This window comes from Metopolophium dirhodum, chromosome 1 (genome assembly GCF_019925205.1).
Source record: "Metopolophium dirhodum isolate CAU chromosome 1, ASM1992520v1, whole genome shotgun sequence".
Taxonomy (NCBI): Eukaryota; Metazoa; Arthropoda; class Insecta; order Hemiptera; family Aphididae; genus Metopolophium; species Metopolophium dirhodum.
The window spans coordinates 40,549,028-40,621,116 of NC_083560.1; the positions used below are offsets into that span (position 1 = coordinate 40,549,028).

The 72,089-nt window shown below is 30.9% G+C and overlaps 2 protein-coding genes and 4 pseudogenes across 2 annotated transcripts; 4 read left to right on the forward strand and 2 right to left on the reverse strand.

The window, feature by feature from the left end:
• Positions 1 to 6,565: 6,565 nt before the first annotated feature.
• Positions 6,566 to 7,199, forward strand: LOC132938360 (uncharacterized; annotated as a pseudogene).
• A 9,783-nt stretch (positions 7,200 to 16,982) lies between these two features.
• Positions 16,983 to 17,617, reverse strand: LOC132938367 (uncharacterized; annotated as a pseudogene).
• A 3,830-nt stretch (positions 17,618 to 21,447) lies between these two features.
• On the forward strand, positions 21,448 to 22,614 carry LOC132938375 (zinc finger BED domain-containing protein 5-like). The gene has a single exon (XM_061005171.1). The coding sequence runs from the start codon at positions 21,448 to 21,450 to the stop codon at positions 22,612 to 22,614; it is 1,167 nt and encodes a 388-aa protein (XP_060861154.1).
• A 33-nt stretch (positions 22,615 to 22,647) lies between these two features.
• LOC132938385 (protein FAM200A-like) lies at positions 22,648 to 23,199 on the forward strand. Its single transcript, XM_061005182.1, has one exon. It carries the CDS (start codon positions 22,648 to 22,650, stop codon positions 23,197 to 23,199), a length of 552 nt encoding a protein of 183 aa, XP_060861165.1.
• Positions 23,200 to 38,423: 15,224 nt separating this feature from the next.
• Positions 38,424 to 39,057, forward strand: LOC132938392 (uncharacterized; annotated as a pseudogene).
• A 9,783-nt stretch (positions 39,058 to 48,840) lies between these two features.
• Positions 48,841 to 49,474, reverse strand: LOC132938398 (uncharacterized; annotated as a pseudogene).
• Between the last annotated feature and the right edge of the window lie 22,615 nt (positions 49,475 to 72,089).

Below are 72,089 nucleotides of genomic sequence, written 5' to 3' on the forward strand. Positions count from 1 at the left end.
AAAACACACTGCTATTAACATATAATAATTTATTTCAAACAATAATGTATGTGATATCGTTACTGTAAAGTTTAAGTTTTTAAATAATATTTCAGAATATTTTTAATTACCTCCTGCAAGCTATAAATGATTGAAGAGTAATTATTTACTACCAAAGAGAGACTTAAATTATGTATGTACAAATACTTCTACTAACTCTTACAAACTAGTCTTGTTACAGTAACTTGTAATATGAGTTATGTTGAACCCCAACACATTCACATAGATAATATTTAAATCAGCAGACAAAGCTTTAAAACACAATTTGTTACCACAACATTTTTTAGTTTAATTTATTCATGCATTGCTCACAGTGAGGTAGCCATAATTAAATCTTTATCATCCACAATTCAAAATTCTGAATTTGATAATAGAATACTATAAATTGATACCCCTCGATAATATTTCATAGGTTGAATCTATCTACACTAGGCATAATTTGTGATAGATTATAATTTATAATAATATATATTTAAAAATAAATAATTTAACTGTAATAAATTATAATTTACAGTTCATGACATAGCTGGTATTGTTATAATGGGTCAATTATATGGTACAATACCTTATTGACTTAAAATCATCAAATGTAGATATTCCAAACTTGTTGAGTTTAATAGGATTTCACCATTATTAAGAAATAAAATATAGGAATCTACAATAACAGTAATAATCTGGATTGAATTCAATGCAAACTAAAAATAGTAATTTACAAAATATGAATTAGATTGTTTATAAAATATAAGAGCCCAATTATAATAAACATTAAAAACAAGTACTGTTTTAAATTAGAATTTTGAATATTATATTCTATGGGTATAGAACTCTAAATAAGACCTATTGATATCAGTTTAATAGTTTAAACTTGACACTACCCAGAGCCGTATTTGACAAAAAAAATACTAATTACTCCTCTGAATTTTCATGAATGTGGAGTATTTTGTAATTGTAGGCCAGTAGTCTTTTACATTTCCAATGTTGTTGTGTGGGAACAGATATATAAATGCCTTTAATTAGGAAGAAATAAAACTAATACACTTTTTAATTATTTTAATATCAACACTTACTCAACTAGTTATCAAAATTTTAAAATAAATATAAAAATTCATTTACCTGAATCATCAGTAATATATAGTTGAGTGTTTGAGCCACACTGTTTTAGTTTAATTGGTGCAGATTCCAACCGTGTCACTAGACAGCCGCTCTCAAGGCGTTGGTGAGCATCACAATCACCTTTTCAATCTGAATACAAATACAAAATAAAGGGTGGCTTAAAAGTTATTTCTGTCGAATGTATTAGTTCTTACATACCTAGAAATAGTGTAGATATAGCATGTTGCTGAAACCTGTTCTCCAAATCATTAGAAACATATTTTTCTCGAGATGTTTTCCATACAACTTCACATTTTTTTTTTTTTTGATAGAATATCAGCTTTATAACCAAATTTCACACCTAAAAGTGTAATAAAAAAATAGTTTATTTATACTACAAAACACAACTGACTTGGTACACATTATGTATTGTGCAATGTTTTATTTTAATTTGTGTAAATCTCTCTTATTATTTACAAGGTTAAAAATATTTGGTAACTGTGTAACATTATTATGTTGTATATTTGACAAATACCATTAACTTGTTTGACAGTTAACACTTAACATCAATGTAATAGAAAATACTTACCGAGCATGGTCTTTGGCAAAAGAAAGAAACTAACAGTTTCTTTTTGCGTTTTCATTTCTCCGCATGATTTCACTACGCATTTAAATGAATAACCAGTCTTACAAATCGACAATGAAGTAGTATGTAGGTGTATCATAAAATGTACAATATAAATCACGGACACAAAATAGTACACTTAGTAAACACAGTACAGCACGCGGGCTTGGAATCAAAGAGTTCTATATATAAAATTGTTTTTTTATCGGTTCTGTAAAAGATTATTTTTCTCTATTTTTTAGTCTTGGAATCAATTTAATCCATCCCTTATTAAAAAAGTTACTAGAAACAAAAGGTTCTATGTGACCCTTATCCAAACAACGTGTTGGATACAGCGATAGAACATTTTGTTTTTAAATTTATATTTAAAACAAAAAGTGTTATCTAATAAACCAAATAATTATTGGAAACAAAAAGTCTTATCGGAACTAAGTGCATTCAATCATACAATAATTTTCATGCATCATTGTTATTGATATACGTCAAACAAACGTAAATAATATAAATAATTAGTCAGGTATCTTACTTTATAGCTACATTTGTTGCATGTTCTTAAGACTTACCAAATATTGTTTGAAACAGAATGCGTTTCATTTTGAGCTAGCTTTAATAATGTATCATCTAGCTTTAATCGTTCTTGACTTGAATGTTCTAGGTTTAGACATATTTGTTTGAAACAAATCTCTTTAGATAACTATACTTCTGAGCTTTACTGCGTTTGTAGATAGGTAAATATAATTGTAAATACAATTAATGTAAAAAGTAGTTCCATAATTTTTCACAATCATTGGCCAGTACCAAGGAATAACAATGAACAAGTCTATGACTAAAATATATTAAAATTTAAAACCAATGATATTCATTTTTCATTATCAACAATTATGGTACCTATTACTGTACCTATTACTGTTAAAAATATGATCAGCTATTAGCTTCTAACAAAAAATTAGATATATTATGTGAATATAATTTGAACACCACTCATTTTGAAAGGTATTTACTATTTATACTTGTAAATTTTTGTTATATTTCCCATGGTTAGTAAAACTATTAACATGTTTTTAAAGAATAGTCTAAAACTTTTTTAGATCATTATCTGAAAATGAAGCCCAGCATGACTCAACAGTTTTAGCAGAAGTTGTATTACTTTTCTTCAGGACTATCAGGTGCACGCTCTACTGAACAATTTTGATATTGTCACATAGAACTCTTTGATTTCAAGCTCGCGAGCAGTGACCAGCGAATTCGGATTAAGCTTCGTGGTAAGTCGTGATAGTATAACTAGATTAAGATAGCGGCAAAGGTATAAACAAAGTCGACCATGGTTAAAACTAAACAGAACAAACCATAGACCTTTTAACAAATTGACTGCGCATTGATAATGTATTTTATTATATAAATGTTATTGACTAACAATAATTTAAATCCACATTTTAATAAAAAACATTTAGGGCATTGGTCTGTGCCCCCTCCCTCCCTTACATCATTTGAGCTGTAAATGAATAGCTTTACGTACTCAATTCACGTGTTAGTGTATAAGTATTATTCTACTCGCAGAGGCAGTTCTCCTTGAGTTGTTATGGTCTCTTAGGCGTAACCTCAAACTTAGAAACCACATTCTATTTTGGCAAGCTAATCAAGAGGAGCGGCCAACAACAAGTTATCATTACGAGGTGACGGTTGCGAGAATAACAACTTATTGAACCAGCTACATCCACCTCAAGGACGCCCTGTCCATGCGCAGGATCCATCAAAGGAACCGACATATAGGAGGACTGGGAACACAGTAAAGACAGATGTACCTGGGCCAGCAACGCAGAAGCGACTTCACGCCACTAGCCATATACAGGACGACTACTACTACTACTATTACCACGACGATATTATACATTTCATTCTGTTATAATAAAACACTGCATTTATAAATCTAATTTGACTACTATTATTTTCAAATCATCCACATAGTGACTCCCTGAAGGGGCAGCACGTAAAAAAGCACTGAGTAGGTACATCTATTACCTAATAATGTATTACAAATAACATTTGGTCACTCTCCACTCAGCTGGTAGTAAAAACTAGAAATATGATTTAGTGATTTAGTGGCCCTAAAAAGGATCATTTTGTTTAAAATTATAAAAACGTTTGGCACCTCGATCCTTTTCCCGGACCTTTTGCCTCCTTCGCCACGACCAGTCATGATAACTTATTGCTGAAAATAATACTTGTGATAAATACGAGACTTGTTGAGATGAATGATAACTTATTGATCGGTGACGTAGTATTTAGATCATCGATCCCACAGACCCTGCACCTAGGGGTGTGTGAGGCCACACCCTTCGGCTCAATGAGACGTCAGCTCACCCTCTAAAAACCGTATAAATAAGGTACGTAGACATTGTAATTACCTACCAGAATAAAAAAAAACAATTTTCATTAATTTATAGAGTATGATGACAATATTGTCAAAGTTCAAACAGAACCTTCCTAAACATTCGCAATATGCATCGTGGTACTTATTGTATTCTTGATATTACTAATCAATATACTGACTGATGTGTTTTTGTATTTCAAATTTTTCAATTATATATTATAATTTAGAAAAAATATAATATTTTTTTATTTTTATTTTTTATTGGTCTAGAGCCCAGCAACTACGGTCATTAGCTATTGTAGGGGTTACGGTTGGTTTAGTTGGTACGGTTGGTTAGCAACACGTGTACCTATGCGTGGCAAGGTTTTTTGCCACTATATGGGTGCGGATGGTATAATGAAATATTTATTTCAGATTTAAATGCTATCTCACTGAAATATAATATCACTTATGTATTTATTATACGTTTATAAAAATATCATTCAGTGACCAACATTCAAGAATATTATAAAAATACGACAAAATGATTATCACCAAACGTAACATATAAATTAAAATTCATGCAAGATAACGATTTTTAAATAACGATCATCGTCAGTATAAACATCAATGACTTCTTTTCAGCTTAACACGGTCAACATAAACGTATGGCCGAACTAGGTTTTATTCTCAAGTAATGAGTTGAATAAAAAATTTGTTTATGATCCGTTGCAGTAAAAAAAATGATAAGAAAATTATGACTACTTTAAAGTTTAAACTGTTTAATATTAATTAAATAGGTACAAAATATGTACGACGAATCGTACAATATAGAATACTTATTATTATTACGTTGTCCAATTGGACATGGATGATGGACTAGTTGCGCCTAAAACATACGTTGTATTTTATGGTAAGTCAGTATACTTATTGTTCGCCTTATGTTTTAGGTCAGTATACCAATTTTATTGCGCTGCATATACTTTAGGTATGTTTAAGTATAGTAGGTATATTATAAATGTACTAACTATTATTGTCGTTCATTGTATACAAATTGAAAAAATTGACGAACTAATCGTTTTTATATAATCTGAAAACAGCTATTTATTTATATAACTATTATGAATAATTTTTAATTATAAAATATAAACAATAAACTGTAATATAAAATAATATTATAATAGTGATTTATTTAATTGTAATTATATACTATTTGTGTATAATAGATTATTTATAATATATATTATTAATGTCCATGTTCATTACATTCCAATAAAAATATTGTTATATTCATATAATATAACAATATTGATAAGAATAATAATATTATTAGAAAATATCTTTAATGATGTTTATGATTACGAACATATACATTATAATAGATTACGAGTACCTCTAATTTCGTAGAAAACGCTAATTTATATTATTATTATACTAATGTTGGAATGTTCAAAATGTCTATGGTTAATATTTTTTTGAATATCAACAAAATTACAAAAATTATTAAGTTACAAGATCACGTGTGCTGGTCGCTTGGTCTTGAAGTTTAGGTATGGCGCACTTCTTACCCGCTCGTATTAATATTCGCGCGTTGACGAATATCTATGGTGGTTGTATATTATTGTTGAGGTAAGCGCATATTTCATGTGCTTGTGATTTTTTTCGAGAAATGTGTGGTTTTTGTTCATAATACCTACTTGGCTTAATTCATGCGTGCTTGTTTTGCGATTCATTGGCTGACATGGATTCGTTTGAATGGCTCTTGAAGTAATGTTTGTGGCTTTGTATGGCAAGAGGTGTGATGTATAAAGGAATTAAGTTTGTCAGTTAATATTTTTGATTTTTGATAGGTACTATTGGTCCATATGCTTATATTTCCTATTAATATTCATGTGTTAATATTATATTAAGTTTCGTGTATGAAACTGGATGCTGGCTATGTAATTTGTCTGGAAGGTGCAGTTTTAATTACCTTGTTATTGTAGACGATTACGTCATGACGTGATAACTATTCGTATCATTTCTTTTGATATCAGCCGTGAGATGGTCTTAATAGTGTAACTATTTTTTTTTACCTTGTTATTAAAAAAATAATTGATGGTCTCATTATTTGGTTTTTTTTTTCTTTAATGTCAGATGCGAGGTACTATTGTTAGGTACTTTTATTGATTTTTTTTTTATGGGTTTTTTTTTATGTAATGATTTGTTTGCATGATATCTTCTTAGTCTGATGTGTTTCCATTTATTGGCATCATTAAGTGCGTTGATGTCTGTGAATTTATGTAATTATATTGATTCAAGTTATAGAAATAAATTATTTTATGTATTTAATAACATATTTAAACTGCGTTTTAATTTTCTACACTGATGTATGTTCGTTATTGGTCCCAAAACATTTTAAGTATTTATAAATGTAGAAAGTAGAAATATAATATGTTACACGACTATAAAGTTATTTTATGAAAATAAGTGGAAATAAAACGTGGGAAAGCGCTAATAAAACATGCAAGGCCAAATTGGTCTTCAACAAAGACAAAACTTTACTACAAGAAAAATCAGTTTTGGATCATGATCATGAAGCATATTCTACAATTTAATGTCAAGCAGTAAGTAATAATATCAAACGAAAAATATCTGAAAGCAATATAAACAAAATGCCATCTAAAATAACAAGATTTGAACTTCGCAGTTTAGGAAACGATACACAATCACTGACCTATGATACTTCATATATTCGTAGAAATATATATAATAAAAAAACCAAATACCACCCACCACTTACCAGGGATATTAATGAAGTACATGAAGTTCTAATAAATATGCATATTATGACTAACAAAAATGTAAACGTATTGCTAATAAATGATAAGAAAACAAATATAATTATATTTACATATCTCACAAATTTAAAATACTTATGTTCTATGGAAAAAAAAATTATGGACGGAACATTGGTAGTTATTACTAATTTATTAGCATACAAATAATCATAATAATATAATAATATAATATTATTATAAATCGACAAAATAACTTTGAACACAGGATAACGTGATTTATCTTTATCTTTGGCAGGATGAAAGACGGCTATGAATGTGAGCGTGTATAATATATTGTTTCATTGTTTATAATTTTTTATAACTTATAAAACAAGTTAACAGTTACATATTATATTGAATTGTTCCAAAAGTTGAAACGGCTATTTTTTTTAAATGAAACATTTACATTTTTCAATAACTAATTATATTTAACAAATAATAAGACCTAAATGTAATACCTTTATTATTAATAAACAATTTGCCTGTGAAATTTTATTAGATAATAGTTTAGTTGAGACATCAATTCGTTGAATTTCTCAACAACATCTGACACAGGAACAAAAGCTAAAGCCATTAGCTGCTTTATTTTCAAAGCAAAATCTGCATTATTCGTATATTTTTTACGTATTTCTGGAAGGCTTTGTATTTTTCGCTATAGACATTGACCAAAATGAAAAAAACAGCCTCTCATTTGTGTACCAGTATAAACATTAGTAAATGCTTCAATTAGACCATGTTCAAAATCAGTCATTATACTAATCGGACTTAAATTTTTTTCCAAAATCAAAAGTTCACGGGCAACTCGAGTATAACTCTCTTTTGATTTGTTAGGTAAAAGTACAAAAACTAATGGCAATACCGCATTATATTTTATCGCATGTATGGATAGAATTTGAGTAAACAAATGTGGTGCTGATTCAAACGTGCCATCTATAAACCAATGACTTTGCTCAGACGCTAAAATCTTTAAATTATTTTTTGTCGAAAATAATAATAATCTATTATTGTCATCCACGCCACTATCGTATAGAAGAAATTTCTCGTTGTCTAGGTAATATTATATGGTTCAAAAATAATTAACTCTGATAACATACTCGGGTTTGCTGGAGGTGCATTTTTTCGATGCCTTATTCGTTGAATGGTTTTTTTCATTGCATTAACTGTTGGTAAGGCGGCAGATACTGCTTGAGAAGAACATGACATTTTAGCAACAATTTGTTGTGGAGTTGACTCAATTTGATTCGACATTTCTTTTATTTGTGCAATACATTTTTTAACACCAATGTCCTCATTATTTGGCGTATGATTATGCAGATCGTCTTTATGAAAAGAAACCTCACTATTTTTAGTATGTGCCCTTCCACGGCATTTATCAGTATTGTATTTTATACATTTCCAATAAGTTTTTTGTTTTTTATATAATCTTTTTCAAAAATATATCCTGAGTACACTAGTAAGTCTTTTCCTTTTGAACTTTTCACGTAATTTAAAGACATTGTAAAAATTGTTAATGAAGTGAATTAAAATAACGCACTATAACAATAAGCAAAACAACGGACAAACACGAACGGCGTAAAACAAAATTAATTGAACATCAAAAGCGGATTGACGACTAGAGGTTACAACTGTAGGCCCGTCATCATATTCGTCGTCACCGTATAAATCGTAGATAATATTACAGACAATCTACAATGTGTGTTGACTATTAGTTTATCTGCGTATTATTTGGGTTTGCACCGATAGCGAAAAATATCTATACAATTTGAAGCCGATTTCATTTAGATTAATGGACGGGGATATATCGATATGTATACGTGATGTATAGATAGTACGAATCGGAATTTTTATATTATTCTTTCAAGATTTTATAAATAATATAATATGGACGGGGAAATGTCGTACGGGGAAACGTATTGGACGGGGAAATGTCTTACGGGGAAGTGGCTACGGGGAAATGTCTGACGGGGAAATGGCAGACGGGGAAGTGACCTGACACACGCACGGCAACACACACCAAAAGACTAATACTAATACTAATACTAGACGTCGCTTCGGCGGCACGAGTAGGTGGACAGTGTTGTCACTTATCACTACAATATTTAATTTATTTTTCATTGATTACCAAGACTCAATAATAAATTATAAATTATATTAATATGTATAAGAAATAGATTTTTTTTAAAGATGTAAATCTTATATTCTAAACTTTATTAGCTATTTGTAGATTCTGAGCGGAGAATAGATATTTATTTTTAATATTTTAATTTAAATTTTTTTTTTGTGTCTGTCATCACGATTTGGTGCAGTAAACAGCTTTGATTTTCTTCAACAGTAACTTGCTGGATGGGAAAGTGAATCTAATTGGTGCATTCAGGAGTTCAAAATTCACTATAGTTTTCAAAAACACCGGAAAAATCGACAAAATGAACTTTGGTTTTTGGTGTAACTCTAAATGTTAATTAAACAAATGGCCGTAGATACACACTGAGATTTTCACTTGGATTCGCTGATTTTCGATGGTTTCTATTAGCATTTTCTATACTTTATACAATTTTCAAAAAATTTAAACTTATTTACGGACAGTTTAAAATTTTATTTATGTATTTCCTAAATAATAGGAATAATTGTAGATGGCTTATTGTAACTTCTAGGTATTAAATTTAAAAACTATATACTTTATTTTAAATATTTTATTCATGATGACAGAGAGGTTTGTGTGAAGTTAGTGGCACTTTTTCAAAAATTCGTATAAAATAAATGGTGGTTCAACAAATGGTGGGACCTTTCCAATAACGTCTGTAGGTATATAATATTTACTCAATTATTATTTATTATCCACCTCTAATACCTAAGCTGTGAATGTGAGGAGGTAGCGTCTTCAAATTTGAAACCAATTATAATTTATTTTTATTGAAAAATTATTATTAAACTCAATACAAAATGCATTCGAGGTTTTGGTCAAATAAGAAATCAAGAAAATTACCAATGCAGAATTTTTGTATCAAAGGAAAAAAAAATAAATTAACAATTATTATACTATGTATTTAAATTATTTACTGGCATTAAATAATTTTCAGAGAATATACTTACTTAGTTGATTGATAATAACTTACTATGATAGGAAGTACCTAACTATATTTATATTAGAATAAATATAACAACTTTTTTGTGTAAATATATTTAAGTTCCCGAGAAATATTCCATAATATAAAAGGGAACATAATATTATTTATTAATTTTCGTTGATAAGTCATTGAAATGCAAAAAGTTTTGCGATCAGAAAATTGAAATTAATTTCTCTAAAAATGAATACTTTATCATACTACTCATTGGTATGTGTCTATATTATAGAAAACGCTTACTATCTATAATTCGTTTTTGTATGATAGTACCTACATACCTACGAATATTAATTTTTTACGCAAGAAATTTTGCTTGGATCTAGTGTTGAAGGTAACGGTAACCGGTAACTAATAACCAGGAGTAAAAATAGGTTTATAATAACGGTAACCGATTATAGGTTCCCCAAAATTCTGGGACCGGTTTCAAGCCCTGATATCTAACCGTATTATATATTTTGTACACTACTCTGAATAACAAATTGGTTGCACGGCGTATTGTATAGGCAATATAGGTACATATGTGCATTGAATATAATTAATTCAATAAATATTCAATATTAATGAGGACACTTTTTAGTCTTCGTCAATAATATATTGTACCCTATCAATTATCACATCCGTTTATTAGTTTGAAGTTTTAGTAATTATTATTGAACACCAATGATGCTAGTATAATTTTTATTCATATTAAAAAATATTTTTATATATTATTGCATGGTGTAAATATTTCAAGTTGACTATCATTATATCTTTCAAATAAATTCTCCACGCTTATAGCAATTTTAAATTATAACTTATACAGTAATAAATAATAACGAATGAATAATATGAATATGTGATAATTTGCATCGTTATATACATTTTACGTAATGTTTCGTAGTTGTTATTAGATTAAATGTTTATAATAAATGATATAATGAAATAGCATCTTGTATCATCAATATTATTATATACCACTATAATTAATAATATTTATATGCAGTTTAAGTGGGTTATAGTGTGTAATGCCATTCCAGATATTGTAATATGTATTTATATTATTAAATTATTATACTATACTCGACCAGGAGTGGTAAGATATTTATAACGTTGAGTTCTCAGAACTGTTTTATTTATATTCAGTCATTGAGGTTTTATTGTTGTTTTAAAAGAGCACCGAAACACAAAAAAAAAAATACTAAGTTTTTTAATTGGAAGAATGTTCAATTCTAAGAATAATGGTAAGGTTTAACGTTTATACACACATTATTAAATGAGTAATGAGGAATCAAAAAAAGGCGTGTGACGTCATTGAGGTCACAGTTATAGCCTATCTTATACTTGTAAATGTTACTCTACTAAACCTACTTCTAAACCACACTAGATAAGTAAGCCCTATAGTCCTATATAATCACAGATAGGTTTGTTTAAATTATATCTGTAGCTCGGAACAAGCCCATGACGACATGACGTTTCGGGAACTCGGGCGGCCGCGGGCGGACACATTATAATAATATGATAAATGTACATTGCTCTTAAAGTACTTAATTAATTTTACTAAAAAATAAATTCATAAAATATAATTTAAATTCCAAAATATAACTGACATTGTTATTCTTCACTAAAATACCTAATTTCGTCCAAACTTGAACCTAAAATGTCCATAACAAAGACTGTGTTTATTTTTTTTTAGAACTATGCTTAACTACATTAGTTTGGCATTTTCAGTTATAGTATGAACCATTTATGAGGAATATTTAATTTAATTTTTCAAACCTTGGCTCGCCAGATCGTTGTTACAGACCATATCAACTAATAATACCTGTTTGTCACAGACTTCCGTGAGCGGATCCAGACCAAGATAGCTGGAGAGGGGGGTTATTAACCCAGGAACTTAGGCCATTGAGTGGTTTTTAACTGTGGGGGAGGGTCATTCCCGAAAATACTGTAATACGTGGACACAGTAGAACTTCACTCGTTACAATTACATTCTTTATGTTTTTATTTTTATTATTGTTTACCCAAAACTCATACCATAATTAAATTTCTTTTAAAGAGGACCCCAAAATTTGTCCATTACATTTTTTATTTTATTGGCAATAACATATTTATCCGAAAATGCTCGTTGTCACCGATGCGACAATATGAGTAAGCTCCGACACCGACCGGTACACACACATAAACACACACATACATATGCACCCATCGCTAGAATTTCATTGTAATTTATATTGTTTAATTTTGTATTAATTATTTTTAACAGTAACATAACATAATCTAACCGCCAGATCGCCGGACCACGAATTATAACACGATAATACGCGAGTATAATAATTATAATATTGACAATATTATTAGATAATATTCATGTAACAAATTAACACGTTTTTAAGGAATTATAATTTGATTTAATCAAAGAAAAACAGTCGAGTCGTGGTCGCGATTATATTACACTCACAAATTATTAACATCTATTGCAAAAACTATGCACTATGCAGGGCACTTGTAAACGTAGGTATGTAACAAATTCGCGAGTCTTGACAATAGTCAACAACTTTTTCGTTGAGAAGTACACTGCAGCGCGTGTAAGTTCTATGCAGTCTAGACTCTGGAAATGTGAGAATGTCTGATAAATGATTAGTATAACGGACAATTAGTGCAGACATCGAAAACAATTATCTTAAGAAAACCCATGACGTAATTCTATATATTATTGACGATATACCGTATGCCGAATGTCGATTGTTTTCAATAAGTTGAATATAGGCAATTTCTTTAGTGGGCGTGTCTTTGTCGTGTCGCGTGAATGTAGTATAACAGTGTGATGTGTACTTGTACTGTGTGACTATAGTGTAAAGAAATGACTCCCGCACGTGCACGTACATGTCACCATGAGCGAGCAATATACTACATAATATTATGTTTTGCTGAATATTCATTGATTATTTGTAACAGCATGTCCATAGATTATTTTTCAGCAGATATTCATTTAGACTCTAAATTTTAGAGGACGCTACACCCGACACCTGCATATTATGTGTTGTCACCGTATTAGAATAATCTACAATCTACATCATAGCAAAAACTGTTATGCGCAAATTAGAACCACTCAGGATATAGACATGTAGTGATAGTTAAGACTCCAAATTTATAATATACAATATAGTTTAGAACAATATTATCTGTGAAATATGGTTTTTATTTTTTTGATATCACACATACGAAAAAACGATATTTTTACATCCAAAGTTCTTCTATTTATGTAGTGAAAATTTTGTTTCTTAATTATGAGTTATGACTGTAGCCTTCTCGGTTCTTTCTCACGAAAAATAGTCTTTGCTATGTTTTATATACATAATTGTAAGATGCATCTTACAATATTATCTCCATGGAGACTACACACATCCTGGAGATTAAACATTAAGTTATCACTCTAAGAATATTCATACATTTGACTAAAATAAATTATGATAAATTGATCGGGAAAATATTATTACATAATGAATATTCATTTATTATCTGTAACATCATATCTATAGATTATTTTTCAGTAGATATTCATTAAGAATTAAACAGTTATCACTCTAAGAATATTCATACATTTGACTAAAATAAATTATGATAAATTGATCGGGAATATATTATTACAAAATTAATATTCATTTATTATCTGTAACATCATGTCTATAGATTATTCTCCAATAATTATTCTTTTATGAATATTACTTTACTTGGAATAAAATATTTATAGTTGTAATAATCTTAAAAAACGATCCATCGCATATTTTATTCATATTCTTCAGTATTATGAATAAAATAATTAAAAGGAAGATTGATAGAATATACCATGAATATCTTATGCTAGTTGGGGACCGCTTAATTATTCAGTTCTGTTCACATAACCAAAATCACACGATCGTCACACGTCGAAATTGTTACTACAGTAGGTTACAAGTGGGTCACAGTATAATGAATTGTATTAAATTTGAATTAAATGATATCTTATCATTGTATAGGAAAAACGATTCTGAATGGAAACGGTTTGTCAGTCTGGATATTTTATATTGTTACTAGATGATCCCGTTCACTTCTTTACCTGTTAAATGTACAAACTATATACGACTCAAACTTTGATCAATGCGTTATTTAATATTTGGTGTATGGTGTCCAAAATTAATCTTAACTTTTCCATTGCCCGAAATAAAAATTCTGGTTCACAGCAGTATATTATCAGTTAGGCAATCTACCTGCGGTTAGGTTAGGTATCACGAACCCACGGATTGTATGATTTAACTCTTAAGTACCAAAGTTATTACAAGTTTGTCGTATTCTACGTATGGTGAATTACGATTATAATCAATTAATACAAAATCCTAACCTAACTCCTAACCTAACCTGTTGCGTCACTGTTGTATTTTTGACAACCAAATTTCCAAATTTTCCGCTAGATTTTTCTAAAATTTTTTTTTATGGAAACCTTTCTGTGATATACTCTTTTGTTTAAAAAAAAATATATTCCAGAAGATCTGATAAATACATCCGGAGTTTACCCTTTACAAAGATTTTCATGCAACTCGTCATGAGTCCGCAATAGCCCTCCGATAACTGCTCATTTAGTTTGGACATGTTGGAAACTGAATATGAACTCAACGAGGGTAAGTATTTATTTTATTACAATGATCATAACGGTTTACCTACGGTAAAGCTGATGCCCTGGTTTGGTAGATAATATCTATGCTGCTGATTCCCCGTTCAATTTCTTGGCTGATGTGATGATATGATTTGACGATTTGGCATGAACAATTAAATAATTTGATGGTTCAATAAAATGTAATTTACCAATAATGGGCCACTAAATCACATTAAAGGGACCACTATTGAATCTATAAATGTTTAGTGATTGTTCATGCAACTCGTCATGCAACAATACCATTCACTGAATACTCAATAGCTTAACGACCTAGGTATATTAATGAATTCCCAAGAGTTTAAAGTGTACTACTGTAGATATGTTAGGCCATTGCTATTTATAATATGGAATTATTGTATTATTGAAAAATATAATTATTATTGTATTTCATGTGCTTGACACTTAGATGCTACGCTGACTTCTAACTTCTAAGACATTCGAACCCGTGTAATTCTCATAAATATAGGTTCTGGGCGTTCGGGCAGGTTATGTCTTTTGTGAACTCTTACAGGCTACAGAATTGGGTTAGCTCTTGTTTGTCAATTATGCAGCAGTGTAGTGGCGTGGCGAACGGTAATTTCAGAGGCGACAGCTTTCTTAAATAGATGGGTGGGTGATAGCTATTGGGTCCCCTAGTAAATTTAATTTTATATTCTCAATAGGTAGTCAATAACGATCTGAAATATAACTTGTTATATTAAATTAATACATGCATAAATACTTGGGATAATTGTAACTGGACTCTGGAAAATGTTTAGTTCACCACCCCACTGCAGCAGTGGATTAATTACATGGGGTTTAATCACAAATCACTGTTCCTTCGCCATGTGTTTGTGTTTCTCACGGAGTAATTATGTATTTCTTATTTTTTTCCTATTTATAAATAGTGCATCTTTTGTAATTCCGTATTGTGTTATCCATAAATGATATTGTTTCCGTTTTTATTAATATAAAGTATAAAACAATAACCTTCATAAACAATATTATGTTTAATAAGTAAAATATACAATTGTAGGTATATTAGTAATATATAGCAGTAGAAATGTATAACATTGTGGGTACTTATTACTATTTTATTATTTATATATAATTTATAATGTTATATTCAAATTGTTAATTCAAAGCAATTTTTTTATATAAAGCTTTATTTAATAAAAAAAGTATTACAAATATTTGTATTTTAAATTCTATGTAAGTAGGAAGAGGAACAAATCTTTATTAATAATAAAACAACACTATTAAAACTATTCTCGATAACCATTTCATTACACATTTAGAGTATGTAATAATTTATAACATTTTTCATGACAATTTTTTTCAGTTTTTATGTCTGCAACCAAACATCTAAAAGAAATGTATAGTTTAGGCAGTTAATTATTTAAAATGGTAACTTTAGTGGCAAATGCAGACATATTTTAATATGGGGCAAAGTTTAAATGTGTCTTAAGTTGTATACACCTTAATATGTAAACTCGATGAAGTGATCATTCCGGCTTCCAAAAACGACTAGAAATGAGCCACACAGTTAAACTGCGTCAATGCGGTTGCAAATTGGCAACAACAATGGTTGCTACAATAAACCGTGTGGTATAGGAATATTCTTAACGTTTATTGGGTAATATAATATGCATTATTTTTTAAGATTGGAACCATGATCAATTATAAATCGTATAGCTTGTAAATTTATATAGTCATTCACATGCATACATTATTTCATAAAAGTTTTATTAGATATATTTTATTAGTAAGAAAATAATTAAATTAGAGACAATTATTATCAATCTAAATGTAACAAATTATACTTAAATAGCATCATATTTTAGCTTTTTGATTGACTATATATATACAATATATAATATATACATATATATAATCGTGGGCAATCCATGTAACGCTTATGAGTTTTAAGTTGACCTGTCGAGATCTAGCTGCTTCTTCAGACATGCCATCACATTGTACGAGTAATTGCATGTCGATCTACCTCCTATGACACAAGTAAAGCTGTAATTAATGTAATGTATTTATAGTTATAAACTATTATCTAATAAAATTTCACAGGCAAATTGTTTATTAATAATAAAGGTATTACATTTAGGTCTTATTATTTGTTAAATATAATTAGTTATTGAAAAATGTAAATGTTTCATTTAAAAAAAATAGCCGTTTCAACTTTTGGAACAATTCAATATAATATGTAACTGTTAACTTGTTTTATAAGTTATAAAAAATTATAAACAATGAAACAATATATTATACACGCTCACATTCATAGCCGTCTTTCATCCTGCCAAAGATAAAGATAAATCACGTTATCCTGTGTTCAAAGTTATTTTGTCGATTTATAATAATATTATATTATTATATTATTATGATTATTTGTATGCTAATAAATTAGTAATAACTACCAATGTTCCGTCCATAATTTTTTTTTCCATAGAACATAAGTATTTTAAATTTGTGAGATATGTAAATATAATTATATTTGTTTTCTTATCATTTATTAGCAATACGTTTACATTTTTGTTAGTCATAATATGCATATTTATTAGAACTTCATGTACTTCATTAATATCCCTGGTAAGTGGTGGGTGGTATTTGGTTTTTTTTATTATATATATTTCTACGAATATATGAAGTATCATAGGTCAGTGATTGTGTATCGTTTCCTAAACTGCGAAGTTCAAATCTTGTTATTTTAGATGGCATTTTGTTTATATTGCTTTCAGATATTTTTCGTTTGATATTATTACTTACTGCTTGACATTAAATTGTAGAATATGCTTCATGATCATGATCCAAAACTGATTTTTCTTGTAGTAAAGTTTTGTCTTTGTTGAAGACCAATTTGGCCTTGCATGTTTTATTAGCGCTTTCCCACGTTTTATTTCCACTTATTTTCATAAAATAACTTTATAGTCGTGTAACATATTATATTTCTACTTTCTACATTTATAAATACTTAAAATGTTTTGGGACCAATAACGAACATACATCAGTGTAGAAAATTAAAACGCAGTTTAAATATGTTATTAAATACATAAAATAATTTATTTCTATAACTTGAATCAATATAATTACATAAATTCACAGACATCAACGCACTTAATGATGCCAATAAATGGAAACACATCAGACTAAGAAGATATCATGCAAACAAATCATTACATAAAAAAAAACCCATAAAAAAAAAATCATGATTGTTAAGTGGATGTCACTTTGCTGTAAAAAAGGTTTCAAGTGGATCACAGTAAAATAATGGATGGTTTAAATTTGAAATCAATGATATTATAAATCATTGTATACGATAAACGAATCTGAGCGATGACAGTTTGTCAGTTTGGATATCTTATATTATATTTATATTGATATTACTTATTATCAATACAGTTTTTTTTTTTTTTTTTCATAATACATTTTATTGTAAAGAAAACATTTATAATACAAGTAAATTAAAACATTAAGATTAAATTTTACAATACAGTATATTTACAGTGAATTAATATTATAAAATTACATCAAAATAACTAAAATCCTTATACTTGGTTATTTAAAAGTAGGTTCCTCCGAATTTAAAAATACAATAACTATAAAAAAAACCGTGATTTATATTTTTGAGATTTTTTGGTTACAGAATCACCTACTCAGGAACCTAACCTACTCATGTGGAACCTTGTTGTTAGTATTCTATTCAGAGCTATAAAAGTTGAACATTTTATACATTTTTAACTACAAAATAATTTTTAAAGGACATATTATAGTATATTCCCTTATAACAACAGGTTTTATAATGTAACAAAATATTTTTTATGGTCCGGTTAATAAGTTTCATCAATTTGGAAACTCATATTAAATATATATAATATAGCAATTTGGAACGAATTTATGAACTGTATGCACATTATTAATTCATAAAACAACTCTTAACAGATTGCGGTATTCCTGATTTATGCGAAACTTTTAACTCATCTACCGGTAACCATAATCATAAAATAACAGGCTAGAATATTGGTCTACAGATGTAAGTAACTATAACTGATTAGACGCTGCTTGAAAACTATGATATGTGAGATTAACATTTTCATCAAGATTGGACTTGGGTTTCTGGATAATTGTATTCAATAACATACGAAATTCACATTGAATTAATTTTAATCAACGAAATTGATATAATCCTTTATAAAAACAACTGATCGATAAACATATTTTAATTAAAATTACAACACCGTCTTTTCAACGGATATAAGCAATATAAAGCAGTAGAAATACAGAAAATATATCAGGCACCTCTCGTTTAGTAAATTAGGCGACATATTTTATTCAATACGTGACGTACAATAGTTGACAGTTGTTTTTAATACGACATAATATAATACGATTTATACAAATTTTTAAATGTAATTCATAATTACTACAACAGTTATATTTTTTAATTTTGTTTAATGTTTTAAATGAATAACTAAAAAAAAAAAAATGAATAAATAATATAATAATATAATACAAAGTGTATTATAATATAATTTAAAATTATATAGAAACTAGTTTAGACGACTAGGTGATTTTTTAAAAGTTGGCTTGGCATCCTTCTGCCACATCGTGGGCCCTGTGGGCGAACATTTTTTTCACTTAGATTCTCATAGCATTCTCTATGGCACTATCATAGTGGTTAAGGATGGGGGAGGTATAGTAAATGTGCTGACTTAATGTTGATGTAAATACTAGACTGGGGCACATTCCCAAGTTGCCCCACCCTAAATGACGCCTCTGAAATTAAGTCAATGTGAATTTCGTATGTTATTGAATACAATTATCCAGAAACCCAAGTCCTATATTGATGAAAATGTTAATCTCACATACCATAGTTTTCGAACAGCGTCTAAACAGATATAGTTACTTAAATCAATAGACTAAAATGCTAGCCTTTTATTTTAGGATTATGGTAGCCGGTAGATATGAGTAAAAAGTTTCACATAAACCGCAATCTGTTAAGAGTTGTTTTATGACTTAATAATAAGCATACAGTTCATAAATTCGTTTTAAATTGCTATATATATTTAATATGAGTATGTAATGATGAAACTTATTTACCGAACCATATAATATATTTTGTTATATTATACAACCTTTTGTTAAATTGTAAGATAACATTTTCAAACTATTTTGATTTGTTTTGAACTATTTAGGAACATTTTCTGTTTCCAATTTTATTAGTATTTTTTTCTATGAATGTCAATAAAACTTTATTCGTCAGATAAAAAAGCTTGAAAATTTAATACAAGGCTTCTACTATATTTTTACAATGATATTTGAAAAATAATAAAAATCCTTAGTCACAGTTTTTATTTATAAGCATTTAAAGTTCAAATATTGACAAAATACGGAAAAGTCACGAAAATTAGCAAATTATTTTGAAATGAGAATTTATAAAATATTTTATTTTTATATTTAAGATTTGATAATGTAATATAAGATTTCTCATAAATTTGTCTACCTTTATCAAAAAAAAAAAAAAATGTCTACAAACAAATAAAATTTAATTTTTATAAGCGTTTGAAATTTATATTTTTACATATTGGATATTCACTCGACTTCTCATGTAGTGGTTTTGTTATTTTATTGTTATTCAAAAACGAATAACTGTAGATACAAGAACATTTTACTGAATGTTTATATTTTCATTTTCTATACACCATCAAATTTTGAAAATAATTCGTCTCTTTTTGAGCTGTTTACGGACATTATTATCAGTTTTCAATTTTTTTAGTTTTTTTTTTTTTTAAAGTTTGTTTGTTGGGTAAAAAAGCTTGAAAATTGAATGAAAGTCTCCTGATATATTATTACAATAGAAGTTGAAAATCATTAAAAATACATATGCACAATTTTTTATTTTTAAAAACAGGTTTTGGTGTTCATAAAACTAAAACTATATTTTGAAAATGTCATTCTTAATGACTAGTAAAAACAATAATATATATTATACAAAAACAAATAAAAGTCGATACTTGAAATTTTCAAATTGTCTATACCATAACATTTTCAACATATTATTTAAACTCTTTTTTATTTGTAGATATACGATGAAATATTTAAAGTTTAAGAATAATTTTGTAGTTTAAATGTATGAAATGTTTCATTGTTATTGGTTACATTTTAATTATTTTGGTCTTTCGATGTAATTGCTTGGATTAATTTTGTTCTTCATAAAATTAAATGTTATATTAATAATGATAGAATCTATCAACCCCTAAGTCTTAAAAACACGATTTTTTGGGGGGTAAAAGTTAAACTTGTATTTTAAGTACTTATTATCCATTTACTCATGTGTATTATGACTGTAAATGAAATTGTAATAATATAATATTGTTTTTAATAGTTTTGGGAAATACCTTATTTTATGTCCTAATGACACTGATAATTTTATTATCTTCAAATAATACTTAGAATATTACATTATATTGAATTTCCTGGAATTATTTTTGTTGTACAATTGTCTACACATTTTATATTCTATTATTATAAAATTATATCGATATTTAATTTAATGGTTTTAATCTTTTACCATCAGTCAGTCATTCACTGTTTGTTCATTAGTGTACTTGTCTGTGCCGTCTACTGAATATCGATCAGTATTGTCGATTTTCTGATTATTTTGTCGTGAAGTAAAAGTAGGTGAGTAAAATAATTTTATATTTTTTTATGTTGGATTTTAATAATTTTCCTTTGAATCAGGAACCATGTCACAAGGGAAAAAACGGTCATACAAAGAAGCTTTTCTACAATGGGGTTTTACTAAGTTTGTTGATAAAAGTGTCGAGAAGCCTCAATGTGTTCTGTGCAACAAAGCTCTCACAACTGAAAGTATGAAACCAAGCAAATTAAAAGAACATTTTGAGAGAAGTCATTCTCAGTTTGCAGAAAAAGATATTGCATTTTTCAAACGTAAAGAAGATGCGTTAAAAAATGCACGTATGGATTCATCCGGTTACTTTTTTCAGTCAACTGAAGCTGGTCTTGAAGCTTCATATTGCATCGCTCTACGAATCGCAAAAAACAAGAAACCTCATACAATTGGAGAAAATCTTATCAAACCGTGTATACTAGATGCAGTAAAACTTGTTCTTGGAGAGCAACATTTTGAAAAGATAAATAAGATATCACTTTCTAACAACACTATCAAAAATCGTATCGAGGATATGAGCAAAAATATTTTGGACACAGTGCTCAATAAAATAAAGTCAAGTCCTTTCTTCGCCTTACAGTTAGATGAGTCGACCGACGTTGCATCTTGTTCCCAGCTACTTGTCTATGTTCGATACATAAAGGGTGACGACATAAAAGAAGAATACTTATTCTCAGAATCACTGAGTACTACTACACGCAGTGAAGATGTTTTTCGGACAGTGAAAAATTTTGTCGATGAAAATGAGCTGCAGTGGTCGAAGTTAATAGGTGTCTGTACAGATGGAGCACCAGCCATGTTGGGCATTCATTCTGGTTTCCAAACATTAATGAAAGAAGTTGCTTCATTTGCATTATTTAATCACTGCATTATACACCGTTATGCTTTGGCAATGAAAACTCTTCCACCTGATTTAATGGACACATTTACTCGTGTAGTGAAAATTGTTAACTACATCCGAAGCAGTGCGACAAATACAAGAATTTTTAAGGACTTATGTAATGAACTGGGAGGAAAATTCGACGTCTTGTTGTTCCACACAGAGGTACGTTGGTTGTCGAGAGGCAAGGTGTTGCACCGAGTGCTTGAGCTCCGAGAAGAAATTGCTTTATTTCTAGAAAGGAGAAAATCAGGGAAGGTAAAGGAGAAAGAGTTTCACGCTCAAATAACAGATAATGTATTTATTTCTAAACTGGCATATCTTGCGGATTTCTTCGGATAAATAAATACACTTAATCTCTGTTTGCAAGGAAATATGACGAATATTTTAACTGCTCAAGATAAGGTTTTTAGTTTTCTTCGTAAATTGCAACTTTACCAACGCAGAATTGATGTCGAGGACATTTCAATGTTCCCAGAACTAACAATGGTGCTCGACGAAAGAAATGAAAAATGTTCATTCACAGACCAAATAGCTCTTCACTTATTATCAGTAGTAGATTCAATCGGTAAATATTTTCCAGATTTAAAAAATCGTCAAGTAAATGCTTGGGTGCTAAGACCCTTTTCAGTGGATGAAAATGTATTTCCAGATACTGAAATTGAAACCAAATCACAATTTTTAGGACTTCGTGAAGACAACACACAGAAAATAGATTTTTATAACACACTACTAGCAACATTTTGGCGAAAAATTGGTGGCGAGTATCCATTATTATCAGAAAAAGCCTTGAAAATACTGATCCCTTTTTCCACAACGTACAGGTGTGAAAGTGGATTTTCAACAATGGTAACAATGAAAACAAAAGCAAGAAACCGATTAAACTTGGAACACGACCTAAGATGTGCATTGGCCGAAACTGAATAGAATATTAAAGAAATTGTTAGAAAAAAGCAATATCAACCGTCTCATTAATGTTCATAGTCGTAATAAAAACTCTTATTTTCTTTGTTTGAAAAAATAAAATAAATTATAATTATCATCATAATATATATTTTGTTTTGTTTTTTTTTTTACTCAACTTTTTTTTTGGGTCGGGGGTATATGTTAATAGCTAACCTGACTTATGGGTAATAGTCTCAAAAAGGTTGGGAACCGCTGTGATAGATACTTTGTGTTTTAATAAAATTTTAATAATTACATTGATAAATGCATAACATTTTATCATAGCATTACTATTCATATTTAAGAAAAACAATAATTATCGAACTAGTGACATTTAAATATGAGAATGGTAAATGTCATCTTTTAAATATGCTTAAATCTTTAATTATATTAGTACAATTTCAAGGAATGAATCATCGATAAGATTTCTTTATAAAAACCGATTCCGAAAAACGATAAGGATTTATTCAAAACTCAGATCATTAAGGCACCCGATTCCGTACGTTTTGTACCTAAGATTTTAGTGCAATGATGCCAGATTTCCATAAGGTTACGTAGATATTTGACTATTTGAATTGGTAATAGCGTTTTACGTACGTTTTGTGTATTCGTAACTATATGAAAGACCAAACAGACGATCGGATTTTACCGGTCACCGTCACCGTTTTCCTTCAAACACAGTATCTGAAACACCTGGCATCTAAAGGACGTTTCCATCAAATGGCCTTAGCAGAAAAACAACGTTTAGATCACACAATCAACGAATTCAACAAATATTTGATTCATAAAAAATAAAAAATAATAAAATATTTGTAACAAGTACCAAGGTATCAAATTATAATTACTTTTATAGGTACATATAAAAAATGTCTTAATTTCTATAACAAACTAGCTGATCTCGTACACTTCGATTCCCGTTAAATGTACCAACTCTAAATGATTCAAACTTTAATGAATTCGTTATATAATATTCAGATTATGTTGTTCAAAATTTATCTTAGCTTTTCTGTTCCTTAAAATAAAAATTCTGATTCGCAGTAGTATATTATCAGGTAGGCAATCTACCTGTGGTAGATCGCGGACCCCGTGCTGTTTGTACGTAACTTTATAATTTAACTCTAAGGTATCAAAGTTATACCAAGTATTTCAATGAACTCCTCCTAAACGGCTTGATTAATTGTGAATGGCGAGTCTGTCGACCAATATTTTCTTCTCGTCCATGACGACGTGGAATTGTTTTATATAATATGTAACTTTTATATATATGCGAGTATAATACGCTCACTATTTCACTTAACTGCGATACATATAATATCAAAACACAGCGTACAAAAATTAAATACATTAAATGAATACACTGATTTATGACTTGACTTTTTGAAGGTATGTAGATCAATAACAAAATCCGATGACGCATCTGTGTCCACGGTTACTCTAGCTTGTTTAACTGCAACTGTACCAGGTCTATTGTCTATTGCTATTATTAGAGTAAAAGTAAACAACGTCGATGCATATACTTTCATTGATACTGGTAGCTCTAATAGTTATATTAATAATATATATATATAAAGATAAAAATTCGTTATAGAAAAAAGACAATTTTTCAAAATTAAATAAAACCTTAAATTAATTTTATTATTTTATCAACTCGTTATAAGTTATTATATTCGGTGATAAGAAAAATAACTTGTTGCCAAAATATGCTTGGTTAAAATTGATATTGATATGACTTACTTTTTAATTTGTATCTGTAGGTAGGTACCTATTCTGTGGAGGCTAGATATATATTATTGGGCGCAAATCCCCACTCCCCCAGTCACCAACTAATTACGCCTATTCAAGTTTTCATCAACTTTCATCAACTGATTTTTAATCACCTAAAATTCTCGTTTTTCTGATATTATGATTTTTAATAAAAATCATACCAATGTGCCATATTTTGTATTTATACAGTTATACCGTTACAAACTTAATGTATAACCATTAACATATTATTATAAGACTATGTATCTATAAATATAATTATGGCGTTTATGTTAGTAAGTGTAAGATGCGACTTTCTTACTTAGACCTTCTAATTTTTTTTTACTATCTACGGCATTTTACGATAAATACCAAATATTTTTATACCTGATTAAAAGGATTCGTTTTTAAGTAAGGTGAAAAACAGAACAAAAAATCTGCATGTAATTGTTTCTTGATACTTGTACTATTAAGTCTTCCTCACACTCTAATAGGGAGAATCTGATTATTGGTTCGATTTTTAAAGCCTTTTTTACCCTGGACCCAAACAATTCTGAAAACCCTGTGTAGAAAATGTGTGCCTAAAATTTACGTTTGGTTAAATATTTTGATCAACACTTTACTAGATTTAATGTCATCTTTTAAATATGATTAAATCTTTAATTACATTACTACATCTCCAAGGAATGAATCATCGATAGGATTTCTTTATAAAAACCCATCCTGAAAAACGATAAGCGTTAGGATTTACATAGTATTTACTATTCAGATTTAAGAAAATTTATCGAATCAGTGACATTTAAATATGAGAATGGTAAATGTCATCACTTAAATATGATTAAGTCTTTAATTACATTACTACATCTTCAAACAAATGAATCATCGATAAGATTTCTTTATAAAAACCCATCCCGAAATCGATAAGCGTTTATTCAAAACTCAGTTTATATATGTTCAACATTAAAATATTTCTGTATTTTGGATTGTTATTTCTTCTGCTCTTTTGTTTATCAATATAAAGACAACAATTCATTTTTACACCATTTTTATAACGGTAAGAAATATTGATTTTATTTATATAAACTGTCAATTTGATCCGTTTTTTCATCGGGACATAATATGATATGTTATGTAAAATATGCTTCGGTTTTCAACATGCCGGATTGCTTCAGCTAGCAAAATATCTTTTGAAAATGCTTTTTCTGCAGAGGCGGTTTTATTGGACGTTAAAAAGTTATTTGATTTTTGAATTTAACGATATTATACTTTTAAATATTTTATTAATTTTTGATTTCTGTATAAATGTTATAATTAATAAATTAAAAATTGTAAATTCATCGTAAAATACATTATTTGCTTATTTAATACTATCGTACGTAAACAATGAAATTTTTGAATCTCAAAGGTTATGCTTATTTCAATGATCTTCGAGTGAAATTGTTGTTTAGTGTTAGCTTAGCCTTTGGTGTTAAGTCAACAACTTCAATACACTAGAATGTTATAAATATAGTCATTGGTAATAATACGTATTACTTAAATAAGACGATTGTCGGATGCTGTGATCACTAAAATCAAAAATATAAATGAGTTAGAAAATGTGTTTAAGTGACTATAATTTAAAGTGGGATAAGTTATACGTGTAAAAGTGTCTAGATTAATACAACTATTTCAATCGTTAAAGATAATATTTTTTCATTTTTTTTTATGTAACCTTAATTATATTTTTGTGTTTATGTCACTACTGTGATTATAATTTTAGTATACTTTCTATTTTTTTCATAGATGCTATTGATATTACAATAATCGTTTATTTATAATATTTAATTTATGATAAATATATTATGATTTTGTTTTTCGTTTGTTGATAAAGGTTATTTTTAAAAATTGTATTTCAAAAAAAAACTTGCACTTAAATAATATTCATATAAGCAATTACTAGGTGTCTCTGCATTATGCTTTATAAAAAATATTTGTGATAGTTATTATGTGTCTCGATATTTTTTCAATCTAACTTATTTACGTGATAAAATTTCCGATAACATGTTGCGTTTGTCATTAAATTCTCTTAAAAACGACTTCCTTACATTTGTATAACCTTTTTTTAAATTCAATATTATTAAAATTAAAAAATTTAATCTGAAAGTGCTTTTTATGATGAATTCAAATGAGTAGGATATTAGGCATATGATATGTACTTATATTATGGTAAGAACTAGAAAACACAGATGGGATCGAATCCATTTAATTATTTTATTGAGAATTCTTAATATGGCTGTGCTGATGATCTGTTCCTAAAATTGACTCAACTGTTTTATGTGTTTACAGTATAAATTCATATTAAAGTTTCAATGTTTCATGAATGTACTTTGATTCAAAAAAAGAAAGTTTATATTTTGCGATTTTTAATCATTTTCAAATTTTAGTTCATATATATAATTTCTCAAACCATTTTATTGTTTTGAGGGAATTTAACACAAAACACCTATCTTTTCAAAATTTTTGTTTAAGGTTTTTACTTAGAATAATAACATTGATTTAAACGTGTGCTGTTTTTACCTTATCAAATATTATATATTGTAATTTTTCGAATCGTTCCATATTTCCGTATGACGTAGAAATTGAGAGTATAATGGGAAATTAAATGAGAATAATTTTTTCAGGTTAAAAGTATACATAAAAAATAGAAAATATGAAATAATAGGAAACTTTTTATTCAATAAAAATATTTTTTGTTTAAAAACTAATTTAAATGAAGTGTATTGTTTTGCATTTTTATGGCATATACATATTAATTTAGGGTACATTTTGGGTTTCATTAGGAAATTACATTCCCAACTATAATTATGACCTTTTATTGTTAGCACTTAGAAAACAATATCGTAAATTATACTGCAGTAACAGTTTTTTTTGCAAAAAACATACATTTAGATTTTTACGATTATATACCTACCTAATAGACCTATACATACAACCTACATTTTGAGGATTTTCAATATTTTAAAATATATATTATATATTAATATTGGTACAAATGATATTTCTTTTTACATGTTGAAACAAGTTACGTTATATAGTTAAATTTTTTAAATGTAATTCCCATTAGGCACAGATAAAATTATTTAAACCAAACAACGTATTGTTACTTCCTAACATTTCTATTTTTTATAAGACCTACAAGTGACAACTATAGTAAACATAAACATTATTGATATTTTTTTATACATCAATAATTAATATTTAAGTTAATGTTTAATTTAATTATTTTGATCTCATCGTTTTGTTTCAGACTACCAACGACATGTATTCTTCATCTTCTTCTTCTTCAAAAGATGGAAAACCATCATCCAATCTTCAAAAAGCGTCGGACCAGTTGGATTTGGATAAGGCTAAGGCAGGTAGAGAGAAAGCAGAAGCAAACCTTGCGAATTTTTCACCCACACGGCCCGCAATGTGGCAGAAGGATGCCAAGACAACTTTTAAAAAATCACCTAGTCGTCTAAACTAGTTTCTGTATAATTTTAAATTATATTATAATACACTTTGTATTATATTATTATATTATTTTTTTATTTTATTTTATAAATAATATATTTATTTATAATAATATTATCGTATTCAAATAAATATAAAGTCAATACTATACGAAATGACTGTAAATTTCTAATTATGGCCATAAAAATATCAATATAGTCTATAAATGAAATTGTCTACCAGTACAAAACTATAAGTATCATATTTATTATAGTATTTGTATTAATTTATTTTACCTTTAGAATTCAGAACATAGATACAGTCTGCTCTCGTCTAAAATTCGGACCATACTCGGAAACTTTGATGCTGGAATTCTGTTCAAATTTATTAATAATTTATATAATTGCAAATTTTAATAACAAACGAATGATTTAATCTGTATTACCTAATTACCTACTTATATAAATTGAATACGTTTTAAATCATTCTTAACTTATCCAGTGTCCACTAGTAGGCACACCAAAGGCCCGTGGATCAGATTTATAAGGGGGCTCCGAACTGAAAAATTAATTAAGTTTTTTATAAATATTGACCACATATGATACAGCCGATACGGTCCATACGGGATACAACACATTGGTGTTTATAAAAATAATCATATCGTGGGCCAATACTATATTTCGTTCAAAGAATAAAATTAATGTTCTTGATTTGTCTTTCTGGATCGGAAATATGTATTTTTTTAATGAATACAAAATACAAATAAAAGTATTCAGAATAAGGCTACTGATATTATAAAATTAACCTTGTATTTTACACACAGTGTATTCGTTTATGGAGTTCAATCAGAATGATTGGCGTAGGTGTGCAAATCTGATAAGCTACGTGGTGATCGTGAAGTATGTTGGTGTGTGTTTAGTAATAAGTTTTGGTATGTTCTGTGCACCCCGAAAATCCGGAGAATCCGACTACCCCACCCAGCCTATAGCTCTATGCTTTTACGTACCGGTAAAGCAAGATTCCATACGTTATACCTTTTTGGGAACACGATTCCGTACGATTTTTATCATACAATGGATTGTTAAAATTTCCCAAAAAAAAACAAGATTACGTTCGATTTTCTGTGCAATGTTGCCACTTATTATTTATTATTGTCAATTAAATAAAGTTGATGAATACTTGCATATGTGTCCCCTTCTCCTGTAAGTTGAGTGCACGCAACAATATATTTTTCATTCCTTGGAGATGTAGTAATGTAATTAAAGATTTAATCATATTTAAGTGATGACATTTACCATTCTCATATTTAAATGTCACTAATTCGATAAATTTTCTTAAATATGAATAATGACACTATGATAACATTGTATGCATTTATCAATGTAATTATTAAAATATTTTTAAAACACAAAGAATGTATCATTATAAATATAACATTTAATTTTATGAAGAACAAAATTAATCCAAGCAATTACATCGATAGACAATAATAATTAAAATGTAACCAATAAAAATGAAACATTTCATACATTTAAACTACAAAAAAATTCTTAAACTTTCAACATTTGATTGTATGTTTATAAAAAAAAAAGAGTTCAAATAATATATTGAAAATGTTATGGTATAGTTATATGCATATGGCAATCTGTGTGCTAAAACATTTTAATTTGAAAATAAAAAGCGGTTAAATGGATGTCGCTCTGCTAATGGATTGTATTAAATCTGAATTCAATGATATCTTATCATTGTATACGATAAACGATTCTGAGTGGAAACGGTTTGTCAGTCTGGATATTTTATATTGTTACTAGCTGATCCCGTGCACTTCTTTACGCGTTAAATAACGGGATTATATCAATTTCGTTGATTAAAATTAAGTCAATGTGAATTTCGTATATTATTGAATACAATTATCCAGAAACCCAAGTCCAATTTTGATGAAAATGTGAATCTCATATACCATAGTTTTCGAACAGCGTCTAAACAGATATAGTTACTTAAATCTATACACTAGTTTTCTAGCCTTTTATTTTAAGATTATGGTAGTCTGTAGGTATGAGTAAAAGTTTCGAACATTTAATACAGGGCTTTTAATATAATGTTATAATGTCATTTGAAAAATATTAAAAATCCATTACATTCAATAGAGAAATGCTTTTTTTATATTTAGTTTATTAAAATGTAGTTCTTTTGACATATTCCCTTATTATTTTTAATATTAAATTTATTATAGGTTAAGATCAGCCTAAAACTTATATAAGTAAAAAAAAAGTATTCAAAATACATAAATATTTTCTACATGGTTTCTAAGAATATTATAAATTCCATGTTTCTTCAAGAAATAACCAATATAAGTACTTATTTATATCAATAAATTCTTTGTAAATTAATTATTTCATGAACTATATTTACTGAATTCTTGATTCTATTCATTTTGTTAATAGTGAATTATCATCTCTATTATGTGTTGCAATATGGTCCTTTGTTTCTATGGCCAAACCACTGAACAATAAGTCTTAGATGTTGAACTAGACTCTGAAAAAAAAAATTAAAATTATTATGATATAGAAAAACAAATGTTTTTTTTTCAGTTGAAACCAATGTTATTATATTGTATTTATTATGGCTGTGGTTTAAGCTAAATGCCTGAAACTAAATATAATTAGCTTATTACGAACATTTTGTAACAACGTACTTCTACTATTTAATATTTAAACTGTTGAACTGGAAGGCTCCATTACTACGGATAATGTTTTCCATGCTATGTGACATAATTTGCATAAGGTACCTATTTATTTGATTTGATATCTTACACTTTTATAAATTTAAACTAATATAAACTAGAAAGACAAAATCAAATTGAAATGTTAAAATTGGTCAAAAGATCTAATCATATATCAAAGTGGGACGGCATTAAGTGTTTTGATTTGTTTAATTTTTATATCTAACGTTTAAAATTATACTCACTAGACGTTTCAACAACAATCAATTAAATAGAAAAGGTACAATCAATATGACCATCATAGTTGTTGACCACTCCAAAATAACATTTTGATGAAGTTAAATTTCTGAAATAAAATGTGATTAGAATAATTTGTGGACATTTGTTACATAGTCAATCCCAATCAGTATTTAAAAAGATAAGCTGTGTACTAAAACTTTCCATAGGTAACACAATGAAAATAAAATTGATAATAATAAAAACTGCAGAGGTTTTTTTTAAATTAAATTAATACACTACAAAGTGCATATCAAGATAATAATGAAATTACTAACGTTTCTTTTTTTTCCAAAAAGTATACCTAGAGCTTAATTAAGTTGAATTAATTACTGAAGGTAAGTACCTATGTCATAAATATATAATATAAGATAAAAAAATATTCGATATCATAAATAAACTCATGAAAATATTTAAAAAATAACTATGAAAACACACTGCTATTAACATATAATAATTTATTTCAAACAATAATGTATGTGATATCGTTACTGTAAAGTTTAAGTTTTTAAATAATATTTCAGAATATTTTTAATTACCTCCTGCAAGCTATAAATGATTGAAGAGTAATTATTTACTACCAAAGAGAGACTTAAATTATGTATGTACAAATACTTCTACTAACTCTTACAAACTAGTCTTGTTACAGTAACTTGTAATATGAGTTATGTTGAACCCCAACACATTCACATAGATAATATTTAAATCAGCAGACAAAGCTTTAAAACACAATTTGTTACCACAACATTTTTTAGTTTAATTTATTCATGCATTGCTCACAGTGAGGTAGCCATAATTAAATCTTTATCATCCACAATTCAAAATTCTGAATTTGATAATAGAATACTATAAATTGATACCCCTCGATAATATTTCATAGGTTGAATCTATCTACACTAGGCATAATTTGTGATAGATTATAATTTATAATAATATATATTTAAAAATAAATAATTTAACTGTAATAAATTATAATTTACAGTTCATGACATAGCTGGTATTGTTATAATGGGTCAATTATATGGTACAATACCTTATTGACTTAAAATCATCAAATGTAGATATTCCAAACTTGTTGAGTTTAATAGGATTTCACCATTATTAAGAAATAAAATATAGGAATCTACAATAACAGTAATAATCTGGATTGAATTCAATGCAAACTAAAAATAGTAATTTACAAAATATGAATTAGATTGTTTATAAAATATAAGAGCCCAATTATAATAAACATTAAAAACAAGTACTGTTTTAAATTAGAATTTTGAATATTATATTCTATGGGTATAGAACTCTAAATAAGACCTATTGATATCAGTTTAATAGTTTAAACTTGACACTACCCAGAGCCGTATTTGACAAAAAAAATACTAATTACTCCTCTGAATTTTCATGAATGTGGAGTATTTTGTAATTGTAGGCCAGTAGTCTTTTACATTTCCAATGTTGTTGTGTGGGAACAGATATATAAATGCCTTTAATTAGGAAGAAATAAAACTAATACACTTTTTAATTATTTTAATATCAACACTTACTCAACTAGTAATCAAAATTTTAAAATAAATATAAAAATTCATTTACCTGAATCATCAGTAATATATAGTTGAGTGTTTGAGCCACACTGTTTTAGTTTAATTGGTGCAGATTCCAACCGTGTCACTAGACAGCCGCTCTCAAGGCGTTGGTGAGCATCACAATCACCTTTTCAATCTGAATACAAATACAAAATAAAGGGTGGCTTAAAAGTTATTTCTGTCGAATGTATTAGTTCTTACATACCTAGAAATAGTGTAGATATAGCATGTTGCTGAAACCTGTTCTCCAAATCATTAGAAACATATTTTTCTCGAGATGTTTTCCATACAACTTCACATTTTTTTTTTTTTTGATAGAATATCAGCTTTATAACCAAATTTCACACCTAAAAGTGTAATAAAAAAATAGTTTATTTATACTACAAAACACAACTGACTTGGTACACATTATGTATTGTGCAATGTTTTATTTTAATTTGTGTAAATCTCTCTTATTATTTACAAGGTTAAAAATATTTGGTAACTGTGTAACATTATTATGTTGTATATTTGACAAATACCATTAACTTGTTTGACAGTTAACACTTAACATCAATGTAATAGAAAATACTTACCGAGCATGGTCTTTGGCAAAAGAAAGAAACTAACAGTTTCTTTTTGCGTTTTCATTTCTCCGCATGATTTCACTACGCATTTAAATGAATAACCAGTCTTACAAATCGACAATGAAGTAGTATGTAGGTGTATCATAAAATGTACAATATAAATCACGGACACAAAATAGTACACTTAGTAAACACAGTACAGCACGCGGGCTTGGAATCAAAGAGTTCTATATATAAAATTGTTTTTTTATCGGTTCTGTAAAAGATTATTTTTCTCTATTTTTTAGTCTTGGAATCAATTTAATCCATCCCTTATTAAAAAAGTTACTAGAAACAAAAGGTTCTATGTGACCCTTATCCAAACAACGTGTTGGATACAGCGATAGAACATTTTGTTTTTAAATTTATATTTAAAACAAAAAGTGTTATCTAATAAACCAAATAATTATTGGAAACAAAAAGTCTTATCGGAACTAAGTGCATTCAATCATACAATAATTTTCATGCATCATTGTTATTGATATACGTCAAACAAACGTAAATAATATAAATAATTAGTCAGGTATCTTACTTTATAGCTACATTTGTTGCATGTTCTTAAGACTTACCAAATATTGTTTGAAACAGAATGCGTTTCATTTTGAGCTAGCTTTAATAATGTATCATCTAGCTTTAATCGTTCTTGACTTGAATGTTCTAGGTTTAGACATATTTGTTTGAAACAAATCTCTTTAGATAACTATACTTCTGAGCTTTACTGCGTTTGTAGATAGGTAAATATAATTGTAAATACAATTAATGTAAAAAGTAGTTCCATAATTTTTCACAATCATTGGCCAGTACCAAGGAATAACAATGAACAAGTCTATGACTAAAATATATTAAAATTTAAAACCAATGATATTCATTTTTCATTATCAACAATTATGGTACCTATTACTGTACCTATTACTGTTAAAAATATGATCAGCTATTAGCTTCTAACAAAAAATTAGATATATTATGTGAATATAATTTGAACACCACTCATTTTGAAAGGTATTTACTATTTATACTTGTAAATTTTTGTTATATTTCCCATGGTTAGTAAAACTATTAACATGTTTTTAAAGAATAGTCTAAAACTTTTTTAGATCATTATCTGAAAATGAAGCCCAGCATGACTCAACAGTTTTAGCAGAAGTTGTATTACTTTTCTTCAGGACTATCAGGTGCACGCTCTACTGAACAATTTTGATATTGTCACATAGAACTCTTTGATTTCAAGCTCGCGAGCAGTGACCAGCGAATTCGGATTAAGCTTCGTGGTAAGTCGTGATAGTATAACTAGATTAAGATAGCGGCAAAGGTATAAACAAAGTCGACCATGGTTAAAACTAAACAGAACAAACCATAGACCTTTTAACAAATTGACTGCGCATTGATAATGTATTTTATTATATAAATGTTATTGACTAACAATAATTTAAATCCACATTTTAATAAAAAACATTTAGGGCATTGGTCTGTGCCCCCTCCCTCCCTTACATCATTTGAGCTGTAAATGAATAGCTTTACGTACTCAATTCACGTGTTAGTGTATAAGTATTATTCTACTCGCAGAGGCAGTTCTCCTTGAGTTGTTATGGTCTCTTAGGCGTAACCTCAAACTTAGAAACCACATTCTATTTTGGCAAGCTAATCAAGAGGAGCGGCCAACAACAAGTTATCATTACGAGGTGACGGTTGCGAGAATAACAACTTATTGAACCAGCTACATCCACCTCAAGGACGCCCTGTCCATGCGCAGGATCCATCAAAGGAACCGACATATAGGAGGACTGGGAACACAGTAAAGACAGATGTACCTGGGCCAGCAACGCAGAAGCGACTTCACGCCACTAGCCATATACAGGACGACTACTACTACTACTATTACCACGACGATATTATACATTTCATTCTGTTATAATAAAACACTGCATTTATAAATCTAATTTGACTACTATTATTTTCAAATCATCCACATAGTGACTCCCTGAAGGGGCAGCACGTAAAAAAGCACTGAGTAGGTACATCTATTACCTAATAATGTATTACAAATAACATTTGGTCACTCTCCACTCAGCTGGTAGTAAAAACTAGAAATATGATTTAGTGATTTAGTGGCCCTAAAAAGGATCATTTTGTTTAAAATTATAAAAACGTTTGGCACCTCGATCCTTTTCCCGGACCTTTTGCCTCCTTCGCCACGACCAGTCATGATAACTTATTGCTGAAAATAATACTTGTGATAAATACGAGACTTGTTGAGATGAATGATAACTTATTGATCGGTGACGTAGTATTTAGATCATCGATCCCACAGACCCTGCACCTAGGGGTGTGTGAGGCCACACCCTTCGGCTCAATGAGACGTCAGCTCACCCTCTAAAAACCGTATAAATAAGGTACGTAGACATTGTAATTACCTACCAGAATAAAAAAAAACAATTTTCATTAATTTATAGAGTATGATGACAATATTGTCAAAGTTCAAACAGAACCTTCCTAAACATTCGCAATATGCATCGTGGTACTTATTGTATTCTTGATATTACTAATCAATATACTGACTGATGTGTTTTTGTATTTCAAATTTTTCAATTATATATTATAATTTAGAAAAAATATAATATTTTTTTATTTTTATTTTTTATTGGTCTAGAGCCCAGCAACTACGGTCATTAGCTATTGTAGGGGTTACGGTTGGTTTAGTTGGTACGGTTGGTTAGCAACACGTGTACCTATGCGTGGCAAGGTTTTTTGCCACTATATGGGTGCGGATGGTATAATGAAATATTTATTTCAGATTTAAATGCTATCTCACTGAAATATAATATCACTTATGTATTTATTATACGTTTATAAAAATATCATTCAGTGACCAACATTCAAGAATATTATAAAAATACGACAAAATGATTATCACCAAACGTAACATATAAATTAAAATTCATGCAAGATAACGATTTTTAAATAACGATCATCGTCAGTATAAACATCAATGACTTCTTTTCAGCTTAACACGGTCAACATAAACGTATGGCCGAACTAGGTTTTATTCTCAAGTAATGAGTTGAATAAAAAATTTGTTTATGATCCGTTGCAGTAAAAAAAATGATAAGAAAATTATGACTACTTTAAAGTTTAAACTGTTTAATATTAATTAAATAGGTACAAAATATGTACGACGAATCGTACAATATAGAATACTTATTATTATTACGTTGTCCAATTGGACATGGATGATGGACTAGTTGCGCCTAAAACATACGTTGTATTTTATGGTAAGTCAGTATACTTATTGTTCGCCTTATGTTTTAGGTCAGTATACCAATTTTATTGCGCTGCATATACTTTAGGTATGTTTAAGTATAGTAGGTATATTATAAATGTACTAACTATTATTGTCGTTCATTGTATACAAATTGAAAAAATTGACGAACTAATCGTTTTTATATAATCTGAAAACAGCTATTTATTTATATAACTATTATGAATAATTTTTAATTATAAAATATAAACAATAAACTGTAATATAAAATAATATTATAATAGTGATTTATTTAATTGTAATTATATACTATTTGTGTATAATAGATTATTTATAATATATATTATTAATGTCCATGTTCATTACATTCCAATAAAAATATTGTTATATTCATATAATATAACAATATTGATAAGAATAATAATATTATTAGAAAATATCTTTAATGATGTTTATGATTACGAACATATACATTATAATAGATTACGAGTACCTCTAATTTCGTAGAAAACGCTAATTTATATTATTATTATACTAATGTTGGAATGTTCAAAATGTCTATGGTTAATATTTTTTTGAATATCAACAAAATTACAAAAATTATTAAGTTACAAGATCACGTGTGCTGGTCGCTTGGTCTTGAAGTTTAGGTATGGCGCACTTCTTACCCGCTCGTATTAATATTCGCGCGTTGACGAATATCTATGGTGGTTGTATATTATTGTTGAGGTAAGCGCATATTTCATGTGCTTGTGATTTTTTTCGAGAAATGTGTGGTTTTTGTTCATAATACCTACTTGGCTTAATTCATGCGTGCTTGTTTTGCGATTCATTGGCTGACATGGATTCGTTTGAATGGCTCTTGAAGTAATGTTTGTGGCTTTGTATGGCAAGAGGTGTGATGTATAAAGGAATTAAGTTTGTCAGTTAATATTTTTGATTTTTGATAGGTACTATTGGTCCATATGCTTATATTTCCTATTAATATTCATGTGTTAATATTATATTAAGTTTCGTGTATGAAACTGGATGCTGGCTATGTAATTTGTCTGGAAGGTGCAGTTTTAATTACCTTGTTATTGTAGACGATTACGTCATGACGTGATAACTATTCGTATCATTTCTTTTGATATCAGCCGTGAGATGGTCTTAATAGTGTAACTATTTTTTTTTACCTTGTTATTAAAAAAATAATTGATGGTCTCATTATTTGGTTTTTTTTTTCTTTAATGTCAGATGCGAGGTACTATTGTTAGGTACTTTTATTGATTTTTTTTTTATGGGTTTTTTTTTATGTAATGATTTGTTTGCATGATATCTTCTTAGTCTGATGTGTTTCCATTTATTGGCATCATTAAGTGCGTTGATGTCTGTGAATTTATGTAATTATATTGATTCAAGTTATAGAAATAAATTATTTTATGTATTTAATAACATATTTAAACTGCGTTTTAATTTTCTACACTGATGTATGTTCGTTATTGGTCCCAAAACATTTTAAGTATTTATAAATGTAGAAAGTAGAAATATAATATGTTACACGACTATAAAGTTATTTTATGAAAATAAGTGGAAATAAAACGTGGGAAAGCGCTAATAAAACATGCAAGGCCAAATTGGTCTTCAACAAAGACAAAACTTTACTACAAGAAAAATCAGTTTTGGATCATGATCATGAAGCATATTCTACAATTTAATGTCAAGCAGTAAGTAATAATATCAAACGAAAAATATCTGAAAGCAATATAAACAAAATGCCATCTAAAATAACAAGATTTGAACTTCGCAGTTTAGGAAACGATACACAATCACTGACCTATGATACTTCATATATTCGTAGAAATATATATAATAAAAAAACCAAATACCACCCACCACTTACCAGGGATATTAATGAAGTACATGAAGTTCTAATAAATATGCATATTATGACTAACAAAAATGTAAACGTATTGCTAATAAATGATAAGAAAACAAATATAATTATATTTACATATCTCACAAATTTAAAATACTTATGTTCTATGGAAAAAAAAATTATGGACGGAACATTGGTAGTTATTACTAATTTATTAGCATACAAATAATCATAATAATATAATAATATAATATTATTATAAATCGACAAAATAACTTTGAACACAGGATAACGTGATTTATCTTTATCTTTGGCAGGATGAAAGACGGCTATGAATGTGAGCGTGTATAATATATTGTTTCATTGTTTATAATTTTTTATAACTTATAAAACAAGTTAACAGTTACATATTATATTGAATTGTTCCAAAAGTTGAAACGGCTATTTTTTTTAAATGAAACATTTACATTTTTCAATAACTAATTATATTTAACAAATAATAAGACCTAAATGTAATACCTTTATTATTAATAAACAATTTGCCTGTGAAATTTTATTAGATAATAGTTTATAACTATAAATACATTACATTAATTACAGCTTTACTTGTGTCATAGGAGGTAGATCGACATGCAATTACTCGTACAATGTGATGGCATGTCTGAAGAAGCAGCTAGATCTCGACAGGTCAACTTAAAACTCATAAGCGTTACATGGATTGCCCACGATTATATATATGTATATATTATATATTGTATATATATAGTCAATCAAAAAGCTAAAATATGATGCTATTTAAGTATAATTTGTTACATTTAGATTGATAATAATTGTCTCTAATTTAATTATTTTCTTACTAATAAAATATATCTAATAAAACTTTTATGAAATAATGTATGCATGTGAATGACTATATAAATTTACAAGCTATACGATTTATAATTGATCATGGTTCCAATCTTAAAAAATAATGCATATTATATTACCCAATAAACGTTAAGAATATTCCTATACCACACGGTTTATTGTAGCAACCATTGTTGTTGCCAATTTGCAACCGCATTGACGCAGTTTAACTGTGTGGCTCATTTCTAGTCGTTTTTGGAAGCCGGAATGATCACTTCATCGAGTTTACATATTAAGGTGTATACAACTTAAGACACATTTAAACTTTGCCCCATATTAAAATATGTCTGCATTTGCCACTAAAGTTACCATTTTAAATAATTAACTGCCTAAACTATACATTTCTTTTAGATGTTTGGTTGCAGACATAAAAACTGAAAAAAATTGTCATGAAAAATGTTATAAATTATTACATACTCTAAATGTGTAATGAAATGGTTATCGAGAATAGTTTTAATAGTGTTGTTTTATTATTAATAAAGATTTGTTCCTCTTCCTACTTACATAGAATTTAAAATACAAATATTTGTAATACTTTTTTTATTAAATAAAGCTTTATATAAAAAAATTGCTTTGAATTAACAATTTGAATATAACATTATAAATTATATATAAATAATAAAATAGTAATAAGTACCCACAATGTTATACATTTCTACTGCTATATATTACTAATATACCTACAATTGTATATTTTACTTATTAAACATAATATTGTTTATGAAGGTTATTGTTTTATACTTTATATTAATAAAAACGGAAACAATATCATTTATGGATAACACAATACGGAATTACAAAAGATGCACTATTTATAAATAGGAAAAAAATAAGAAATACATAATTACTCCGTGAGAAACACAAACACATGGCGAAGGAACAGTGATTTGTGATTAAACCCCATGTAATTAATCCACTGCTGCAGTGGGGTGGTGAACTAAACATTTTCCAGAGTCCAGTTACAATTATCCCAAGTATTTATGCATGTATTAATTTAATATAACAAGTTATATTTCAGATCGTTATTGACTACCTATTGAGAATATAAAATTAAATTTACTAGGGGACCCAATAGCTATCACCCACCCATCTATTTAAGAAAGCTGTCGCCTCTGAAATTACCGTTCGCCACGCCACTACACTGCTGCATAATTGACAAACAAGAGCTAACCCAATTCTGTAGCCTGTAAGAGTTCACAAAAGACATAACCTGCCCGAACGCCCAGAACCTATATTTATGAGAATTACACGGGTTCGAATGTCTTAGAAGTTAGAAGTCAGCGTAGCATCTAAGTGTCAAGCACATGAAATACAATAATAATTATATTTTTCAATAATACAATAATTCCATATTATAAATAGCAATGGCCTAACATATCTACAGTAGTACACTTTAAACTCTTGGGAATTCATTAATATACCTAGGTCGTTAAGCTATTGAGTATTCAGTGAATGGTATTGTTGCATGACGAGTTGCATGAACAATCACTAAACATTTATAGATTCAATAGTGGTCCCTTTAATGTGATTTAGTGGCCCATTATTGGTAAATTACATTTTATTGAACCATCAAATTATTTAATTGTTCATGCCAAATCGTCAAATCATATCATCACATCAGCCAAGAAATTGAACGGGGAATCAGCAGCATAGATATTATCTACCAAACCAGGGCATCAGCTTTACCGTAGGTAAACCGTTATGATCATTGTAATAAAATAAATACTTACCCTCGTTGAGTTCATATTCAGTTTCCAACATGTCCAAACTAAATGAGCAGTTATCGGAGGGCTATTGCGGACTCATGACGAGTTGCATGAAAATCTTTGTAAAGGGTAAACTCCGGATGTATTTATCAGATCTTCTGGAATATATTTTTTTTTAAACAAAAGAGTATATCACAGAAAGGTTTCCATAAAAAAAAATTTTAGAAAAATCTAGCGGAAAATTTGGAAATTTGGTTGTCAAAAATACAACAGTGACGCAACAGGTTAGGTTAGGAGTTAGGTTAGGATTTTGTATTAATTGATTATAATCGTAATTCACCATACGTAGAATACGACAAACTTGTAATAACTTTGGTACTTAAGAGTTAAATCATACAATCCGTGGGTTCGTGATACCTAACCTAACCGCAGGTAGATTGCCTAACTGATAATATACTGCTGTGAACCAGAATTTTTATTTCGGGCAATGGAAAAGTTAAGATTAATTTTGGACACCATACACCAAATATTAAATAACGCATTGATCAAAGTTTGAGTCGTATATAGTTTGTACATTTAACAGGTAAAGAAGTGAACGGGATCATCTAGTAACAATATAAAATATCCAGACTGACAAACCGTTTCCATTCAGAATCGTTTTTCCTATACAATGATAAGATATCATTTAATTCAAATTTAATACAATTCATTATACTGTGACCCACTTGTAACCTACTGTAGTAACAATTTCGACGTGTGACGATCGTGTGATTTTGGTTATGTGAACAGAACTGAATAATTAAGCGGTCCCCAACTAGCATAAGATATTCATGGTATATTCTATCAATCTTCCTTTTAATTATTTTATTCATAATACTGAAGAATATGAATAAAATATGCGATGGATCGTTTTTTAAGATTATTACAACTATAAATATTTTATTCCAAGTAAAGTAATATTCATAAAAGAATAATTATTGGAGAATAATCTATAGACATGATGTTACAGATAATAAATGAATATTAATTTTGTAATAATATATTCCCGATCAATTTATCATAATTTATTTTAGTCAAATGTATGAATATTCTTAGAGTGATAACTGTTTAATTCTTAATGAATATCTACTGAAAAATAATCTATAGATATGATGTTACAGATAATAAATGAATATTCATTATGTAATAATATTTTCCCGATCAATTTATCATAATTTATTTTAGTCAAATGTATGAATATTCTTAGAGTGATAACTTAATGTTTAATCTCCAGGATGTGTGTAGTCTCCATGGAGATAATATTGTAAGATGCATCTTACAATTATGTATATAAAACATAGCAAAGACTATTTTTCGTGAGAAAGAACCGAGAAGGCTACAGTCATAACTCATAATTAAGAAACAAAATTTTCACTACATAAATAGAAGAACTTTGGATGTAAAAATATCGTTTTTTCGTATGTGTGATATCAAAAAAATAAAAACCATATTTCACAGATAATATTGTTCTAAACTATATTGTATATTATAAATTTGGAGTCTTAACTATCACTACATGTCTATATCCTGAGTGGTTCTAATTTGCGCATAACAGTTTTTGCTATGATGTAGATTGTAGATTATTCTAATACGGTGACAACACATAATATGCAGGTGTCGGGTGTAGCGTCCTCTAAAATTTAGAGTCTAAATGAATATCTGCTGAAAAATAATCTATGGACATGCTGTTACAAATAATCAATGAATATTCAGCAAAACATAATATTATGTAGTATATTGCTCGCTCATGGTGACATGTACGTGCACGTGCGGGAGTCATTTCTTTACACTATAGTCACACAGTACAAGTACACATCACACTGTTATACTACATTCACGCGACACGACAAAGACACGCCCACTAAAGAAATTGCCTATATTCAACTTATTGAAAACAATCGACATTCGGCATACGGTATATCGTCAATAATATATAGAATTACGTCATGGGTTTTCTTAAGATAATTGTTTTCGATGTCTGCACTAATTGTCCGTTATACTAATCATTTATCAGACATTCTCACATTTCCAGAGTCTAGACTGCATAGAACTTACACGCGCTGCAGTGTACTTCTCAACGAAAAAGTTGTTGACTATTGTCAAGACTCGCGAATTTGTTACATACCTACGTTTACAAGTGCCCTGCATAGTGCATAGTTTTTGCAATGGATGTTAATAATTTGTGAGTGTAATATAATCGCGACCACGACTCGACTGTTTTTCTTTGATTAAATCAAATTATAATTCCTTAAAAACGTGTTAATTTGTTACATGAATATTATCTAATAATATTGTCAATATTATAATTATTATACTCGCGTATTATCGTGTTATAATTCGTGGTCCGGCGATCTGGCGGTTAGATTATGTTATGTTACTGTTAAAAATAATTAATACAAAATTAAACAATATAAATTACAATGAAATTCTAGCGATGGGTGCATATGTATGTGTGTGTTTATGTGTGTGTACCGGTCGGTGTCGGAGCTTACTCATATTGTCGCATCGGTGACAACGAGCATTTTCGGATAAATATGTTATTGCCAATAAAATAAAAAATGTAATGGACAAATTTTGGGGTCCTCTTTAAAAGAAATTTAATTATGGTATGAGTTTTGGGTAAACAATAATAAAAATAAAAACATAAAGAATGTAATTGTAACGAGTGAAGTTCTACTGTGTCCACGTATTACAGTATTTTCGGGAATGACCCTCCCCCACAGTTAAAAACCACTCAATGGCCTAAGTTCCTGGGTTAATAACCCCCCTCACCAGCTATCTTGGTCTGGATCCGCTCACGGAAGTCTGTGACAAACAGGTATTATTAGTTGATATGGTCTGTAACAACGATCTGGCGAGCCAAGGTTTGAAAAATTAAATTAAATATTCCTCATAAATGGTTCATACTATAACTGAAAATGCCAAACTAATGTAGTTAAGCATAGTTCTAAAAAAAAATAAACACAGTCTTTGTTATGGACATTTTAGGTTCAAGTTTGGACGAAATTAGGTATTTTAGTGAAGAATAACAATGTCAGTTATATTTTGGAATTTAAATTATATTTTATGAATTTATTTTTTAGTAAAATTAATTAAGTACTTTAAGAGCAATGTACATTTATCATATTATTATAATGTGTCCGCCCGCGGCCGCCCGAGTTCCCGAAACGTCATGTCGTCATGGGCTTGTTCCGAGCTACAGATATAATTTAAACAAACCTATCTGTGATTATATAGGACTATAGGGCTTACTTATCTAGTGTGGTTTAGAAGTAGGTTTAGTAGAGTAACATTTACAAGTATAAGATAGGCTATAACTGTGACCTCAATGACGTCACACGCCTTTTTTTGATTCCTCATTACTCATTTAATAATGTGTGTATAAACGTTAAACCTTACCATTATTCTTAGAATTGAACATTCTTCCAATTAAAAAACTTAGTATTTTTTTTTTTGTGTTTCGGTGCTCTTTTAAAACAACAATAAAACCTCAATGACTGAATATAAATAAAACAGTTCTGAGAACTCAACGTTATAAATATCTTACCACTCCTGGTCGAGTATAGTATAATAATTTAATAATATAAATACATATTACAATATCTGGAATGGCATTACACACTATAACCCACTTAAACTGCATATAAATATTATTAATTATAGTGGTATATAATAATATTGATGATACAAGATGCTATTTCATTATATCATTTATTATAAACATTTAATCTAATAACAACTACGAAACATTACGTAAAATGTATATAACGATGCAAATTATCACATATTCATATTATTCATTCGTTATTATTTATTACTGTATAAGTTATAATTTAAAATTGCTATAAGCGTGGAGAATTTATTTGAAAGATATAATGATAGTCAACTTGAAATATTTACACCATGCAATAATATATAAAAATATTTTTTAATATGAATAAAAATTATACTAGCATCATTGGTGTTCAATAATAATTACTAAAACTTCAAACTAATAAACGGATGTGATAATTGATAGGGTACAATATATTATTGACGAAGACTAAAAAGTGTCCTCATTAATATTGAATATTTATTGAATTAATTATATTCAATGCACATATGTACCTATATTGCCTATACAATACGCCGTGCAACCAATTTGTTATTCAGAGTAGTGTACAAAATATATAATACGGTTAGATATCAGGGCTTGAAACCGGTCCCAGAATTTTGGGGAACCTATAATCGGTTACCGTTATTATAAACCTATTTTTACTCCTGGTTATTAGTTACCGGTTACCGTTACCTTCAACACTAGATCCAAGCAAAATTTCTTGCGTAAAAAATTAATATTCGTAGGTATGTAGGTACTATCATACAAAAACGAATTATAGATAGTAAGCGTTTTCTATAATATAGACACATACCAATGAGTAGTATGATAAAGTATTCATTTTTAGAGAAATTAATTTCAATTTTCTGATCGCAAAACTTTTTGCATTTCAATGACTTATCAACGAAAATTAATAAATAATATTATGTTCCCTTTTATATTATGGAATATTTCTCGGGAACTTAAATATATTTACACAAAAAAGTTGTTATATTTATTCTAATATAAATATAGTTAGGTACTTCCTATCATAGTAAGTTATTATCAATCAACTAAGTAAGTATATTCTCTGAAAATTATTTAATGCCAGTAAATAATTTAAATACATAGTATAATAATTGTTAATTTATTTTTTTTTCCTTTGATACAAAAATTCTGCATTGGTAATTTTCTTGATTTCTTATTTGACCAAAACCTCGAATGCATTTTGTATTGAGTTTAATAATAATTTTTCAATAAAAATAAATTATAATTGGTTTCAAATTTGAAGACGCTACCTCCTCACATTCACAGCTTAGGTATTAGAGGTGGATAATAAATAATAATTGAGTAAATATTATATACCTACAGACGTTATTGGAAAGGTCCCACCATTTGTTGAACCACCATTTATTTTATACGAATTTTTGAAAAAGTGCCACTAACTTCACACAAACCTCTCTGTCATCATGAATAAAATATTTAAAATAAAGTATATAGTTTTTAAATTTAATACCTAGAAGTTACAATAAGCCATCTACAATTATTCCTATTATTTAGGAAATACATAAATAAAATTTTAAACTGTCCGTAAATAAGTTTAAATTTTTTGAAAATTGTATAAAGTATAGAAAATGCTAATAGAAACCATCGAAAATCAGCGAATCCAAGTGAAAATCTCAGTGTGTATCTACGGCCATTTGTTTAATTAACATTTAGAGTTACACCAAAAACCAAAGTTCATTTTGTCGATTTTTCCGGTGTTTTTGAAAACTATAGTGAATTTTGAACTCCTGAATGCACCAATTAGATTCACTTTCCCATCCAGCAAGTTACTGTTGAAGAAAATCAAAGCTGTTTACTGCACCAAATCGTGATGACAGACACAAAAAAAAAATTTAAATTAAAATATTAAAAATAAATATCTATTCTCCGCTCAGAATCTACAAATAGCTAATAAAGTTTAGAATATAAGATTTACATCTTTAAAAAAAATCTATTTCTTATACATATTAATATAATTTATAATTTATTATTGAGTCTTGGTAATCAATGAAAAATAAATTAAATATTGTAGTGATAAGTGACAACACTGTCCACCTACTCGTGCCGCCGAAGCGACGTCTAGTATTAGTATTAGTATTAGTCTTTTGGTGTGTGTTGCCGTGCGTGTGTCAGGTCACTTCCCCGTCTGCCATTTCCCCGTCAGACATTTCCCCGTAGCCACTTCCCCGTAAGACATTTCCCCGTCCAATACGTTTCCCCGTACGACATTTCCCCGTCCATATTATATTATTTATAAAATCTTGAAAGAATAATATAAAAATTCCGATTCGTACTATCTATACATCACGTATACATATCGATATATCCCCGTCCATTAATCTAAATGAAATCGGCTTCAAATTGTATAGATATTTTTCGCTATCGGTGCAAACCCAAATAATACGCAGATAAACTAATAGTCAACACACATTGTAGATTGTCTGTAATATTATCTACGATTTATACGGTGACGACGAATATGATGACGGGCCTACAGTTGTAACCTCTAGTCGTCAATCCGCTTTTGATGTTCAATTAATTTTGTTTTACGCCGTTCGTGTTTGTCCGTTGTTTTGCTTATTGTTATAGTGCGTTATTTTAATTCACTTCATTAACAATTTTTACAATGTCTTTAAATTACGTGAAAAGTTCAAAAGGAAAAGACTTACTAGTGTACTCAGGATATATTTTTGAAAAAGATTATATAAAAAACAAAAAACTTATTGGAAATGTATAAAATACAATACTGATAAATGCCGTGGAAGGGCACATACTAAAAATAGTGAGGTTTCTTTTCATAAAGACGATCTGCATAATCATACGCCAAATAATGAGGACATTGGTGTTAAAAAATGTATTGCACAAATAAAAGAAATGTCGAATCAAATTGAGTCAACTCCACAACAAATTGTTGCTAAAATGTCATGTTCTTCTCAAGCAGTATCTGCCGCCTTACCAACAGTTAATGCAATGAAAAAAACCATTCAACGAATAAGGCATCGAAAAAATGCACCTCCAGCAAACCCGAGTATGTTATCAGAGTTAATTATTTTTGAACCATATAATATTACCTAGACAACGAGAAATTTCTTCTATACGATAGTGGCGTGGATGACAATAATAGATTATTATTATTTTCGACAAAAAATAATTTAAAGATTTTAGCGTCTGAGCAAAGTCATTGGTTTATAGATGGCACGTTTGAATCAGCACCACATTTGTTTACTCAAATTCTATCCATACATGCGATAAAATATAATGCGGTATTGCCATTAGTTTTTGTACTTTTACCTAACAAATCAAAAGAGAGTTATACTCGAGTTGCCCGTGAACTTTTGATTTTGGAAAAAAATTTAAGTCCGATTAGTATAATGACTGATTTTGAACATGGTCTAATTGAAGCATTTACTAATGTTTATACTGGTACACAAATGAGAGGCTGTTTTTTTCATTTTGGTCAATGTCTATAGCGAAAAATACAAAGCCTTCCAGAAATACGTAAAAAATATACGAATAATGCAGATTTTGCTTTGAAAATAAAGCAGCTAATGGCTTTAGCTTTTGTTCCTGTGTCAGATGTTGTTGAGAAATTCAACGAATTGATGTCTCAACTAAACTATTATCTAATAAAATTTCACAGGCAAATTGTTTATTAATAATAAAGGTATTACATTTAGGTCTTATTATTTGTTAAATATAATTAGTTATTGAAAAATGTAAATGTTTCATTTAAAAAAAATAGCCGTTTCAACTTTTGGAACAATTCAATATAATATGTAACTGTTAACTTGTTTTATAAGTTATAAAAAATTATAAACAATGAAACAATATATTATACACGCTCACATTCATAGCCGTCTTTCATCCTGCCAAAGATAAAGATAAATCACGTTATCCTGTGTTCAAAGTTATTTTGTCGATTTATAATAATATTATATTATTATATTATTATGATTATTTGTATGCTAATAAATTAGTAATAACTACCAATGTTCCGTCCATAATTTTTTTTTCCATAGAACATAAGTATTTTAAATTTGTGAGATATGTAAATATAATTATATTTGTTTTCTTATCATTTATTAGCAATACGTTTACATTTTTGTTAGTCATAATATGCATATTTATTAGAACTTCATGTACTTCATTAATATCCCTGGTAAGTGGTGGGTGGTATTTGGTTTTTTTATTATATATATTTCTACGAATATATGAAGTATCATAGGTCAGTGATTGTGTATCGTTTCCTAAACTGCGAAGTTCAAATCTTGTTATTTTAGATGGCATTTTGTTTATATTGCTTTCAGATATTTTTCGTTTGATATTATTACTTACTGCTTGACATTAAATTGTAGAATATGCTTCATGATCATGATCCAAAACTGATTTTTCTTGTAGTAAAGTTTTGTCTTTGTTGAAGACCAATTTGGCCTTGCATGTTTTATTAGCGCTTTCCCACGTTTTATTTCCACTTATTTTCATAAAATAACTTTATAGTCGTGTAACATATTATATTTCTACTTTCTACATTTATAAATACTTAAAATGTTTTGGGACCAATAACGAACATACATCAGTGTAGAAAATTAAAACGCAGTTTAAATATGTTATTAAATACATAAAATAATTTATTTCTATAACTTGAATCAATATAATTACATAAATTCACAGACATCAACGCACTTAATGATGCCAATAAATGGAAACACATCAGACTAAGAAGATATCATGCAAACAAATCATTACATAAAAAAAAACCCATAAAAAAAAAATCAATAAAAGTACCTAACAATAGTACCTCGCATCTGACATTAAAGAAAAAAAAAACCAAATAATGAGACCATCAATTATTTTTTTAATAACAAGGTAAAAAAAAATAGTTACACTATTAAGACCATCTCACGGCTGATATCAAAAGAAATGATACGAATAGTTATCACGTCATGACGTAATCGTCTACAATAACAAGGTAATTAAAACTGCACCTTCCAGACAAATTACATAGCCAGCATCCAGTTTCATACACGAAACTTAATATAATATTAACACATGAATATTAATAGGAAATATAAGCATATGGACCAATAGTACCTATCAAAAATCAAAAATATTAACTGACAAACTTAATTCCTTTATACATCACACCTCTTGCCATACAAAGCCACAAACATTACTTCAAGAGCCATTCAAACGAATCCATGTCAGCCAATGAATCGCAAAACAAGCACGCATGAATTAAGCCAAGTAGGTATTATGAACAAAAACCACACATTTCTCGAAAAAAATCACAAGCACATGAAATATGCGCTTACCTCAACAATAATATACAACCACCATAGATATTCGTCAACGCGCGAATATTAATACGAGCGGGTAAGAAGTGCGCCATACCTAAACTTCAAGACCAAGCGACCAGCACACGTGATCTTGTAACTTAATAATTTTTGTAATTTTGTTGATATTCAAAAAAATATTAACCATAGACATTTTGAACATTCCAACATTAGTATAATAATAATATAAATTAGCGTTTTCTACGAAATTAGAGGTACTCGTAATCTATTATAATGTATATGTTCGTAATCATAAACATCATTAAAGATATTTTCTAATAATATTATTATTCTTATCAATATTGTTATATTATATGAATATAACAATATTTTTATTGGAATGTAATGAACATGGACATTAATAATATATATTATAAATAATCTATTATACACAAATAGTATATAATTACAATTAAATAAATCACTATTATAATATTATTTTATATTACAGTTTATTGTTTATATTTTATAATTAAAAATTATTCATAATAGTTATATAAATAAATAGCTGTTTTCAGATTATATAAAAACGATTAGTTCGTCAATTTTTTCAATTTGTATACAATGAACGACAATAATAGTTAGTACATTTATAATATACCTACTATACTTAAACATACCTTGTAACGGGATAAACCGTCACTGTATTAAAATGGTCCTTTTCAGGACCACCAAACACAACAGTATGACAACATAATGCGACACAAGTAATAGACGCGACATATTAGAATAAGTAGTTTACCAACAGGAAAATTTCACGGAAATAACAAGCAAGAACCACATTAACAAAGCGAACACCAACGGGTCGAGGTGTGGTTATTGCTTATCAAAGCAACCACCTCGACCAATCACAGGACAACAAAGGGAAACAAATAGTATATATACCGGGACAGTTCACCGGTCAAATCAATCCACCACACCAGTCTTCAACATATCTTCTACAAGTCAACAAGCACTATAGAAGACCCGAAGACCTGAAGACCCGAAGACTATCAACGCAGCAGCAACACCGACCTGAACGACACCGGCGAAGCTGATCCGACCTAACCAGTCCACGACGACGCACCCTGAACGCACCGATCTAACGTGATCGCCCGATACCGCCGAGACTCAACAGTACCCGGCATACCTGGCTAATAAGCGCCACTTCACGGACCGACGACGCCAAGCCTACCGTGTACATCCAGCGATCGACGACAACGGATAGCCGCCACACCAGGACCTGATTGACCCACCGACGGCAGCGTATAATATAATTATACTCCGGCGATCCATTACTGACAGTCCACCCGTTCAATCGAGTCCAGTCACACCGTTGGACGAATACCAAGACACGCCGGGAACCGACTTCGCGACGTAACTTGGCCAATCGACTATTCAGCAAGCCGACAAGTAGTACTTCGTTCCCCCCTACGGCGAGCTTATTCGAGTTTCGCCGCGAGGAAGAACCGAACCCACACGACTTGCTCGAGTCCGTGCACGGACGGTTTCTACTCTCCCCTATTATTGTATTACTTCTACGAAACGTATAGGCAAGTCCCGACTATTGTTTTGCTCGCGCCTCTTCAGGCCCGAACCCGCCCGCCGCGGCCGCTTCCTTAAGCCTGCCGCGCGGCCCGGGATAACTTGCCCCGATCATTGTAAACATTACTTATTGGTTATATAATAAACGAATCATAACAATACACAACGCATTGGTATTTACGACACGGGACGTCACGAACAGACGCTCCGTATCAACTGGCGCCCAACCCGTGGCTCAGGAACTACATCGACCACAAATCAACACAATATACAAGTACGACGTTTACTAGTCGGTACGGCGAAATAGTATACCCGCCAACAAACCGATAAGAACGTCTATTAGTCGGTACAGTAATACCGCAATCGATTTGTTGGAGGTTTGAATAACCAACCCGTGCCTCGGAAACTACATCGACCACGAAATCAACACAATATACAAGTTCAACGTTTACTAGTCGGTACGGCGAAATAGTGTACCCAACCACTCAAAAATAATAACGACACTACTGAAGCAAAATGACTAGAAACTCAAATCGTCAACGAAATAACCCGATAATGGAATCCAATGAAGAAAAAATCACTCGGCTAGAAACGACAATACGAACAATGACAGACGATATAGCTACGATGAAAGAAAACTTCAACACACGTATCGAAGCACTTCATCAACTAATAAATGACTACGACACAAAAACAGTAGTAAACGTTGAAAAATTGAACAAAGATTTGAGCAACATAGCAAACAAACAAACACAAATGGACACCACGGTGACAACCAGATCAAACACAGTAGAGTTGACCATGCCAACGTTCGCAGGGAACGAGCAAACCGACCACCCGAAAAGATTCTTGAGAAACTTAAACACATACTTAATACATAAAAAAATTGCTGAAGACGACAAAATGATCGTGATCGAAAACTGCCTAAAAGGAAAGGCAGCAAAGTGGTTCACAATGGTAAAAGACGCAACCTGCAACATCGAAAACTTCAAAGACCTTTTCTTAAGAAACTTCTTCTCTGAAAACAAACAGTGGAGCATTTTTATAAAATGCACGGAAGCCGGAAAAGCAACAACAAAAGGCAACTACCAAGAACATTTTCACAAATGGATGGATGAATTAAAATACCTTGACTCACCAAAAATCGCAGAAGAACAAGCAATAAATCTAGTCATTAAACATTTCCCAATAGCAATACAAGCATACATACAAAACACAGAAAAAACGTTTTTAAAAATTTGGGAGAAATTGGGAGAAATTGACGAAAAAGATCAACAAGTCGATCCAAACCCAAAACAAAAAAACAGCGAAGAAGAAACCGATGATGAAATGCAAAAAAACTGGACTCGGGAGACGGGGGAGGATCACCCACCGTCATTGAATCCCACAGATCCAGAATACACAGAATAAAATGCGACAGGAAAGAAGCAAAACCACAGCACCCGAAGGAAAGTACAACAATCCTAACCGCAAAAGAACTGTCGCAGAATAACGAGTATGACGAAGAACCCACACAAACACAGACACACGGATGTCCATACATCAAAGTAACCATAGACAACATTGAACACGAAATGTTGGTAGATTCTGGGGCAGATATAAGCGTAATCTCATCGGAACTAGAGGAAAAAATAATAAAAACAAACGAACACACACCAACACTACCAATAACAGGACTAAACGTTCATAGTGCAGTTGGAAACAAATCAACGAAGGTCGATAGGCAAATCCTACTACCAATCAAAATTAATGAACATACTATTCAAGTACCATTCATTGTCATTACGGGATTAAATGAATCAGCAATAATTGGCAACGACTTTCTAGAAAAATACAAAACATTATTAGACTTCGAAAATCAATCACTAACATTGCGTACGGAACAATCATCAGTACAAACCCTGTTCACAAACAGAAAAAGGGCGACAACATCAAAAATTGAAATGATACACACAAAAACAATGACAGAACCAATGAAGCCAAGAACAATAAATATAAGACCAAAAACGGAACAAGCATACGTGGAAGAAATTCTCGAACAATTTCCGGAAGTTTTTACGAAATACCCAGGAAAAATTCGAGGGCACAAATGCAAAATTCGATTGTCTAACACAACACCAATACGGGTAAAACCATACCCAATCCCAATAGCAAAACTAAACGCAGTCGAAGAAGAAATAAACAGAATGCTAGAACTTGACATTATCGAGAGATCAAGATCCCCCTACTCCATACCAATAGTCCCGGTTTTTAAAAAAAATGGAGAAGTGAGGCTATGCCTCGACGCTCGGAAAATAAACGACATAATAATACCGGACTGCGAACGTCCACTAACAATCGAAACCATCCTGGCCAAATTCAAAAAGGTCAAATACATGAGCACTTTAGACCTAAGATCGGGATATTGGCAAGTAGAGCTGGAAGAGGATAGCAGAGCTCTATGTTCTTTCTTAATTAATGGAAAGAATTACTCGTACAAAAGATTACCATTCGGATTAAACGTAAGTGGAGCGGAATTCCAAAAAAGTATGGAAACAGTTCTTGGACCATACACAAATGAGTTCGTAACCATATACGTTGATGATATACTAATCACATCAGACAGTCTAGAGCAACACCTCGACCATATAAGAACAGTGCTCAGGAGATTTAAAAACTACGGAGTAACAGTAAACTTAGATAAGTGCCAATTTTTTAAACAAACGATACCATTCTTAGGACACATTATAACAACCAACGGTATAAAAATGGACCCAGAAAAAGTCAAAACAATCAATAACTTTAGAGCGCCAAACAACAAGAAAGAACTCCAACGCTATTTAGGCTTCCTAAACTTTTACAGAAGATATATAGACAAATATGCACACATAATTGAACCTATGATAGAACTGACACGTAAAAATAAAAAATGGGAATGGGAGAAACGCCATGAAATAGCGTTCGAAAAATCAAAACAAGCTTTCACAGAAGAAAGCTTAACAACATTCCCGGACTTTACAAAAAAATTATATGTGAATACAGACGCATCAAGTACAGCAATTGGCGGGGAATTGTTTCAAATGATAGATAACGAAAGAAGAACAATTGGCTTCGCAAGTAGAACACTAAAACCCGCCGAAACAAGATACACTACGACAGAACTCGAAACATTGGCAATAATATATTGTTGCACGAAGTTCCGCCAATACCTAATTGGTCATAGATTCATCATCCAAACAGACCATCACGCTCTCACATTTATCAAACAATGTAAATTGACGAGCGGGAGGCTAATGCGATGGGCACTTGCGCTACAAGAATTCAATTATGAAGTCGAATACATCCAAGGAAAAAAAAATATAGCAGCTGATACGCTGACAAGATACCCACAAATAGGCGAGGCAAGGACAGAAGAAACAATACGCTTGAACAAATTAGTAATGGAAACACTTAGCAAACCACTGGTGGAAAAAATAAAAAACATAGCACTTGAACAAACCAAGGACAAACACATAAAAAAAATGCAAGTCAACAGCCACGTCACAAAAATCAACGACGTAACATTCGTAAGACAGAACAGCAACACAGTATGGCAAGTGATGATCCCAGAACACATGACCAGACCACTGACGGAAGAAATACATTCATCAGCCGGTCACCCAGGAAAATACAAAACGTACCACATAATAAATGAAGCATGCAAATTTCGGAACATGAATACAATAATTGCAACAGTCGTAAAAAATTGTGATACATGCCAAAGGAATAAACCACTGAACTACGCAGCAAAAGGAAAAATGACAGCCCACAAACCAACAAAGATATTGGAAAGAGTGTCAATAGACCTCATGGGTCCATTACCAACCGGCCGTGGTGGCACACATTTCATACTCGCAATACTAGATACATTCTCAAAATTTATTAAATTATATGCACTAAAACGAGCAACGACAAAAGCAATAATAAAAAGACTGGTCGAAAATTACATACCAGAAGTAGGAACACCAGAAGCCATCATTTCCGACAATGGAACACAGTTCACGTCAAAAATATGGACAGCTAAACTAACAGAATTAAACATAAAAACAGTCTACTCCACAAAATATCACCCGCAATCTAACCCGGTGGAGAGATATAACAGAGAAATTGGCAGATTGCTGCGAACCTATTGCCATGAGCAGCATTCAAAATGGCCCAACTATTTGGAAAAAATTGAATACTGGATGAATAGAATGAGGTCGGAGATAACAGAAGCTACACCACTGGAAATACTACAGGGAAAAAAGCCGGAAAACGTAATTAAAAAATGGATCATTTTTCCCCCTCAACCTAAAGACCAAGATAGAAAAGAACTGTTATGCACAGTAGCAGATAGGATTAAGACAAAAGCAAGCAAACGTGAAACAAACCATAACAAAAACAAGAAATTCATTAAATATGAGGTTGGCCAAAAAGTACTAACTAGAAATCATCACTTATCAAATCTCCACAATAATGAAATAAAAAAATTATTTAACCTGTTCGAAGGACCTTTTACAATCCACAAAATAATAAGTGACACAACGCTGGCCATCATCAACCATAAAACCAATAAAGAAGAGTTAATTAACGTCGCTGAAGTCCGTCCATACTATACGGACAAACAAGCGACAGATTAATATCAATCTAAGAAAAAAGAGGTCCATTCACAGAACGGGAAATCGCCAACCAACCACAACAAGGACCAAAAAATATACAAACCCGTAGAATCACCCCAGCCAAGTACGAGAAACCAAAAAACACTATTCGACAATCAAAACGAGACATCCCTCACGCAACAGATTTCGCCGCTCCCTACACAAAGCATCGATATGACGACGCACTTTCGGATTAGAATTAGCTACCAACTCGCTCCCACAGCCACTTGGTCACTAATCCGAGGGGGGAGTTGTAACGGGATAAACCGTCACTGTATTAAAATGGTCCTTTTCAGGACCACCAAACACAACAGTATGACAACATAATGCGACACAAGTAATAGACGCGACATATTAGAATAAGTAGTTTACCAACAGGAAAATTTCACGGAAATAACAAGCAAGAACCACATTAACAAAGCGAACACCAACGGGTCGAGGTGTGGTTATTGCTTATCAAAGCAACCACCTCGACCAATCACAGGACAACAAAGGGAAACAAATAGTATATATACCGGGACAGTTCACCGGTCAAATCAATAATCATTTATTACATAATTATCATTATTCAGTTCACATCCGAGCAAGACGTCCTCTGCCAACTACTCTACAGCCAGCCGTTCTCAACGCTTCAACAGGGCAACAGCGCCCACGGTTCACACCACGAACCTTCAACCACAAAACAGCCGTTCTTACTGCTTCAACAGGGCTCCAGCGCCCACGGTTCACACCACGAACCTTCAACTCAAAACAGCCGTTTTCACCGCTACTCCGACAGGGCACCAGCGCCCAAGGTAAGCCGTCGCGAAAGCGACGGGTATCCACCTCCCACCGTTTATCTGTCGAGGGGCCGCGCCCTCTCATTGCCGCAGAATCCCATCCCTGACCAAACCAAACCCCCCTAAAACCCCCCGTCACACCACCAGAAAATCGCTCTTTTCAGAGCTACAGTGTTAAACCCTGAGTTTGTTACGGTCTTGCCATGGGCAAGACAGCTAACAAGCGGAAGGGCCCCGCGCAAACACCCGGGAGTTCCAAGAAGGGACGACCACGTGCCTCGCCATCCCCACCGTCCACCTTCCTAAAAGGTCCACAGAGGGATTCCCCACCCTCTCCAACTCCGTCGACCGACTCATCAATATCAATGTCGTCAAACTGCTCCTCTTCCGACACCGAATCAAACAAATCCGCCCAACACTCCGCCCCGACTACTAAACCTCCACCAGCCAAAACATCCGAACAACAAACCCCGACATCAGCCAAACCCAAGCAAATCAGGCCACCCCCCTTAATCTTAAACTCTGCGTCCTGGCGAAAAATCGCACCAACCATTTACAAACTTCCGAACTTCACTCCATCGGCAATTACAGCCAAAACCACATCCAATGGACAAATAACCGTCCAAACTACCGACCCCACCCACTTTCGACAAATTCAGAAAGTCCTAGTTGACAGCAAAACTGAATTCCATACCTTCAGCCTCCCTGAAGATCGTTCCCTTAAGGTCGTTCTAAAGGGCATACCGATCGACATCACCACTGACGATCTAAAATCCGAACTAGAAACCCTAAACTTCCAAACAAAATACATCCGCCGTTTCGGTACTCCCGAAAAACCGATGCCCATGTGCCTCGTACACATTGCGGCAACCCCGAACGCCAAGGATATCTTCCTTCTCAACTCCCTATTTTATCTTACGATTTCGGTAGAAGCCCTTAAACCCTCCGGCCCGGCACAATGTTTTTCGTGCCAACGTTTTGGACACGGTTCCCGTAACTGTGGCCACCCACCCAGATGCGTCAAGTGCGCAGGAAATCACTTGGCATCTGAATGCCAAAAAACTCCCGACCAAACCCCGACATGCTGCAATTGCGGCGGGCCTCATACGGCTAATTTCCGCGGATGCCCACATCTCTTGACGATAAAACCCAAAATCGCACCACCAACAACCAAACCTCAAACCCTGCCACCGACAACTCAAACTTTTACACCACCCCCGCCCCCACCAACAACTACAATAAAACCCCAAACCCGCTCGTACGCTGCAGCCACCACCGGCCAAGCGCCCCCACCACCACCACCACCAAAACCGACCAGTCCCGAAGCCCCACAAATTAACCTGTCCCTCATTTTAAACCTCCTGACCAACCTCTTAACAGCCATAGTAAACAACCAGGACCCCAAAACCCTGATACAAACAGCAATACAATCATTCTTAACCATACTATCCCCCCAAAATGGATAACTTAAAAATTCTATTTTGGAACTCAAACGGCATTAACCACAAACTTGACGAACTGCGCTCTTTAGCACTAAAACTGAAAACCGACATAATCCTACTTAACGAAACCCACCTAAAACCCTCGGCCAGACTTCACATTCCTAACTTTTTTACGTACAGGAACGACCTGCCGCCCGTGCGGGGCTCGCCCGCCCACGGAGGCACGGCCGTTCTCGTCAACCGACGTATCGTTCACCAACCAGTTACTCTAAACACAACCATCCAAACCTCTTCCATCCTCGTACAACTCAACGGCCACGAAGTACTTATTTCAGCCGTATACAAACCACCCGGAACCCTACTAACGACAAACGACCTCGACCTTTTGACAAAGAGTGCCGAATGGCAAATTTCGGCAGGCGACTTCAACGCCAAACATCCGCTGTGGTATAGCCACACGACTAACGCTGCCGGCCGTGTCCTCTTTGACCACGCACAACAATCGGACTACTCTGTAACTGCTCCCTCTTCTCCCACACATTTCCCGACATGCACACGATACAGACCTGACATACTCGACATCGCCCTCGTACGACTACCCTATCAAACCCAAATCACTAACCTCAACGAACTATCTTCCGACCACAACCCCATTCTTCTAGATACACTCTGCTCTCCGATCTCTTCTTCTCCACCGGTTACGAATCGGTTTATTAACTGGAAAAAATACACGACAACTCTCACGAACTTACCGAACTCAACCACTCAACCGACCAACGACCGCGAGTCTATCGACCTGGCAATCGAAAACCTCACAAAACATATCCAACAAGCGGTTGAATCCAGCGTATACGTACCGACACGCAAACACCCGTCCACTGTAGTACCAGACTACATTAAACTGGAAATACAAGACAAAAACCGTATACGCCGCGAATGGCAAATAAACCGCGACCCGACAATTAAACGACAACTAAACGCCAAAATATCCCTCATACGTACCTTACTCGCAACGCACAACACTGACCAATGGGACATCTTTCTTAACTCACTAGACCACCAAGACGGTTCAATATACAAACTCAACAAATGTCTCTTACACAAACGTCCAGCATCTCACCCACTAACCGGCCCCGACGGCCTAGTTTTTCCGGCCAACGAACGAGCAGAGCTGATAGCCGACTCGCTCGAACGTCAATTTCAAACAAACCCCGGCCCCGACTTACCAGACGTAACCGCTCACTCCCAGTACCTACAAGACCTTGACATCACCCGATCTAACCTCTTTACCACTCCCGGCCAGATACAAGACATAATTCGCAACCTTCGCAAAAAGAAAGCCCCAGGTGACGACCTCATCACCAACACGGCTCTTAAATTCCTACCGAACAACGTTATACTGTCCCTTACTCGGATCATCAACAGCGCCTTCAGAATCTGCTACTTTCCCCTTGCCTGGAAAAAAGCAGTCATCATCTCCATTCCCAAACCTGGCAAAGACCATAAACAACCCGAAAACTATAGACCAATCGCCCTCCTCTCCTCCCTGTCCAAAATTTACGAACGACTCATCCTCACCCACCTACAAGACAAACTCAAAAACAAAATCCGTCCCGAACAGTTCGCCTTCAGACCCGAACACTCGACCACACTACAACTGACCAAACTCACCCACCAACTGAGCGAAAACTTTAACAACGACTTAAACACTGCTTCCGTCTTCCTCGACGTGGAGAAAGCCTTCGACCGCGTCTGGCACGAAGGCCTACTCTACAAACTCTCCAAACTCAACATCTCGTTAGAAATCGTAAAAATCATCCAATCCTTTCTCACCGACCGTACTTTTACCACTAAAATCGAACACTCCTTCTCTACTACCAGACACGTACTCGCAGGAGTCCCTCAGGGCTCCTGTCTCTCACCGACGCTATACTTGACGTACATTAACGACATTCCAACGACTCCTAAAGCCAACCTCTCACTCTTCGCTGACGACACGATGTTCTTTACTAGTAACAAAAACCCCAAACGTGCAACCATACAACTACAACACCAACTCAACCTCGCGTCCAACTGGTTCCACAGGTGGCGAATCAAAATAAACCCGACCAAAACAGTAGGCGTCCTCTTCGGGCGTTCTAATACAACCCACATTCCACCTCTAACCATCGATAACCAACCCGTTAACTGGTCAAAACAGGCCAAATACTTAGGCGTCACGATTGGACGTAAACTTACATTCAACCAACACATTCAAGACGTAACCAAAAAAGCTACCCGCGTCCGTGGTATGCTTTACCCCTTACTTAACCGTACCAGTCCCGTTCCGCTGAAAACAAAACTTAACATACTTAAACTCTACGTGACCCCTATACTTACATATGCTGGCTCTTCCTGGGCACCCTTTATCGGCCCCTCCCATTGGAGACGTATCGAATCCGTCCAAAACATCGGCATACGCACGATAACCGGTATGCCCACCATCGTTAGAAACTCGGCCCTTTTAAAATCAGCCAACTTCAAATCTATTCAAAATTCCATTTGCTCTCAATCAAAAACAATGTTCTACAAAAACTCTTTTTCCGAATACGATCATATCCGCCTCTTAGGTAAAACCCACTCCCCTCCAACCACCAAACGTTTACTCAAACCATACCCATTAAATTGGACTGACTAACATAACTGAACCTACCAATCAACCACAAAATCCATCCACTAGTAGAGGCACAAGCCTGGAATAGTAAACGGCATAGCCGCCCCTCCCAAAGCAAAGCAAAGCAGGTCAAATCAATCCACCACACCAGTCTTCAACATATCTTCTACAAGTCAACAAGCACTATAGAAGACCCGAAGACCTGAAGACCCGAAGACTATCAACGCAGCAGCAACACCGACCTGAACGACACCGGCGAAGCTGATCCGACCTAACCAGTCCACGACGACGCACCCTGAACGCACCGATCTAACGTGATCGCCCGATACCGCCGAGACTCAACAGTACCCGGCATACCTGGCTAATAAGCGCCACTTCACGGACCGACGACGCCAAGCCTACCGTGTACATCCAGCGATCGACGACAACGGATAGCCGCCACACCAGGACCTGATTGACCCACCGACGGCAGCGTATAATATAATTATACTCCGGCGATCCATTACTGACAGTCCACCCGTTCAATCGAGTCCAGTCACACCGTTGGACGAATACCAAGACACGCCGGGAACCGACTTCGCGACGTAACTTGGCCAATCGACTATTCAGCAAGCCGACAAGTAGTACTTCGTTCCCCCCTACGGCGAGCTTATTCGAGTTTCGCCGCGAGGAAGAACCGAACCCACACGACTTGCTCGAGTCCGTGCACGGACGGTTTCTACTCTCCCCTATTATTGTATTACTTCTACGAAACGTATAGGCAAGTCCCGACTATTGTTTTGCTCGCGCCTCTTCAGGCCCGAACCCGCCCGCCGCGGCCGCTTCCTTAAGCCTGCCGCGCGGCCCGGGATAACTTGCCCCGATCATTGTAAACATTACTTATTGGTTATATAATAAACGAATCATAACAATACACAACGCATTGGTATTTACGACACGGGACGTCACGAACAGACGCTCCGTATCAACCTAAAGTATATGCAGCGCAATAAAATTGGTATACTGACCTAAAACATAAGGCGAACAATAAGTATACTGACTTACCATAAAATACAACGTATGTTTTAGGCGCAACTAGTCCATCATCCATGTCCAATTGGACAACGTAATAATAATAAGTATTCTATATTGTACGATTCGTCGTACATATTTTGTACCTATTTAATTAATATTAAACAGTTTAAACTTTAAAGTAGTCATAATTTTCTTATCATTTTTTTTACTGCAACGGATCATAAACAAATTTTTTATTCAACTCATTACTTGAGAATAAAACCTAGTTCGGCCATACGTTTATGTTGACCGTGTTAAGCTGAAAAGAAGTCATTGATGTTTATACTGACGATGATCGTTATTTAAAAATCGTTATCTTGCATGAATTTTAATTTATATGTTACGTTTGGTGATAATCATTTTGTCGTATTTTTATAATATTCTTGAATGTTGGTCACTGAATGATATTTTTATAAACGTATAATAAATACATAAGTGATATTATATTTCAGTGAGATAGCATTTAAATCTGAAATAAATATTTCATTATACCATCCGCACCCATATAGTGGCAAAAAACCTTGCCACGCATAGGTACACGTGTTGCTAACCAACCGTACCAACTAAACCAACCGTAACCCCTACAATAGCTAATGACCGTAGTTGCTGGGCTCTAGACCAATAAAAAATAAAAATAAAAAAATATTATATTTTTTCTAAATTATAATATATAATTGAAAAATTTGAAATACAAAAACACATCAGTCAGTATATTGATTAGTAATATCAAGAATACAATAAGTACCACGATGCATATTGCGAATGTTTAGGAAGGTTCTGTTTGAACTTTGACAATATTGTCATCATACTCTATAAATTAATGAAAATTGTTTTTTTTTATTCTGGTAGGTAATTACAATGTCTACGTACCTTATTTATACGGTTTTTAGAGGGTGAGCTGACGTCTCATTGAGCCGAAGGGTGTGGCCTCACACACCCCTAGGTGCAGGGTCTGTGGGATCGATGATCTAAATACTACGTCACCGATCAATAAGTTATCATTCATCTCAACAAGTCTCGTATTTATCACAAGTATTATTTTCAGCAATAAGTTATCATGACTGGTCGTGGCGAAGGAGGCAAAAGGTCCGGGAAAAGGATCGAGGTGCCAAACGTTTTTATAATTTTAAACAAAATGATCCTTTTTAGGGCCACTAAATCACTAAATCATATTTCTAGTTTTTACTACCAGCTGAGTGGAGAGTGACCAAATGTTATTTGTAATACATTATTAGGTAATAGATGTACCTACTCAGTGCTTTTTTACGTGCTGCCCCTTCAGGGAGTCACTATGTGGATGATTTGAAAATAATAGTAGTCAAATTAGATTTATAAATGCAGTGTTTTATTATAACAGAATGAAATGTATAATATCGTCGTGGTAATAGTAGTAGTAGTAGTCGTCCTGTATATGGCTAGTGGCGTGAAGTCGCTTCTGCGTTGCTGGCCCAGGTACATCTGTCTTTACTGTGTTCCCAGTCCTCCTATATGTCGGTTCCTTTGATGGATCCTGCGCATGGACAGGGCGTCCTTGAGGTGGATGTAGCTGGTTCAATAAGTTGTTATTCTCGCAACCGTCACCTCGTAATGATAACTTGTTGTTGGCCGCTCCTCTTGATTAGCTTGCCAAAATAGAATGTGGTTTCTAAGTTTGAGGTTACGCCTAAGAGACCATAACAACTCAAGGAGAACTGCCTCTGCGAGTAGAATAATACTTATACACTAACACGTGAATTGAGTACGTAAAGCTATTCATTTACAGCTCAAATGATGTAAGGGAGGGAGGGGGCACAGACCAATGCCCTAAATGTTTTTTATTAAAATGTGGATTTAAATTATTGTTAGTCAATAACATTTATATAATAAAATACATTATCAATGCGCAGTCAATTTGTTAAAAGGTCTATGGTTTGTTCTGTTTAGTTTTAACCATGGTCGACTTTGTTTATACCTTTGCCGCTATCTTAATCTAGTTATACTATCACGACTTACCACGAAGCTTAATCCGAATTCGCTGGTCACTGCTCGCGAGCTTGAAATCAAAGAGTTCTATGTGACAATATCAAAATTGTTCAGTAGAGCGTGCACCTGATAGTCCTGAAGAAAAGTAATACAACTTCTGCTAAAACTGTTGAGTCATGCTGGGCTTCATTTTCAGATAATGATCTAAAAAAGTTTTAGACTATTCTTTAAAAACATGTTAATAGTTTTACTAACCATGGGAAATATAACAAAAATTTACAAGTATAAATAGTAAATACCTTTCAAAATGAGTGGTGTTCAAATTATATTCACATAATATATCTAATTTTTTGTTAGAAGCTAATAGCTGATCATATTTTTAACAGTAATAGGTACAGTAATAGGTACCATAATTGTTGATAATGAAAAATGAATATCATTGGTTTTAAATTTTAATATATTTTAGTCATAGACTTGTTCATTGTTATTCCTTGGTACTGGCCAATGATTGTGAAAAATTATGGAACTACTTTTTACATTAATTGTATTTACAATTATATTTACCTATCTACAAACGCAGTAAAGCTCAGAAGTATAGTTATCTAAAGAGATTTGTTTCAAACAAATATGTCTAAACCTAGAACATTCAAGTCAAGAACGATTAAAGCTAGATGATACATTATTAAAGCTAGCTCAAAATGAAACGCATTCTGTTTCAAACAATATTTGGTAAGTCTTAAGAACATGCAACAAATGTAGCTATAAAGTAAGATACCTGACTAATTATTTATATTATTTACGTTTGTTTGACGTATATCAATAACAATGATGCATGAAAATTATTGTATGATTGAATGCACTTAGTTCCGATAAGACTTTTTGTTTCCAATAATTATTTGGTTTATTAGATAACACTTTTTGTTTTAAATATAAATTTAAAAACAAAATGTTCTATCGCTGTATCCAACACGTTGTTTGGATAAGGGTCACATAGAACCTTTTGTTTCTAGTAACTTTTTTAATAAGGGATGGATTAAATTGATTCCAAGACTAAAAAATAGAGAAAAATAATCTTTTACAGAACCGATAAAAAAACAATTTTATATATAGAACTCTTTGATTCCAAGCCCGCGTGCTGTACTGTGTTTACTAAGTGTACTATTTTGTGTCCGTGATTTATATTGTACATTTTATGATACACCTACATACTACTTCATTGTCGATTTGTAAGACTGGTTATTCATTTAAATGCGTAGTGAAATCATGCGGAGAAATGAAAACGCAAAAAGAAACTGTTAGTTTCTTTCTTTTGCCAAAGACCATGCTCGGTAAGTATTTTCTATTACATTGATGTTAAGTGTTAACTGTCAAACAAGTTAATGGTATTTGTCAAATATACAACATAATAATGTTACACAGTTACCAAATATTTTTAACCTTGTAAATAATAAGAGAGATTTACACAAATTAAAATAAAACATTGCACAATACATAATGTGTACCAAGTCAGTTGTGTTTTGTAGTATAAATAAACTATTTTTTTATTACACTTTTAGGTGTGAAATTTGGTTATAAAGCTGATATTCTATCAAAAAAAAAAAAAATGTGAAGTTGTATGGAAAACATCTCGAGAAAAATATGTTTCTAATGATTTGGAGAACAGGTTTCAGCAACATGCTATATCTACACTATTTCTAGGTATGTAAGAACTAATACATTCGACAGAAATAACTTTTAAGCCACCCTTTATTTTGTATTTGTATTCAGATTGAAAAGGTGATTGTGATGCTCACCAACGCCTTGAGAGCGGCTGTCTAGTGACACGGTTGGAATCTGCACCAATTAAACTAAAACAGTGTGGCTCAAACACTCAACTATATATTACTGATGATTCAGGTAAATGAATTTTTATATTTATTTTAAAATTTTGATTACTAGTTGAGTAAGTGTTGATATTAAAATAATTAAAAAGTGTATTAGTTTTATTTCTTCCTAATTAAAGGCATTTATATATCTGTTCCCACACAACAACATTGGAAATGTAAAAGACTACTGGCCTACAATTACAAAATACTCCACATTCATGAAAATTCAGAGGAGTAATTAGTATTTTTTTTGTCAAATACGGCTCTGGGTAGTGTCAAGTTTAAACTATTAAACTGATATCAATAGGTCTTATTTAGAGTTCTATACCCATAGAATATAATATTCAAAATTCTAATTTAAAACAGTACTTGTTTTTAATGTTTATTATAATTGGGCTCTTATATTTTATAAACAATCTAATTCATATTTTGTAAATTACTATTTTTAGTTTGCATTGAATTCAATCCAGATTATTACTGTTATTGTAGATTCCTATATTTTATTTCTTAATAATGGTGAAATCCTATTAAACTCAACAAGTTTGGAATATCTACATTTGATGATTTTAAGTCAATAAGGTATTGTACCATATAATTGACCCATTATAACAATACCAGCTATGTCATGAACTGTAAATTATAATTTATTACAGTTAAATTATTTATTTTTAAATATATATTATTATAAATTATAATCTATCACAAATTATGCCTAGTGTAGATAGATTCAACCTATGAAATATTATCGAGGGGTATCAATTTATAGTATTCTATTATCAAATTCAGAATTTTGAATTGTGGATGATAAAGATTTAATTATGGCTACCTCACTGTGAGCAATGCATGAATAAATTAAACTAAAAAATGTTGTGGTAACAAATTGTGTTTTAAAGCTTTGTCTGCTGATTTAAATATTATCTATGTGAATGTGTTGGGGTTCAACATAACTCATATTACAAGTTACTGTAACAAGACTAGTTTGTAACAGTTAGTAGAAGTATTTGTACATACATAATTTAAGTCTCTCTTTGGTAGTAAATAATTACTCTTCAATCATTTATAGCTTGCAGGAGGTAATTAAAAATATTCTGAAATATTATTTAAAAACTTAAACTTTACAGTAACGATATCACATACATTATTGTTTGAAATAAATTATTATATGTTAATAGCAGTGTGTTTTCATAGTTATTTTTTAAATATTTTCATGAGTTTATTTATGATATCGAATATTTTTTTATCTTATATTATATATTTATGACATAGGTACTTACCTTCAGTAATTAATTCAACTTAATTAAGCTCTAGGTATACTTTTTGGAAAAAAAAGAAACGTTAGTAATTTCATTATTATCTTGATATGCACTTTGTAGTGTATTAATTTAATTTAAAAAAAACCTCTGCAGTTTTTATTATTATCAATTTTATTTTCATTGTGTTACCTATGGAAAGTTTTAGTACACAGCTTATCTTTTTAAATACTGATTGGGATTGACTATGTAACAAATGTCCACAAATTATTCTAATCACATTTTATTTCAGAAATTTAACTTCATCAAAATGTTATTTTGGAGTGGTCAACAACTATGATGGTCATATTGATTGTACCTTTTCTATTTAATTGATTGTTGTTGAAACGTCTAGTGAGTATAATTTTAAACGTTAGATATAAAAATTAAACAAATCAAAACACTTAATGCCGTCCCACTTTGATATATGATTAGATCTTTTGACCAATTTTAACATTTCAATTTGATTTTGTCTTTCTAGTTTATATTAGTTTAAATTTATAAAAGTGTAAGATATCAAATCAAATAAATAGGTACCTTATGCAAATTATGTCACATAGCATGGAAAACATTATCCGTAGTAATGGAGCCTTCCAGTTCAACAGTTTAAATATTAAATAGTAGAAGTACGTTGTTACAAAATGTTCGTAATAAGCTAATTATATTTAGTTTCAGGCATTTAGCTTAAACCACAGCCATAATAAATACAATATAATAACATTGGTTTCAACTGAAAAAAAAACATTTGTTTTTCTATATCATAATAATTTTAATTTTTTTTTTCAGAGTCTAGTTCAACATCTAAGACTTATTGTTCAGTGGTTTGGCCATAGAAACAAAGGACCATATTGCAACACATAATAGAGATGATAATTCACTATTAACAAAATGAATAGAATCAAGAATTCAGTAAATATAGTTCATGAAATAATTAATTTACAAAGAATTTATTGATATAAATAAGTACTTATATTGGTTATTTCTTGAAGAAACATGGAATTTATAATATTCTTAGAAACCATGTAGAAAATATTTATGTATTTTGAATACTTTTTTTTTACTTATATAAGTTTTAGGCTGATCTTAACCTATAATAAATTTAATATTAAAAATAATAAGGGAATATGTCAAAAGAACTACATTTTAATAAACTAAATATAAAAAAAGCATTTCTCTATTGAATGTAATGGATTTTTAATATTTTTCAAATGACATTATAACATTATATTAAAAGCCCTGTATTAAATGTTCGAAACTTTTACTCATACCTACAGACTACCATAATCTTAAAATAAAAGGCTAGAAAACTAGTGTATAGATTTAAGTAACTATATCTGTTTAGACGCTGTTCGAAAACTATGGTATATGAGATTCACATTTTCATCAAAATTGGACTTGGGTTTCTGGATAATTGTATTCAATAATATACGAAATTCACATTGACTTAATTTTAATCAACGAAATTGATATAATCCCGTTATTTAACGCGTAAAGAAGTGCACGGGATCAGCTAGTAACAATATAAAATATCCAGACTGACAAACCGTTTCCACTCAGAATCGTTTATCGTATACAATGATAAGATATCATTGAATTCAGATTTAATACAATCCATTAGCAGAGCGACATCCATTTAACCGCTTTTTATTTTCAAATTAAAATGTTTTAGCACACAGATTGCCATATGCATATAACTATACCATAACATTTTCAATATATTATTTGAACTCTTTTTTTTTTATAAACATACAATCAAATGTTGAAAGTTTAAGAATTTTTTTGTAGTTTAAATGTATGAAATGTTTCATTTTTATTGGTTACATTTTAATTATTATTGTCTATCGATGTAATTGCTTGGATTAATTTTGTTCTTCATAAAATTAAATGTTATATTTATAATGATACATTCTTTGTGTTTTAAAAATATTTTAATAATTACATTGATAAATGCATACAATGTTATCATAGTGTCATTATTCATATTTAAGAAAATTTATCGAATTAGTGACATTTAAATATGAGAATGGTAAATGTCATCACTTAAATATGATTAAATCTTTAATTACATTACTACATCTCCAAGGAATGAAAAATATATTGTTGCGTGCACTCAACTTACAGGAGAAGGGGACACATATGCAAGTATTCATCAACTTTATTTAATTGACAATAATAAATAATAAGTGGCAACATTGCACAGAAAATCGAACGTAATCTTGTTTTTTTTTGGGAAATTTTAACAATCCATTGTATGATAAAAATCGTACGGAATCGTGTTCCCAAAAAGGTATAACGTATGGAATCTTGCTTTACCGGTACGTAAAAGCATAGAGCTATAGGCTGGGTGGGGTAGTCGGATTCTCCGGATTTTCGGGGTGCACAGAACATACCAAAACTTATTACTAAACACACACCAACATACTTCACGATCACCACGTAGCTTATCAGATTTGCACACCTACGCCAATCATTCTGATTGAACTCCATAAACGAATACACTGTGTGTAAAATACAAGGTTAATTTTATAATATCAGTAGCCTTATTCTGAATACTTTTATTTGTATTTTGTATTCATTAAAAAAATACATATTTCCGATCCAGAAAGACAAATCAAGAACATTAATTTTATTCTTTGAACGAAATATAGTATTGGCCCACGATATGATTATTTTTATAAACACCAATGTGTTGTATCCCGTATGGACCGTATCGGCTGTATCATATGTGGTCAATATTTATAAAAAACTTAATTAATTTTTCAGTTCGGAGCCCCCTTATAAATCTGATCCACGGGCCTTTGGTGTGCCTACTAGTGGACACTGGATAAGTTAAGAATGATTTAAAACGTATTCAATTTATATAAGTAGGTAATTAGGTAATACAGATTAAATCATTCGTTTGTTATTAAAATTTGCAATTATATAAATTATTAATAAATTTGAACAGAATTCCAGCATCAAAGTTTCCGAGTATGGTCCGAATTTTAGACGAGAGCAGACTGTATCTATGTTCTGAATTCTAAAGGTAAAATAAATTAATACAAATACTATAATAAATATGATACTTATAGTTTTGTACTGGTAGACAATTTCATTTATAGACTATATTGATATTTTTATGGCCATAATTAGAAATTTACAGTCATTTCGTATAGTATTGACTTTATATTTATTTGAATACGATAATATTATTATAAATAAATATATTATTTATAAAATAAAATAAAAAAATAATATAATAATATAATACAAAGTGTATTATAATATAATTTAAAATTATACAGAAACTAGTTTAGACGACTAGGTGATTTTTTAAAAGTTGTCTTGGCATCCTTCTGCCACATTGCGGGCCGTGTGGGTGAAAAATTCGCAAGGTTTGCTTCTGCTTTCTCTCTACCTGCCTTAGCCTTATCCAAATCCAACTGGTCCGACGCTTTTTGAAGATTGGATGATGGTTTTCCATCTTTTGAAGAAGAAGAAGATGAAGAATACATGTCGTTGGTAGTCTGAAACAAAACGATGAGATCAAAATAATTAAATTAAACATTAACTTAAATATTAATTATTGATGTATAAAAAAATATCAATAATGTTTATGTTTACTATAGTTGTCACTTGTAGGTCTTATAAAAAATAGAAATGTTAGGAAGTAACAATACGTTGTTTGGTTTAAATAATTTTATCTGTGCCTAATGGGAATTACATTTAAAAAATTTAACTATATAACGTAACTTGTTTCAACATGTAAAAAGAAATATCATTTGTACCAATATTAATATATAATATATATTTTAAAATATTGAAAATCCTCAAAATGTAGGTTGTATGTATAGGTCTATTAGGTAGGTATATAATCGTAAAAATCTAAATGTATGTTTTTTGCAAAAAAAACTGTTACTGCAGTATAATTTACGATATTGTTTTCTAAGTGCTAACAATAAAAGGTCATAATTATAGTTGGGAATGTAATTTCCTAATGAAACCCAAAATGTACCCTAAATTAATATGTATATGCCATAAAAATGCAAAACAATACACTTCATTTAAATTAGTTTTTAAACAAAAAATATTTTTATTGAATAAAAAGTTTCCTATTATTTCATATTTTCTATTTTTTATGTATACTTTTAACCTGAAAAAATTATTCTCATTTAATTTCCCATTATACTCTCAATTTCTACGTCATACGGAAATATGGAACGATTCGAAAAATTACAATATATAATATTTGATAAGGTAAAAACAGCACACGTTTAAATCAATGTTATTATTCTAAGTAAAAACCTTAAACAAAAATTTTGAAAAGATAGGTGTTTTGTGTTAAATTCCCTCAAAACAATAAAATGGTTTGAGAAATTATATATATGAACTAAAATTTGAAAATGATTAAAAATCGCAAAATATAAACTTTCTTTTTTTGAATCAAAGTACATTCATGAAACATTGAAACTTTAATATGAATTTATACTGTAAACACATAAAACAGTTGAGTCAATTTTAGGAACAGATCATCAGCACAGCCATATTAAGAATTCTCAATAA

Excerpts from the sequence above, each read along its gene's own strand:
- LOC132938375 (XM_061005171.1), top strand. The coding sequence starts at position 21,448 with ATGTCACAAGGGAAAAAACGGTCATACAAAGAAGCTTTTCTACAATGG.
- LOC132938385 (XM_061005182.1), top strand. The coding sequence starts at position 22,648 with ATGACGAATATTTTAACTGCTCAAGATAAGGTTTTTAGTTTTCTTCGT.